Below are 72,089 nucleotides of genomic sequence, written 5' to 3' on the forward strand. Positions count from 1 at the left end.
TGTATTTCTGCATCTGTTTTTTCTTAAAGTTAAAATCCCTCCAAATTTATTGGAATGGATTTAATTCATTCAAATGACTACATGATACTTGAAGTTATGGGTTAATTATAGTTTATTCAACTGTTTTCTGTTAATGGATATTAGAAATGTATTTTATGTTGCTCCAAACCATTTTTCATGAGCCTTATTATGCAGTTCTCCATGTGTATTCATGTTAATATCTCTGTAAGATTGATTTCTAGATTACTGCTCTTTTTAAATGACTGAACATTTTTTAAAATTTCAATATATGGCATTTTCCCAAAAGACCTTATCAATTCATATTTTTACACTTAGAGGATAGTCTTTTTTTCCCCATAGTCACTAAAATTGACTGTTCTATACTTTTAATTTCTCATCAGTTTTGTTATTAAGAATTATACTTTATTGTGCTCAATTTATTTTATATTTTTCAATTAGTGAGAAAGAATGTCTTTCACATATCTATTAATCATTTTGTTTCATTTTTCATAAGGAGCTCATTCAAATAAACTTCATTCATTTTTCTGTTTGGTTGTTTATGTTTTAAATATAAATTTGCAGAAGGTAAGTTTTAAGCTTTTCCCATTCTAATATTTGTGCATGACCTTGTTTAACAACCAATTCTCAAGAAAAAAAAATAGTTCTTTGTATAATTCCATCCACCTTCATTTTCCTTTAAAAATTTTGGTTCATGTGTTACTTTAAAACAGATATCATTGATCCGGTAGTGTAACCCAGTGAGTGGTAAAGTACTTGCCTACCATTTTAAAGCCCTGGATTCTATCCTCAGCACTGAAACCAAAAGTATTTTGATTCCTAGGTTCTACATATGGTCTGTTATGCCTTTTTCTAAAATTGTCATAATAGTTTCATAATTTTTACTTTTAATGTTTTCAATATCAGAAGTCAAAATTATATTAACCAATTATACTAAGAAAGTTATATTAATCATGCATATGAACTTAGACTGCTAGGCCACACAACCTAGCTTAATCATGCATATGTACTAATGGTAGAATCATTTATTAAATCCATTCTTTTATTTTCACTGAAATAAAATATTATGTATATCAGTGTTTAATTTTATCCATCCATACATACATAAATGCACACACGTATCCTTGAGTGTATGTATAGACTTTGCTTTACGTATCTTTTAATGGATGATGACATATCACTGATTTATTTTAGTAGCTTCGTAATGTAATTTAGCTAAAAATATGGTATAAAACAATCTCATTCTAATAAAACTTCAGGATTCTTGGAGGAATTACTTATTTATAGAATAAATTTAAGGGAATAAACATTGATAGATTTTCATATCCAAGAATGTATGATAGATGTCTCAGAAACAGCTATTCTATATTATTCAATAAAATTTTTGGCTTAGGTTAAATGAATTTCTATGTATTTTATAAATGGTTTGTTGATATTCTAACAAAATATTTCTTTTCTTTCATTAATATGCTTAACTAATAATTACTACATGCATTATGGCCATTTTATTTAAAATTTGTACTTTATTTGCACATGGAATATATAAGTAAAAATAAATGATTGGTAGTTTTCCCAATATTCATATAAATCATGTAATTTTATTTTCTGTTTAATTCACTAACCTCCAAAACAATTGTGAAAGATAATTGTAAAAGTGAATGTTCAAATGTTGTTTCTGATTTTAATAGAAATTGCATTTGTGTTTATTAGAATCTAGTACAATGGTTTTATGCTATATCTTTGAGTAAATAGTTAATTTTATTTTCTTGTTTAATAATGTTTTCTTGCTGAATCCTAGCAAATTTTTTTATCATCCACTGTAAAATGTAAATATCTTTTTAGTGAATTGAAGAAAAATCATATTGAAAAATCTTGTTCTCTTGTGATTACAGAAGAATACACTTTAAATGAAAAGTAGCATAATGAATCCATTTAGTGCCAAAACAAGAAGATATCAAGACACAATATGATATAATCTGATATAATCATATTGTGATACCTTCCAGTAATATATAAATATAAAATGTAATTCATCTTTATGTTGAACTAAGCTTCCCTTCAAGTTATATATTCTCTTATTAAACTTATTAAATGAGTTAGTCACTCCATTTCACAAATGAGAATACCAAGGCTGAGGATCTAAGATGTTTGCCTTACTCTGAAGCCTCCCCGCTCCCCGCCCCCGCAGGGGAGCACTTGGGTCCAGAAACAGCAGTGATGAGGTCCCTGAGAAATGGGAAGAGGAGAGTGCTGAGTAGCACCCAGGTGATGACCACTCCAGCAAAACCTGAGGGACTGTGGGCCCTGGCCTTCATAATATATTGAACAACCTTTGATACTTTGACCCCAGGTTTTCCTTATCACAGAAACTTTGAAGTTATTTGTTTTATGATATTTATTCTACCCTTTTATGCCAATTATTTACCAAAAAATACTTCTTTTACTTGAAACTATTCTTTTAATACAAATGGATACACATCTACTAAGCACACACTATGGACAAAGTACTTTAATGAAATTCAAAGTGGAATGAGCTACAGTTCTTTCCCTGCAGGAATTCACAACACAGTTGTCACGGGAAACATAGGTACAGTGTTGGAGATGCCTCTGGGCTTCCAACCACTGAACCCTAGGCACTCAATCCATTATCTTTACCATTAATGCTACCAAATGTCAAGACCCTCCTATAATTTCCTGTCCCCAACCAAACTTCACTCAAAACTAACTTTAGCAAATTACATACTTTTTCTATATTTTCCTATCACGATGCCATAGGGAAGTATTCCTTAAACATTAACATGTATGCCAATCCCCTGACAGCTTGCTAAAATGCAAATTGACTCATGGACTCACAGCAGCACATGAGATTCTGCAATTTTAACAATATTCTAGGTAATAAAATTGCTGCTGATTAGTGGACACAGAATCACCCAGACATATTGTAAAGAATTTAATTGTAAACCACAATGAATATTCAAATAAGAAGGGGCAAATACAGAAATGCTAATACTTCCAGTATCTCTCGGGATTCTTCCAGTACAGACCAAGGCTACATTTCCTGGCTCCTCCTTAGAAAATTCCTAATATTCTTACTTTACATTCTCGTGCCCACAGATAGATATTATCAATCACCTAAATAACTCCAAAGGATTCATATAGTTGCTATGAAATATATTCTTATTTTTCCAAAGGAAGAAAAAACCTGTGGGTATATTAGATGCATAATGACTTGATTGTTTGGTTAGTTAATTTAAGCTAATTACTAAGAAGTAAATGGAACAATTTCCTTTTTGGATGGAACAATATCTTACTCCTAGAACAATTTATTGTACAGAAAATGGAACTTCCATCTTTATCCTATCACTTAGACTTCAGACCCAATTTTTCTAAGACTTTTACTCTAATCTGCCTAGTTTTTACACAATACACGATGGGATTCATCAAGGGTGGTACCAGCAAGAAAGCATCTGCTATCAAAATCATAGCTAAGGGAGACTTATGCTTAGCAAAGCGATGCATGGTAGCCAAGGTGATGATTGGCACATAAAAGATGAGCACAGCACAAATGTGAGACACACAGGTGTTAAGAGCTTTGAGCCGCTCCCCATGGGAAGCAATACCCAATACAGTCTTTAGGATGAACACATAGGAAACAGCAATGAATACACTGTCAGACATCATGCAGAGTGCAACAAACAACCCATAGTAAAAATTAACCTTATTGTCAGAGCAGGCCAGCTTCATGACATCCTGGTGGAGACAGTAGGAGTGGGATAACAGGCGTTTATTACAGTATCTGAGTCTCTTTAATGTAAAAGGAAGAGGAAGCACTAAGAGAATGCTTTTAACAGCAAATACTAGTCCAATTTGTACAACTCTCGAGCTGGTGAGGATAGAGCTATATCTCAGGGGGTGACGAATGGCTACAAAGCGATCAAAGGACATGATCAGGAGCACTGAAGACTCCATGTCTGTGAATCCATGGATGAAGAATTCCTGGGCAATGCATGCATCAACAGAAATCCCCATGGTATTAAACAAGAAGATACTCAGCATAGTGGGGATGGAGGAGCAAGACAGGCCCAGGTCAGATAGGGCCAGCATGGAGAGGAAATAGTACATAGGCTCATGCAGGGAAGGCTCTGTTCTGATGACACAGAGGATGGTGCAGTTGCCCACGATGGCCATTAGGTACATGAGGCAAATAGGGATGGAGATCCAACCATGCATGTGCTCAAGCCCTGGGATCCCAATCAGTAGGAATGTGGAGACTTCAACCTCTGAGGTATTCGGAAGAAACATCTCAAATATGTCTTGTTTTGCTGATCCTGGAACTAAAAATATAACAGACGAATATTTTCTCTTAGCTATATTCACTGAGCAAAACTAAATTTAATTGTGATTTAAATTAAATATAGATAAATCTATATTTATTCTTAGATATGTTTCTGAACAGTTCTACAGTTAGGAAGACCTCTGTTTTGAAACCACAAAGATTTATACATTAAGTAAACTAAATAGGATACTCTGTGATGTGAAAGGGCTTTGATATCATGACTGTGGTGTGGTCATGAACTCACACAAACCACAGATATAAAGGAGTAGTGGTTAAAGGAGGCCCAAATCCTAAATTATTGTTCATGGTATAGGTTTGTGTAAATATAAAATGAGCATTGCAGAGGTCTGCAGACAACAATGTGGACTCAAACTCAGCCCGTGGCCTGATGTGCAAACTATGAGCTCTGTAATGCTTTTAAAGAGTTGCATTTTTAAAAAATGACAAGGAAACACAAAAGCAAGTGAGATATGTGTCCTGATAATTATAAGATATTTACATTCTGACTATTTGCAGAAAGTGAAGGACACATGCACGCACACGTACACACACATACATACACGAACATCAAACCATGGTACTGTGAGTGAATATGATGGAAATGGAGAATGGGTCAAGAGGAACTTCAGATTTAAGGTCAATATTTTATTTCTTTCATTCAAAAGATAAAAAATAAGACACATGAAGTAAAAAGACAGATGCTTAAGATTTTCATCAAAATCTTGAAAATGTAGGTATTACTTCCTAAACAACTCTGTATTCTTGAAATCTGCACCCTTATCAATTTCTTAGTGAGCACTGCTCCCACAAATATAGACCCCCAAAGCTCAGAGAGATCTGAGTACCAAGCTGCCAGAACCCGACAGCTGCCTGCAGCAGGGCAGGATGAGTACAGCCTCTCGGAGGACAGAAGGACTCTGACAACAGCCACCATTAGGTAGGCAGCAAGCGGCTTTTGGTGGGGCACAGAAAATGGTGAAGAAGCAGCTGGCATGCATCAGTACTGACCTCTTCGTGGGTACTCTGAGCATTTTGCAGGACAGAGAAAGAGAATTTATCTGTATAGAAAAAATTAACTGGTGATGGTTGTAAATAGAAACCAGTGACGAAGAGAAAGAAAAGAGTAGGTAGCTTTTCTCTGCTGAGAACGTTTTGTAAGGACCTGTCTCAAGTTGACTTGAGAAGGAGGTTTTGTGGTATATGTGGGCACATCATATGGAGAAAAGAAGTGATAAGGCTGGATGAGGAGGACATATCTCCCATTCATAGGGCTGAGTGTCCATTTGTCTCAGCCTTTCATATGTGGTCAACACTTCCTTGGCACGTACCATAAACCACAGCTGCTTACAGCACTCACAGCCTTTCCATGCAACTGCTGCTGGCCCTGCTCAGAACAGTCACAGCTCTTGCCTGTCTCTCCCTAATCTTGGATTCCTTTCCCAGTTGTTGGCTTCTCTGTGTTTGCCCTTTGGATTGGTGACCAATTCAGGTTCTTGTCCCTGGCATATGGGCCTTATCCTCCTCATAATCCTGGTGTCATCATCACTGACTAAGTTTCTTGGGTAACTCTCCTTGTCAGAGCTCTGCACCAAGGAGTGGGATTCAGAGAGAGAAATGTACTAACACACCTTGCATTCTCTCCTCCAAGTCCCCTCAAAATAAACCACCACCCAGGTGCCATGTCTGAGGCCATTCTTGACAAGCTCCCATCCTAACTGAGGTAACTGAAGAAACGTTACTATTGATGATTTTAAGCTTTTAGACTACATTCATCATGGAAATGCAAATAAATAGCCTTACCCTACATATGGATGTCCTAATCTTTTCAACCATAAATTCTTCCATAAAATTAGCTTGATTACTTAGGAAGACTTTTTACCTCCAGCCTTCTGAAAGACATAGGGTTGATCTCTATGAATAGCAGTGTTTTCATTAGAAAATGTAATATTTCCCACTAGGCATGGTAGCTGTAATCCCAGAGACTACAAGTTTGAGGCCAGCCTCAGCAACTTAGTAAGACTCTTAGCAACTTAGATAGACTCTGTCTCAAAACATTAAAAAAAAAAAAAAAAGGACTGGGGATGTAGTTCAGTGGTAAAGTAGCCCTGGGTTCAATCCCTAGTACCAAAAAAAGAAAAAGAAAACGTGTTTTCCTGGGATGTTTAATGTGGGACTACAGGTCAGCTACCAGGCTCATGGCTGCTTTATTCCAAACCGAAGGTGGAAAGGCTCCAAATTCTGCAGCTTCTACTGGTAATCTTATCTAACATGCTGGTGGGAATCCACATCTTATTTATAATCTCATATTATTTTTAGCATAAGCACATAGTCTTGAGAATTTACAGACACCTAGTGTCCTGGAAATATGACACTACTTGCTTCATCACTGACTGTCAAATAAAGAGCTTGCCTATGAAAATGAAGACAGCAGGCTGTTAATACTCAACAGATATTATCCAGAGGAACTAGGCAGCAAGGCATTCATAAAAAGATATCATGCTGCCATGGACCCCATTGCTAGTCCAGTGGGCTCGTAAATGGGATCATAATGACAGAAATACAGATAAAATTAGTCAAAAACATAATTCTCTTTTATTAGGACTTGTCATGGTAAAGGATTTGAAAAACAGTGTTATCCTTATTCCTATAATATTAGCATTTTTGCCAATTTTGCCTCACTGTGACCAAAAGATCTAACAATTTAAGAAAAGGAAAGCTTTATTTTGGTTAATAATTTCAGAAGCTGAGACCATGGTTAGTCAACGCCGCCATTGCTCTAGGCACAAGATGAGGCAGCAAGCACATCAGGGTGGAAGGGCATGGTAGAGGAAAGCAGCTCAGAGCACAACACCCATGAAGCAAAGAGAGCTCCACTCACAAGGACAAAATATAAACCCCAGAGGCACACCAATGCAATGACCTACTTCCCCCAGCCACACCCTACCTTCCTATAGTTACCACCCAGCTAATCCATCAGTAGATTCATCCACAGGTTAGGTTACAGTTCTGATGATGTTTCATCTCAGCACAATCTTGAATTGTCTCACACATACAGTTTTAAGGGACACCTCATATCCAAACCATAAGGGTTAGCAGAAAAAAAATACATTTCCATCTTCTATAAAATTTTCTAGCACAGAAGGAATATTTTTGCAACCTCTCTCCAGCTGCCAGTAATCCTTTGGCAATATCTGGAGACATTTTTGGTTGTCATAATTGGAAGAAGGTGTTACCATCAACTAGAAAGCAGAGGTCAGGGATGGATGCTGCCAAAATCCTAAATTCACAACAAGGAATTATCTAGCCTCAAATTTCTAGAGCACCAAGGCTGAGAAACCCTATTCTAGAGCATAAAAGATGAAGAATTATTCATTTAATTACCAATGAAGACACATGCAAACATTATAAACAACATATTAGAAAGTCAGATGCAAACTTCCAAAGCCTATTGCGTTTCACATTGTAGACTTTGTTCTATGAATGAAAAATTATTCATATTAAGGAATCCATCAATGGTATGATTATACTAATTTTCTGTAGAGACAAGGAAAACCCATAAAATCAAATGGTGATTCAAGATAAAATTCTTAATATTTATGAAGAAAATAAAAGTTCTCTAATAAGGAGTACCTTTCAGAAATTCTGTGAAAATTTGTTTATTAGTGATCTATTGAATATATTTTCATCAAAATAGTTAACAAGATGCTACATCTACTATCACAACTACTATTAACAGTACTTCAAACAAAAAAAAACACAAGCAAATAAAAGAATCTATATGTTTGAAAAGAAACAAAAAAAATATTAAGGTTTAGTTGGTTAATTCCTTTCCTGAAGATAGGAATCTTTCATAGTAAGCAGATAGGAATTCTCCCATTGAGAAACACATAAATTCAAAGCATATCATTCAATGGCACCCAAGAAATTTAATAGATAATGATGGAGGTATCCTGAAATGTATTCTGCACACATTATAAGGATGCAAATGTATTCAGCATGATACAGCAAATAACAAAAAGGCAGAGCTTGCTGGGGCATGGTGGCACACTCCTATAATCCAGTGATGCAGGAGGCCCAGGAAGGAGAATGACAAGTTCAAAGCTATCCTGGGCAACTTATTGAGACCTTGTCTCAAAATACAAAATAAAAATGGCTCTCTCTCCCCACCCTACCCCCTCCTCCCCTGTTCTCCACTCTTTCTCCCTCCCTCCCTCCCTCCCTCTCCCTCTCTCTCTCTCTCTCTCTCTCTCTGTCTCCCCCCCCCCCTTTCTGATCATCATATGAGCTGCTTCCCTTTTCCACACTCTTCTGCCATGATGTCCTGCCTCACCTTGAGCCCCAAGGAATGGAGCCTGCTGTCAGTGGATGGAGACCTCTGAAACTGGCCTCACTGAGTGGTTGAGGCTGGCCTGGGAAATTGCAATCTTCTTGCCTCAACCTCCGGAGTCACTGGGATTACAGGGACTAGAAGGGAGTTCTCCTTCAAAGTTACAAGAAACAGCCCCCTGGGAGACATCCTTCCTGGGAGACACCCTGAAGCCATCTATCTCCCTGAGACATCCTGCTGCCATCTGTCTTCCTGAAACATCCTGCATTATCTCACCTTGTGAAGACATCCAGCAACTGTCCATAAGAGAGCTTCCCCATGCCCAGCACATAAATACCCCTGTGTGAACAATAAAAGTTTGCAGCTTGATCAGAAAAAAATAAATAAATAAATAAATAAATAAATAAAAATGGCTGGGGATGTAACTTAGCTGTAGAACCCCTGTATTCAATCCCCAGACCCATAAAAAAATTAAAATTAAATTAAAAAGTAAAAGAAAAAAATTGAAAAGTCAGACTTTTCATATCAAAATTTATCAAGCTATTATAATTAATAAAGTATAATGCTGACTAAGCTATAAATAAAAGTTTCAAGAAATGAATATTTCCAAAATACTGTAAATGAGAATAAAAAATATGATGCAATCATACCTCATATCACTGGAGAAAAGAACAGGATGTTATAAATGAGGTTGGAACAATTAACTGATACTTTTTTGAGTTGCTGGGGATTAAACCATGGCCTCCACACTCAACCACTGAAGTGCACCCCAGCCCCACTAACACTTCTTAAAAACAGTTAAAATTTCCTCTTTTACACATCCTTGCATTGGATTTAAAAGTTCAGGGCAAAGATAGCCTTATAATAATACTAGAATTTAAAAAAAGGAAATATATTTATGACTTTCTTAGGATTACATTTAAGCCATTATATAAAATATCTGCACTAAAAACAAATATTGATGCAAATATATATGTAAAGAAAATTAGAAGGAAGAAGGTAAGAAAATTACTCCAGGACCTCATCATCCTTGCCATTGTGGTGGTGAAGCAAGTATTGATCTTGGCAACTTGCTTCAAAACATATTTATGAATTCAATGAAGAGCACACACCTTGTTGACTTTTCTTAAAACTTAATATAATTGGTAGAGTGGATCAGTACTTGTGAATCACACATGCAAACTAAATCACTTGGGAAGCCTTTTAAAATATGAAGCCTAGGTCTGATCCCATGTCATATGAACCTAAACATTTGGTGATAGTGCCCATGCATCTGCATTAAACTAATTTGTGTATCTGTTGTTCTATGGTTTACTTTATGATAAGGGAGATAGGTACAGGAAGCAACAACACTAAATACAGAATTTCTGTGTCCAGGAGTTTTTGATTGTGGACACTGGCACTAAAATTATTCTGACAAAATAACAAACCTGAAGACAGAGGTCCTCGCTTCTTTTCTGGCTGGAAGTAGGAGCTTTGGCAACTCATTTCTATCTATAGGCTTGAACTTTAAAAACATCTCTGATTACCTGTTTCCACTTGTTTCCATGATGGTCAAAAAAGTCAAGATTTATTTGATGTATGTTTTTCTATACATGAATGGTCACAATGGAGGAAAGTAGAGGAGAGCTCTGAGTGTGAGGTTCCTGTGAAAAGGTAGCACTGATGCCAGATAAAAGGACTCAGAATTCCTACTTCCTGATAAACAGGGATACAGAAAGCACCCTAACTTAAAAGAGGAGTGAAGTCTATATAAAATGTGTGATAAATGTCACGTTAGCTCTGTGCAGTGGCGAATGCCTATCATCCTAGAGGCTCTGGAGGCTGAGACAGGAGGATAGCGAGTTCAAAGACAGCCTCAGCAAAAGTGAGACACTAAGCAACTCAGTGAGACCCTGTCTCTAAATAAAATACAAAATAGGGCTGGGGGTGTGGCTGAGTGGTCCAGTGTCCCTGAGTTCAAACCCCGGTATCATCTACCCCAAAACATCACATTTTAGGGCCATGAAGAGTCACAATAAGTCTACCCCATTCCCTTGGCATGGGCTTTGAGTTTTCTCCTGGAAAGAAATATGCATCTGTAAGGTTTTTGCTTGATCTTTCTTAATCCCACAACCTTCCTCTTGAGACTGTTACTCTGACCTCTTTTCCCCTGAGTATTGCTACCCTTCACTCTGATTCTCAGTCCTTTGCCTCTAAGCACCTGTCTACCCTCTGATCCCTGTTTCCCTGCTCTATCTCTTCCTGTAGCTTTGCATTCCACAGTCTCTGTCGGGCTTCCTCCTTCTGGTCCTAGTATCTTACCTGGCTCCCAACAGAGGGACAGGTACCTCTTCCACTTCCTGCCTAGGGTATACTTGTAGGTGACTCGTGGACCTGGCCCTCTTTAAAGGATCCCAGCATGTAACTCTCCTTTGCTGCCAAGATACCCTGGGGACTCCACACTAGATATGACAATTGTAATTTCCCAGGAAGCTCCTCACACTAGGCTGAAGCAAGTCAAGTACATATTTACATCTCTTTTTAAATTATTTTATTATCTTTATAATATTTTAAAATTTATTTTTATTACTCTATTTCAATTACACATATTAATGAGATTTAAGATATGTATATAATATGTACTGATCAAATCAGGGTAATAAGCATTACCCTCTCCTTATAAATTTTTAGGTTTGGGGACTTCATGCTCCTCTCTTGCAGACCTTCGTGTGTGTGTGTGTGTGTGTGTGTGTGTGTGTGTGTGTACAGATATTGTGAACTATAGTTATCGAATTGTGCTATAGAACATCAGAACTTAATCCTTATAATTGTGTTTTATTACTTGCTACCCAACACCTCCCCAATTCATCCATCCACACCTCCACAATTCCCAGCCTCTAGTAATTACATTCAATTGACATTTTTTGGCTTTCATGTATGAGACAGAATATGCAGTATTTTCCTTTCTGAGTCTGGCTGATTTCACTTAACATAATGACCTCCAGTTCCATTCATGTTTCTGCAAAATGACAGGATTTCATTTTTCTTAATGGTTGATATACATTCCATTTTGTATACAGACCACATTTCCTCTATCCATTCCTCTGTTGATGGGCACCTAGGTTGATTCCATATCAGCTGTTATGAATAGCACCCTGCTGATTTAATTTCTTTTGAACTCATTTCCAGGAGTGTGAGAGCAGGGTCCTACGATAAGTGTATCTTTAGTTTTTTTTTTAATATTTATTTTTTAGTTGTAGTTGGACACAACACATTTGTTTTATTTATTTATCTATCTATCTATCTATCTATCTATTTATTTATCTTTATGTGGTGCTGAGGATCGAACCCAGGGCCTCACACACACTAGGCAGTGCTTTACCACTGAGCCACAACCCCAGCCCTGTATCTTTAGTTTTATTGAGGAATCTCCGTTCTGTACTCCATAATGACTGTACAAATTTACATTCTCACCAACAGTGCATTAAATTCTTTTCCCCCACATCATTTGCAGCATTTTATTTTTTGGTTTTGATAACAGTGAGATCTCCTTGTATTTTTGATTGGAATTTCCCTGATGTCATGATATTAAGAGTTTTTAATTCTATTTTTTAAATTAAATTTAGTCTACTTCCTGATGTGTAGAATCCAGGGAACAAAGGCTCTTAAACTTCCCTTTTAATCTTCTCCCACTTTTCTCAGATTTGATTACATGCAACATAATTTTTCCCTGGACAAGACCTATAAATTGACATAAAGCCTTATAGCTGTTTACTCTTTTGTGTTTAGATTATTCAAATTTTGAAAGCAAATAAATTTTGACTGAAATTTAATTAAATAAAACTCATCCAACACAGAATACAGAATACTTCATGGGACTAGAAAGAAGAACTGGCATATCATTCTATATTACTAAACACATTTCACAATAAGATACATATTCATCAAAAAATTTATTGTTTTCCTTTTATACTGATTCAATTGCCCAAAGTTATGTCAAATTTCTGTTTATTTTAGACTATGATTTTCTGGAACAATTTTTACATTTTCTCTGGAATTCAAATTATCTTTCTTTTGTTTCTTAACAGGATAAAAGACAGCTTTCTTCATTATCTCACTAATGATTTGTTCACAAAGAGTATAAAAATATGGTGAGCATACAAATATTCTCAGGATCTTGTTAAAATGAAAATTCTGATCCATTAGGTCTGAAATGGGGCTTCTTCTGATTTCTGACATTAATGTTACTCTGAGGCCATATTTTGTCCAAGGTTATAAGATGCTCTGTGTTTTACTCAGCATGTCAGATTATGTTATTCCTGGGATCACTTCACATGATGTCACCTCTGAGTAAATGGAATTTATATTTATCAAAGATTGAATCCATTACATACTTACTTCATTCACTGAAGCACATACTCCAGGTTTTTTGTTGCAGAGAATAAGTGTACATAAATGATAAATTTTATGTAATATGATTGTCTATGTATAGAATTATTATGTTTTAAATGTTTTTATCTGGACAATTTCCAGGCTTAGTTTAATATAGTAGATATGGCCTTCATGCTGGTCACAGAAAATTCACTATACATATACTGTACATATATATACAATAAACAGTACAAGTATTCAGATAAAATTTTTAAATCCTAATGACCCTTAAAATATAAATTTTCATGTAGAAACTATTACAAAAATCTCACCAATTCACAGCGAGGCCCATATAGAATAAAACTAATCTCATTCGATTTTCTTTATAGGTCTTCTTTCACCCTCTATTTAGAGTGTCAGTCTCTACTTTTTATGGTTGACAATTTCAAATTCCACAGTACTAATTTACATACACCTTTCTTTCAGTTCTTTATTTGTTTTCCTTCTTGTCGAGGTGATAAGTGTAGCATTTTTTGTTTCACCTCCAATTGGCAGAAAATCAAGTTGTTTCCACATTTTAGCTCTAAGGAGTACAGTTGCTAAACATTCCTAGACATTCTTGGAGGATATATAAAGCATTTATTTGGAGTATAAAACTAGAAATAGAATTTCTTGTTCACATGGCAGTCTGATTTTATTAGAATTTGCCACAAAAATGGCAGTTATGACCATGCTCAAGGCCTGAATGCTCAGACTGCCCCACTTTCTTGCCAATACTTAAGTTGTCCATGTATTAATTTTAGCTATTTTGACAAGTTTCTCTTGGCATCTCCTCAAGGTTTACATTTTAATTTTCCTGACAAACAAGAATATTATGCAACTTTTTATTTGGGTATTCATGATTCATCTATTACCCTCTGTGAAGTGCCTGTATAGTTAATGAGTTGATTGTCTATTATTGATTGTGAGTCTTTCTTTATCAGCTATATGTGTTGTGAATATTTTCTCTGTTTCTGGCTTGTGTTTTTGAGTTTCATAAAAGTATTTTTGGAGCTAGACTTTTTTATGTTAATGAACTTCAATTGTTGAAGATTTCCCCTTTGTATAGTTAATGCCTTTATCTTGTGTAAGATGTCTTTGCTTTCCCCAATTTCATGAAAATGTTATCATATTATTTTCTTTTAGGTATTTTATAGTTTTGTAATTTTAGCTTTGAAATTCAGGTTTATGTTATATCTATAATAAAAAATTTTATAGTGAAATAGAGATTGAGGGCCATCTTGCTTTCTTCGCATAGATATACAGTTGTTTTAGCATTATAATAACATTTTTCTGTCACTGATCTGTATTGAATCTTTTATTCATACTTAATTATATGTTTGGAACTGTTTCTGGTTTCTTCATCATTTTGCCAATGATGAGTTGATTTATTTCTACATAAACATAAATCCACCTCTAAGGTATGTGGGACTCTTGACATTAATGTTTTTAGGGTCCCTGTCTAGATTAACAATTAGAGTTAAATTATGTAAAATTCCGATTGCACATAAGAGGTATAACTTTTTATAGATAAAGATTTATTATAATAGCTAAAAATATATTTGTTGTTTATCAGTTTTCTAGGTTTGCTACAATTAACTGCCACAAACCAAGCGACTTACACAAGATAAATTTGTTGTATGACAATTCTGGAGGCTGCAAGTCCAAGATCAAAGTGTTAGCAGGTTGGTTCCTTTTTTTGGCTTTTACGGGAATCTGTTCTGTAATTCTGTGATTCTCTTTTAGTTTCCTGTGATTTGATGGAAACCTACACTTATAAATATATCGCCTTGTTTTCTATATTCTTGTTCAATGGCATTCTCACTGTTTACCTCTGCATCCACATCTCCCCCTTTATTTACAGATTTCAGTCATGTTGAATTAGGAACTCACCATGCTCCAGAATGACATCAACGTAGCAATTAAATCTGCAATTACTATTTCTAAATAAAATCACGTTCTGAGGACTGGGGTTTAGAACTGTAGAATATGATTGTGGGAAGAATAAAATTCACCAAAAATAATTGTCCAGTCAAGACACAAACATTTTCAGACATTATCATGTTTTTCTAAGATATCTATGAACTTTATTTCACAGCTGATATCAGCAAGAATCTCCTTGAAATAATAAGAAGGCAGCACATGGACCCAGTCATTTCCCCTCTAGGCAGATTTGATTTCATTTGGAATGTGGTACTGATCCCTAAAGTGGAGGAGAAGATGTTGAGGTCACCATCTTTATTTAGGTGAGAAGGAAAAATTGAGGTAGGCAAAGTCTGATATGCTCCTGAAGGCCAAAAATGAGAAGGTTTACCTCTAACAGCATTCTTAGAAGCTCTGCTTACTAATGAGAAACATGAAATAATGAAAGAAATTTACCACGTATAAAAGGTAGAGTCTGGACAATGCACTTAGCAAGAAGGTCAGATGATGATGATGATTATAACATTTTAAACATTGTCTCACTGCAAAAGTTAAAGAGAATGTGAAAGGTACATTCATACATTGCTGATGGGACTGCAAGTTGGTGCAACCACCATAGAAGCAGTGTGGAGATTCTTCAGAAAATTTGATCCAGTTATCCCACTCTATGTTTATATCCAAAAGACTTAAAATCAGCATACTACAGTGACACAGTCACAGCAATGTTTATAGCAACTCAATTTCACAACAGTTAAACAATGGAACCAACCTAAGTGTGTTTCAATAGATGAATGGATAAAGAAATTGTGGTATATATACACAATGAATATTACTCAGCCTTAAACAAGAATGAAATAATGGCATTTGCCAGTAAATGGGTGGAACTGGACTAGCCTGCTAAGAGAAATAAGTCAATCTCAAAGAACCAAAGCCTAAATGTTTTATCTGATATGAGGACGCTAATTCACAACAAGAGGGTAGGGCTAGGGAAGAATAGAGGTACTTTGGATTAGAGGGAGAGGAGTGGGTATGGGGGTAGGAATGATAGTAGAATGAATCAGACATTGTTATCTTATGTGCATATATGATTACACAACCGTTGTAACACTGCATCATGTACAACCAGAAGAATGAGAAGCTATATTCCATCAATGTATGATGTGTCAAAATGCATTCTATTGTCATGTATAACTAATTAGAACAAATAAAAAATACATAGAAAAGAAAGAGAATGTGAAAATATGTTGGAAATTTGCAAAGTGCAGGTAAGGCTGGTTACCACAGACTTGCAATGGCAAGAATCTGATTGTTTCTGTTACTGTTTCCAGCAGCTTAGAGGTGGTTAAAAAAAGTAGCAGGAGACAGTGATATACTGAATGGTAGCTATGATGGGACAATAATTGTACAGGTAATTAGCATAAGTATAGTTGAAATGATGGACTATAAAAACTAGATTTTATACAAATGAATTTTTAAAAGGAAGTTAAAAGGATATGTGTGTATACATAAAATATCTATCACTCCATATTATATATGCATTATATATGTGTGTTAATAATAATTTTTAGACTTTATATCAAATACTATATGCACAAATACATACATATATATATATATATATATATATATATATATATATATACTCACACACACACACATACCCACATAATGAATGGATAACTTGAAAGAACATAGGACAAGTGAGAGAACTAGAAAGAATGCTGTAGTTAAAGTAAAATAAGCTTAAAAATTCAGAGATCTAGTATCTCTCAGGTGTGACTAGGTCCAAGCCATTTCCATATGTCACTGACTGAGGTGCTGTGGACATAAAGGTCATCATAAGTGAAAAGACAGGAACTATGTGGCCATAAATACAGTAAAATGACTCAGGATCCTCATGTCAATATCTGCAGTATCCTTTTCTTTCATGTTGGTGAGGATGTGGGGGAAAGGTTATACTCACACATTGTTAGTGGGACTGCAAATTAGAGCAACCACTATGGAAAGTTGTATGGAGATTCCTCAAAAAACTAGAAATGGAACCACCATTTGATGCAGATATCCCACTCCTCAGTATATATTCAAAGGATTTTAAATCAGCATACTACAGTGACACAGCCACATCAATGTTTATGGCAGCTGAATTCACAATAGCTAAGCTATGTAGCCAATATAGGTACCCTTCAACAGATGAATGGATAAAGAAAATGTGATATATATATATATATATATCGTGGAGTATTACTCAGCCATTAAGAAGGACAATTTTATGACATTTGCCAGAAAATGGATGGAACTGGAGACTTTCATGCTAAGTGACATAAGCCAATCCCCAAACACCAAAGGTTGAATGTTTTCACTGATATGTGGAAGCTAACACACAATGTTAAGGAGGGCATAGAAGTTCTAGACTAGACAATGGGGGATGGAGGAAAGGGAATAGGCATAGGAAAGGAAAATACAGTGGAATGAATCTGATATAATTTTCCTATGTAAATATGTAAAAACACCACAGTGAATTTCACCATCATGTACATCCAAAAGAATGTGGTCCTAATTAGAGTAAGATATATTCCATGCTTATATAATTATATCAAAACATATCCTACTGTTATGTATAATTAAAAAAGAAGCAATTTTAAAATCTTCCTTATTAAACACCCTTTTGTGCCCTACCCTTGTAACCTCACAATTACAGATTGGTGTGGCTATAAGTTTATTGTAACCAAGCTTAACTGAACTCTCAGAACTACCTAGAAATCTTTGTGTATTCTAATAGACAATAGACTTCAAAACAGGATTGGAAGCCTGGTTCCCAAGTTCTCAAAGAATTATGCAAGAGGTATCAACTTTTGAAAGGTACAAATTATAAGGTACCTGTTGAGGGCCAATCATGAAAAGGTTGCAATTTCTAATACCTACTCCTTACAGCAAGCCTTCCTCAAATACTGAAAATTAGTGTGGCTAACATGAGAATTGAATTTTCCAAGAGACATCATGCCATGTCTGCTTGGAGTCACTGTGCATCTGGGACTATTAAAGAGTCAAAAGATGGTCAAACACAGGCCCTACTTGTAAATATCACATTCTGTTTGAGGACAAATTTCCTTGGAGGAAAAAAAAAGGTAAGGAAAAAAACTGAATCAAAAAGACCCGAACTTTCTGCTTGCATTGTACTGAGCATTTGCATCCCCAAATTAAATTAAATTAAAACCCCCAAATAAATATAAATTTTAATCTGAGACAATAACAAAATTTCAATGTATAATGTCAGCCTTATCTGCAAAATTATAAAAACCCAGAACATTTCTTTAAAACCTGGACCCCCCAATAAAAACTGGTATCCCTATTATTTTATTATGTAGATATCCAAAAGCAAATCATGCCCTTTTTAAATATGATAATCATAATCTACCATAAGCACAATAATGTAAACTTGATAATTCTGTCAACTTTTCCTGAAAATATATGCTAGGTTTTTCATTCTGTGAAAGGCATCTTTTGAAGTCTGACTGCTTTGTACTGTGCGAATTACCCTTTATTGTTCTGTTTTTAAATGCTCTTTTCTCATCTTCCTTGAACATCTGATCAAAGATGAAATATTTTAAAAATCAGGGAATTCTGAAAAATAATAACACCAGCAAGGCTTGAAAGAGTGATGAAAGAGAGCTTGGTGAAGACTTTAATCTTCAGATTGAGTGAGGAGAAAATCACAGCCTTAGAAAGGTTCAGAAATGATTATTGCTAGATCTCCTGCAGAATTTCTTTTCCTTCTCTGGATAATCACCCACTCAGAAGTGAGGGGCTTGGAACTATAGCCATCTCAGTACATAGCAAAGCTGATTACCTGCCCTCATAAAGCCCCACACATATCATAATCATACAAACGCACCAATATGCCATCTCACACAATCAGGTATGTACCTAGGCATGTACCTTCACAAAGCAGCTGTATTTAGTGATAGCTCACTCAGAGAATAATGGTTTCACACTCATTATGCACACTTAAAGCAAATAATTATTCATGAAATCACATATAAACAACCTTATACACAATCACATGAAAACCCAGTCTCATACATATTTACATATACATACATATTTATAAGCAAACCTCAGATTCACACATCAATATACATGAAATATCAACACACTTTCAAATTTCAGAAAATATTCCTTTGATTGTAAATACGCATCACCAGATTAACAAAAAAAAAAATGCATGTATATATGGCTCACACCCAGGTAATCACTACAACACACCTTCTTGCACATGAATTGAAATTCCCTGCCTTTGCATTCATGTCTACAGTGAAGACAGGAAAGCTAGGGGTTAATGTTTCCAGCATTAGTCTCCAGTCTCAGAGGAAGCCAGTGTGAGTATGAGGCAGTGGGACTTAGGAAGGGGTGGGGGTGGGGGGCAGAGAACTAATGCTTGGGGAAGGGAAAGGCCAAGCATAGTCCTTTAAATAGGCTCTGCTCTGAGGTTTCTGTCAAAGGCTAAGTCCCAGGGGCTTTTTAGAAATGCTTATGTGCATATCTGTCTTGGGCAAAGACTGAGCATAGCTCAGTGTGAGTGATTCCTTGTATTTCAGGCACCTGTGCCCTTCTCAGAGAGCAGTAGGATGCACAGCCTCCCAGAAGCTAAAAGGCAAGGAGGTGCACTGTGCAGAGAGGCCTGAATGACTGGGAGCTCCAGGTCCAGAGGTCCATGGACCCTGAACTTCACTAGGAGATGAGAGAAAGAATCATGACTCCACAGTCCTCCAGGGAGACCTAGAAAGGTAAAAAGGCTGCCCCTTAGACAACCCCTCCTGAGGCGAGGTTGGATCTGAACCCAACCTGCTCCATTATCATGGCTCTACAACTTAGTCTTAGATATCCTTAAACAAGAAGAGAGTATCAAAATTTCCCCAAAGCTATTCTTTAGCAAGATCTCAGGCCATTTTATATTTTAATTTTTCTCTGGTTTCAAGCACATAGCTGACTGATAGAAACAACTATTCCCACATAATGGGCAGAGCAGCAGAGGTGCAACAGAGCCAGCAGTACCATTCCTGGATTCAAGAGCACAGGTGAAAGCTGAGCTCTACTCAGTGGGAGAACATTGTTCACATATCTAAATTTCCTCACCAAAATCTACAGAGTTTTTATGAGTTAGATTTTCTTTGGCAGAAGGGAAAAAAATGAATCAGAAGTTAAAGTGTGATTGTCCTTAATATAAGATTCATAAAGGAGATGACATGGTTTTAGTTTTCTTATTAGTGCAACATGGAGATACATAAAGTTCAGTTTGCAGTACACATTATGATCATAAGAACTCTGGCCTATGAAAAAGGAAAAAAAAAAGATAGAAGAGGAAGGAAAGTTGAATAAAAGGGTAATTAATAGCAATCTATTTCCTACTATTGAGGAATATCATGACAGGGCAGCCTTCCATGCCTCACCCAACCAGGGTGGAAACCCCAATCACTCACTAAGTAGCAATGGCTTCAGTATCACCAGAAGCCCCTGCTATAGAGTTGCACGCTCGGAGAAAAATTTAGAAAGTGATGCCAGGCAAATCATGTAAGGACGCTGAACTGTTTTACTCATGATAAAATGAGGGTGGGGATATTTTAGAAACAATTACTTAGAAACCATTAACTTTTGGAGTCTGTAGTGCTGGGCCTCAACAAATAGCAATCCCTTCCACAGTTAATGAGATTATTATACACATTGGGAAACCATAGCTTAAGCCGGCACCTCTTCCAGTGACTGGCACAGGAATGAAGGTGGTCTAGAATGTTTTTCCAAGAGACTATGACACCTGGTAACTGGATTCCCACAAGGAAAAAGTGACAAAGAGTAGAACAAAGCAAAGTTGGGGAAAAGACTGGCCTCAACAGAAAATGTAAGACTGTTTGGGAAGATCAGGCCTGGCAAGAAGAGACAAAGCAAGGACCCTGGGGACCAAACAATGTTTGCTTATGAATTTTCATAGTATTCTTGGCCACAGTATTTGTTTAGAGTAAACTAAAAGTTACTATCTAAGTAGAATGGTATTTACCCATTTCTAGGAACCAATCTGTCTAGTAAAATGAAACATTTGTTTGTTCCCAAAAGTGATTTGTTTAGAGGAATATAAATGGATACTCTCCTGGCCAGCATGTATCTGTTAGAAGGAGGTGAAAATATATGCAAGACACAGAATTGAGAGTAAGAAGTAAAAAATAAGAAAAAGTTACCAGTGTCCTAAGGATTTGAGGTAGCTGCATTCATCAAAGGGATCAACACAAAGTCGACTCACATAAGGCAAGAACAGACAGAGGATGGTGCCCCAGTGTGCTGAGCAGGGTCACTTCTAGTAAGAGAAACAGAACTATCTTGTGAGTAGGACTCAGAGTAGGGTTAAGTGGGCTCTGGTGGGACATCTTAGGATGTTGTTATACAGGTAAAAGGCTGTTACCACAAAATAATGACACTTATTTGTTATTTTCTTCAACAAATATTTATTAAACCTCTACCCTGTACAAAGCACAGAGGTGCTAGGAATAGTGTAGAGCTCCAGGCTGAACGCATGTGAATTCATCACCTGGGACTGGCCTTGTTAAACATAGCCTGAAAGCCAAATCCAGCTGTACCCTGCTTTTATAGATAAGCTTTTACTGGAATAAAGTCATACACATGCATTTATATATGGACTATGACTGTTGATTTTGCACTACAAAGTTAAACTGATTAGATGCACAAGAGACTGCATAGCCCACAAAGCTAAAATATTTGTGATCTGAACTTTGACAGGTCAGATTTTACTTCTAAAGAAACAGGAGCCATACATTAAAGATGTCTATTTATAGATGAACAATTGCTTCTTCAGCTATCTCCAAGCCCAAACCCTCAAGGTAACCATCCTAGAGTCAACCCAAACACAACATCACTCATACATCACTCTCCTCTCATCCCTTCTGTAAAACTGGTTCTTTTTAGTTATGCATGACAGTAGAATCCATTTTGAGACATTTATATAAGCATGGAATATATCTTAATCTAATTCAGCCCCCAAAACCTCTCTTCCTCTTCCATTTTCCCACCTACTACTCCCTTCCCTCTGTTTATCTTCCCTCCATTTACCCAAAGCTTTTCTTAATTAAGAATTAAGGAATGTGGATGTACACTATGCTGTGATTCACTGTGGTGTATTCATATACGTACATAAGAAAGGTGTGTCAGATGCATTTCACTGTCTTTCATTTTCCTATCCCCCCTCCCTTCCTTTTGTTCTCCTTTGTCTCATCCACTGAACTTCTATTCCTCCACTCCCAACTTATTTTGATCCTTTAATTCTTCCTTGCTGCCTTTCAACTTTGAAATGTTGCCCCAGAGACTTAACAGAGGCATAAAAAGAACACATGGGAAAAGTTAAACAATCAGACAATTGTTGTAAAGAATGAAAGCAAAAAACTTAATATGACCTTATTTAACAAGGTGTAATTTTTCAGGACATTAAAATTTTAAGACAAAAAGTAATTCTAAAACACTAATTATGTTTAGAGCTGGTAAGTTGTTACACCATTTAGAATGCCATAGTGTGAACACAAAATAATGAGTAGCAACATCTTATTGCAAGATTTCACATACTAAAATAATGGAATTTATTTTGATTTATCACTAAATTCAATTACCCCATTAAAAAGGCTTATTAATAATAATAATTGTTTTTATCATCTGCAGAGAATACGTAACTTTTGCAACAGAGAAAATAGTATCCTTCCCCTGATGTTGGCTTCAGGGAACGGCTCTTCTCATCCCATGTCCTTCATCCTGCTTGGAATCCCAGGACTGGAGAGTTCCCACTTTTGGATTGCCTTCCCATTCTGTATCATGTATGTCGTGGCTGTAGCTGGCAATATCACCATCCTGCATGTAATCAGAACTGACCACACCTTGCACCAGCCCATGTACCTCTTTCTGGCCATGCTGGCTCTCACTGACCTGGTCCTCTCCTCCTCCACACAGCCTAAAATGCTGGCCATACTTTGGTTCCATGCCCATGAGATTGAATACCATGCCTGCCTCATCCAGGTGTTCTTCATCCATGCCTTTTCTTCTGTGGAGTCTGGGGTGCTCATGGCTATGGCCTTGGACCGCTATGTGGCCATCTGCTTCCCACTGAGGCACTCTAGTATCCTCACCACATCTGTGGTGATCAAACTGGGGTCAGTTGTGATGGTGAGAGGGCTGCTGTGGGTGAGCCCCTTCTGCTTCATGATCTCCAGGATGCCCTTCTGCCCCAACAAGGTCATTCCGCAGTCCTACTGTGAGCACATGGCTTTGCTGAAGTTGGTGTGCGCTGATACCAGAGTCAATCGTGGATATGGGCTCTTTGTGGCCTTCTCTGTGGTTGGCTTTGATATCATTGTCATTGGCATATCCTATGTGAAGATTTTAAAAGCTGTTCTTCAATTGCCTTCAGACGAGGCCCGTCTCAAGGCTTTTGGCACCTGTGCCTCCCACGTGTGTGTAATCTTGGCTTTCTATATCCCAGCCCTCTTTACCTTCCTCACCCACCGCTTTGGCCATCAAGTGCCCCAAGTGGTGCACATCATGTTTGCTAATGTCTACGTACTGGTACCTCCCATGCTCAACCCCATCATCTATGGAGTTAGAACCAAAGAGATTAGGGACAGGGTCATCCGAGGTTGTTGTGGTAAAGAGCCCTGAGCCAAGGATCACAATGTTCCCAAATTCTCAATTGCTCCATTGATGTGGGGGCATAATGAAAAGTGTTTTCCAGGCCATTTTGCATCATCAGAAAGCCATGTATCACTATCCCAGAGTACAACTCTTCAGAAGAAAAAAGAACAATTTTCAGGATTCCCCAAACAAGAGAACTCTGAAAAATATGTTGCAAAATGCAAACCTAGTTGATCTATGTTCATCCTCACAAGAAAATTATAAATATTTCTAAACTAGTAAATCAGTGAATATTTTATAAGAATGTCATCTTTGTATTATATAGGTGAAAATATTATTGGTAGAAATGTAAGTTGATACATAGTTTAAAAGATATACAGAAATGGTCACCAACCACATAAAAATAAGTACATTTTCTCTATCTGGAAATTTTTTAAGAGTAAGAATTTGTGAAACAAAAACATGTCTAAAGAGATGCTCAGAATCATTATTTATCAAAGTAAAAAGGAACAATATCAAATACCACAAGAATCCAAGTGAAGTAATGTAAAATTAAATATTATGTGTCATATAGTTACTATATTTTAATTTAGTTGACAATAAAGTCAAGAAAAATGATCAAGATGTAATATAACATAAAAGAATAAAAGATAAAAACAATGGCCCACAAATCCAGAGGCACGTATACTAAAAATTATTTGGGAAATACATACAAATGCTAATAATAGATACTTGGATAAATTAGGCTTGTGGCACTTTCTTTTTTCTTTTACTCTTTAAAAACATTTTATTTTTGATTAATGTTTCAATTGTACATATTAAGAGGGTTCAGTGTGATATTGCAATACCTGTCCTCAAAACTTACACTGAAACCCGGGAGTGGTGGCACATGCTTATAACCCCAGTGACTCAGAAGCCTGAGGCAAGAGGATCATGAGTTCAAAGCCAGCTTCAGCAACTGTGAGGCGCTAAGTAACTCAGTGAGAACCCTGTTTCTAAATATAATTCAAAATAGGGCTGGGGATGTGGTTCAGTGGTAGAGTTCAATCCCCAGTACACTCTCCCCCCAGCAAAAGAAAAAAAAAAATTACACTGAACTGACAGACTTTGATGGTACTATGAAAAACAAAACTATATCAAAGAGGATAATTTATTCCAAAGTTTAAGCCAATAAAGCAGACAACTTGGATGACAAGGGACAATGGTAACATACACAAAAGCTTACAAATGTAGATGTAAAATTGCTACTAGTTCATAACTTCTTGAGACTGCTAATAATGAAGATTGGTCTCTACACAAATTTGCCAAGTCCCTAAGTACAAAAGATTTCAGAATGAAGGAGAAATTTTAAAAAGAAAATTAAGGAAAAAGACCCACTTCTAAAGGTAATATATTGCACAGTTCAAGGTTTTAGGAAATTCTTCAGAATTTTTATAGCATTTAAAATATTAACCCTTTAACTTTTTTTAAGAGAAAGAGAGAGAGAGAGAGAGAGAGAGAGAGAGAGAGAGAGAGAGAATTTTAGTATTTATTTTTTAGTTTTAGGCGGACACAACATCTTTGTTTGTATGTGGTGCTGAGGATCAAACCCGGGCCGCATGCATGCCAGGCGAGCGCGCTACCGCTTGAGCCACATCCCCAGCCCCAACCCTTTAACTTTTTAAAATACTTTTAGATGTAAATGGACCTTTATTTTATTCATTTGTTTATATGTGGTGCTGAGAATTGAACCCAGTTTCCTCACACATGCTACGCAAGTGCTCTACCACTGAGCCACAACACCAGCCTTTAATATTTTAAGTAGTTTTGAAAAGCTTGTTTCCTCTTGAGTCACTGCACTATAATTGATGACCTCTTCTCTGATCTTTCCTACCAAAACTAAGGGAAACAATATATCAGAACACCCACAGGAGCTGGTAGCATAAGTTTCCAGTAATGTTAAATTGGTTCCTAAAAAAGAAAATGGGGAGAAGGCAGATATAACCACAGGTGCAGTAGAGGCCAGGGTTACAAAGAAGCATGCAGCATTAGGAATTGGGTAAAAGTCTTAAACAGCTAGCTATTAAGGACCCTAAAATGAATACCACAGTTTCAAACCCACTTGGAGCTTACTTTGATGATCTAACTTATGGTTGCGGGATACTTCAAAATTGTATAGCATAGTTCTACCAAAAATTCTGGTACAGTTTGGGGAAGCTAAAATTTCTGTGTTGATATCTTCTTTCCCCACAAGTGGACTGGTTTTTTGCCTTCTTTCTGCTGGTGGTCTTCATCCCCAGGTTCCTCAGGCAAAGCTGAATCCCATGACATCCCAGCAAAGACACAGCTTGAGAAACAATCTGAACACAGGGATATGCATAACTGAATGTTACCTTACATTCCAACCTCCCACATAGTCTGGAGACCACAAATATTGGAGGCTATGTACCTCTGTAACACACCTAGGGAGTCAGTCAGCCTCCCTAGATTGCTTTATTTCTCAACCTCAAATGTTATGCTTGTTGTTGTTAAGTTCCCTATACACATAGGTACTTTTCTTTATCCATATTTCATAAAGTACCTTGTTTGATATCTTTATCTTTTAGGTATTTAATCCATTAATGGATAAATTTATCTATGGAACAGCACCAGTCTCCAACTGCTCAGCACTAAAGATGTCTCTTAGTATATCCAAGGTTATAGTGGAGACAAATGGGGGTCTCTCAGGATATGGAAGAGCACTCAATGCCTTGAAGATAAGTCCACTCTCATTGCCATTTCTTCTTATTCCACTTTATACCTACGGGCCAACTCCTGGGAGTTAATGCTATACATTATGTCACTGTTGCCTTCTTACAAGTCATTCTAACATTACAGTAATTATCAAAGACCCCTTCTGATTCACACTTTTCAATGCTTCTCTGAAAAACTCCAGGGACAGTTTTAATGATGACCATAAGAACCAGAACCAGGGCTGTAAATGAATTATAGTGAGCAGATTATTTGTAACATCTACCATCACCAGGTGGTAACTGAGATCTTTATATTGCACCAGCATCAAGTGTCCTTTATACGTAAGCATTCTATGTTCCACCCTAGAGCACTCTAAATGTTTGGTCTTTAAGAGAAAAGTATCTGGTAATGAATAATCTTCTTGTAAATGTCTTTTAGCAACACTGTCCCCACCTTCAATATTGAATCAAAAATTACATTTAATTCAAAAAATTATATTTAATTAAAAATTAAATATAAATTTAATAACATGAAATATAAATTTAATAAAATTGTAAATCTTCAGCAAGATTTTAGTTGGAGAAGGATTTGCCTGCTTTGTAGTAATTTACCATATATTATAAGAAAAACAATATTAAAGTTCACTTTTGATTTTTTTCCTCTCATGGTTAAATGGTTTTTGTAACCTGTTTAAGAAATATTTACTTTCTCTAAGCCTAACCCTAACCCTATCCATTACCCTAAACCTAACTGAACCCTAAATATAACCTGAACCCTAAACCTAACCCTATCTATTATCCTAACCCTAACTCTAACCCTAACACTAATTTGAGCCCTAACCCTAAACCTTAACCTAACCCAAACCCAAAACCTGACTCTGACCATTATAATACACCTAGCTCTAAACCTGAACCTTACCCTAAACCTAACTCTGACACTAGACCTAGCCATAAACCTTACCCTAAAACTATGGGTGTTTAGAAAGTGCAGATAAGGCTGGACACTATGAACCTACAACATCAACAGATCATTTGTGTTTTCATTTTTAGCAGTAGCTCAGTGGTACAGGAGTAGCAGTAGACGATGAAGTTTTGAATCAGAGCTGTGATGGAAAATAGTTCTTGAGTACGTTCATGAGTGGGGTTGAAATGACAGGCAATAAAAATTAGATTTTATACAAAGAAATTTAAGGAAAAACGTTATATATATATATATATATATATATATACATATACATACATACACACACATGCTACAGCTATCACTATATATTAAATGTGTATTAAATGTTTATAATGATCTTCATATTGTATGCCATATACTACATGTACAAATATTCACATAATGTGTGTGGAATGGATGATGAGTAAGAACAATGGATGAGCAAAAGCACTAGGAAAAAAAGGATATGGTAGTTAAATAGGAGGGTGCTCAAAAATACAGAGTGCTAGTATTTCTGAGCTGTGACTAGGTTCAGGTCAATTTTGTACATCATTGACTGAGTTACTATAGACACAAAGGTCAATGACAGTGAGAATATGAAAACTGTGAAGCTATAAAGGTGACCAAGTTTTCTCCATACATATAATGAAGAGTCCCGGGACCCTCATGTTAATATCCTCACCAACATTTTCTTCCATAAAATTTTCTTTCCAAAATCATTCTCTGAACCACTTCCATAAGCCCACAATCACAGTTTCACTGGGCTTGTAATACTGCCCAGAAATCTTTGTGTATCTACTGGAGACAAGTTCAGAACAGGGCTGAGAGCCAGGATCCTAAGTTCTCAATGCATCCTGTAGAGTCAATAGCTTCTGAAATAAATGATAAGGGCACCGTAAGACAGCCACCTGGGAAAATATTGAACTTTCTACTACACATTCCATCTTGAGGAAATTTACTCCTTGTAATAAGTTTGAAAAGTAGTGTTTTTGACCTACTAAATTAATTTCTTCAGGAGAATGGACATCATATCTTCTTGGGGTCACTGTCTTTTCAGGCTGGGAAAGAATCAGAAGATGTGAAAACACCAGTTCTACTCCCAGTAGGAACATGTGTTTGGGGACAAAAGTTCTTCTAAGATTTAAAAAGAAAAAAACGGAAGAAGTGTCTGCTGTCATGTTTAACTAAACAGAACAAATAAAAAACAAATAAAAGTATTAGCCAGAAAAAAGGAAGAAGAAAAGTGAAAGCAAACTCACCTGATTTCATTAAACTTAGACTTAATATATCAAAGCTAAACAAAAGACTAGACAAACAAAAATAATTTACGTTTGTAAACTGAGATAACCAAAATTCCAATGTACCATTTCAGCCTACTCCATAACATAATACAATTTTCAGTGTTTTCTGTAAACTCAGAGTCCCCTTTAAAATACAATTTTATCCCATGATTTTGCTATTCTGATATCTTGATATGTCCTGACCTTTGTGAAAGAGATCATCATAATCTACCATAAGCACCTTAATATAACCTTAATACCTTTGGCAATTTTCTTTCTAAAAATATATGTTGGCTTTTGTGTCTTCTGGAGTCTGACAGTTCTCCCCTCTGCAAATTAATCTGTTTTTAAGTGCTTTTGTTTTTCACGTTCCTTTGACAACTCATGTAAGATGAAATTTCAAAAAGTCAGTGGTGTGCAAAAACAATTAATATGAGAAACTCAGCAGGACCCTATATAGGAATTGGGAGAAAGAGCTCTGCAGGTTTTAACTCTTAAGTTTTAGGGAGGAGAGCATCACAGCCTCAGGAAGTTTCAAAAATGACCATAGCAGGATCTCCAGCAGAATTCCATTTCTTTTTGTATAATCAACCATTCAGAAATGAGGGCCTTGGAACCATGTCAACCTCAGTACACAGTGAAGCACCAGTAGGTAATCAACACCCTCAAGACCATACCCCTTATATGTAAACACTTATTATGGTGTGGTGTTCCTCAAAAAGCTCCTGCATTAATGAAGGAACAGTGTAAGTAAATGATTAGATTATGAGAGCTATGACTTACTGAGTTCATCTTGGTTTGAACTGACTGACTTGGTGGAAACTCTAGGCAGATGGAGCATGGCTAGAGGAGAGAGCTTCACTGGGAACAGGTCTTGAAAGAGTACATCTTTCCTGTGGCTCCTTCTCCCCACCCTTCTCTCTCTTCTTCCCAACACTTCCATGAATTGAGCAGTTTTCCTCAACTCTGCCATGTTGTCCTTCCTCAACTAGGGCCCACAGTAATAAATTGGCCCTCTATAAATTGAGACATCTGAAACCATGAGCTCCAAATAACTTTTGCTCCTCTGAATTGTTCTTGTTGGGTATTTTGTTCACAGTAATAAAAAATAACTAAAATAATACTCATATGCATGCATGCCAGTATGCCATTTTACACTATTAGGTATGTAGCTAGGCATGTGTCTTCATAAAGCATGTGCATTCAGTGACTACACACTAACAGAGTTACATTGTCAAAATAATACTGCAAGCTTAAAGCAAAGAAGTACTCATTCTTTCATAAAACACAAGCTTATGCATACACACACATACATGCAAATCCAGTCCCAGATACAAATATTTATAGATAAACCTCTCTAATGCATAATAAAACACATGAAATATCAATATATTTTTCAAATTACACAAAATATCCCTTCAATTATTTGTATATATGTGTATATACTCTGAATAACAAAAATATAGGTATACAGATAAGCTCACACATCTACTTTCACACATTGTTACACATGAATTAAAATCCCTTGTCTTTGCATTGTGTACACAGAGGAGAGAGGAAAGTTAGGGGTTAATCCTTCTAGCTTTGGTCTCCAGTCTCAGAGGAAGCCAGTATGAGTATGAGGCAGTGGAACTTGGGTTGGGGAGAGAAATAATGCTTGGAGGGAGGAAAAAAACAGGCATATCCTTTAAATAGACTCTACTCTGCAGTATCTGCCAAGGCTGAATCCCAGGGGCCTGTTAAAAACCTCTTATGGATATATGTGGCTTGGTCAGAGACAGAGCACAGCTCAGTGTGACTGATTTTCTGTCCCTCAGGCACCTGTGCTCTTCCAAGACTGCAGTGGGATTCAGAGCCTCCAGGAAGCTGGAAGGCAAGGAAGTGCACTGTGCAGAAGGGTCGGACTCTGGGAAAACCATGTCCAGAGATCCACGACCACTGAACTCTACTATGAGATGAAGAGAAAGAAGCAGGGCTCCATCTGTGTCCCCCATGGAGACCTAGAAAGGTATGCAGGCTGCCTCCCACACCCCCTCCCCATAAAGGAAGTTGTATCTGAACCCCACCTGCCTTCCACCTTGGTTTTTGGTACCCCAAACTGAAATAACAATATAAATTTCCCTGAAGCTACTCTTTAGCAAGATTTCAGCCCATTTTACCTTCTATTCCTTCATTGCCTTCAGCAACACAGGAAACAGAAGGACACAATTACTTAACATAATTAGTGGATGGAGTAATGCCCGTTCAACAGAGCCAGCCAGCCATCCCTGGATTCAAACCCATATTCCCAGAGGATAACTGACTTCTACTCAATTTGTGGACATGGTTCTTGTAACTATATTTCCCCAACTAAAAGTTACACAGTGTCTTTACAAGTTTTATTTGGGAGAAGAGAAAGAAATTGAATCATAAGTTCAAAGTGAAATCACCTTAGATCTAATCTTTGAAAGGAATCTGACTTAATTACAGCTTCCAGTGTGCACTGTGCTAAAAGAATTTATCTTGGGGGGAAAAAAGAGAAATGAACATATTTAATACCAGGGTAGAGAAGGAAGGAGTGTTGCAAAAGATAGGAAACTATGTCATTCTTCTATTTTTACCATTTAAGGAATGTGCATTCCCCTCCCTGAATCCAAAGCAAATCTGATAACCTATGTGTTCTGTACTGTTTCTGTCTCAAACAGAAAACATAAGACTGAGAAGATCAGGCCTTGCAAAACACAGAGGCCCCAGGCTGCAAATAATGTATTTCTGAAGTTTGGGAATATGCTTAGTAGTGATATTTGTTTTAAGCAAACCGATGCCTATTATATGGGCAGGTTGGGAAAATTTAGGCGTAGAAAAGACCTCAAAAGTCTGAATCTCATTTCCTTCATAGTTATAGGTCCAGGGCAAATAAGAAAAAGTCTCAGCCTATTTGGGGTCTCAAAAATATCATTTATAAGAATAGCCAATCTAGTAAAACGAAACATATACTCATATCCAGAGGTGACTTGCTAAGCGGGGGCTAGAAAATATATTTTTCTTGCCTAGATGTGTCTATTATGAAAGAGATAAAAGCTAAAGCTTTGAATTGAAGATAGGAAAACTGAGTTAAGTAGTGATAAGGTGCTAGGTGACAACAGTCACTTGTGTCCTATGGATTCTGAAGTAGGGAACATTCATCAGAGGAATCTAACATGGAGTCAAATCACATAAGGCAAGTTCAGACAGAGGATAGTGCAGCAGTGTGCTGACTCTCAGCAGGGCCACCTCTACTATGAGAAACAGAACTGTCTTGTGAGTAGAACTCAGAGTAGGGTTAAGTGGGTTCTTCTGGGCATCTTAGGATATTGTTATATAGATAAAAGGCTGTTACCACAAAATAATGACACTTATTTTTTATTTTATTCAGCAAATATTTATTAAGCCTCTACTTGGTACAAAGCACAGAAGTGTTAGGCATAGTGCAGAGTTTCAGACTGACTCCATGTGAATTCAGCAGCTAGGACTGCCCTTGCCACACCATAGCCTGAAAGCCAAATCCAGCTGCACCCTGATCTTTAAATAAGCTTTTACTGGAATAAAGTCACACACATGCATTTATGTATGGACCACAGCTGCTGATTTTGCACTACAAAGTTTTTTTTGTTGTTTTGTTTTGTTTTTTATTGATTAATTTTTAAAAAAATAAATGATAGCAGAATGCATTACAATTCATATTACACATATACAGCACAGTTTTTCATGTCTCTGGTTGCATATAAAGTATAAGTTTAAACTGATTAGATGGCACAGAAGCTAAAATATTTATAATCTGAAATTTGACAGGTCAGATGTTACCTCTAAAGAAACAAGAGGAGTCATTACAAAACAGATGTTTATTTATAGATGAGCAATTGGTCCCTCAGCCATCTCCAAACCCAAATCCTCAAGGTAACCATCCTAGAGTCAACCCAAACTCAACATCACTCATACATACCTCTGGTCCTTTAATCCTTGCTGCTTTTAAACCCTAAAATGTTGCCTCAGAAACTTAACAGAGGAATAAAAGGACATATGGGAAAGGTTAAACAATCAGATGCCTGTTGTGAAGAATTAAAGGGGTAAAACCACATTTGCCAAGATGTATTTTCCTTAGCATATTTTACTATCAAAACAAATATTGATTCTGGAAGTATAATTATACTCAAAGATGGTATGTTCTAAGTCCATTTTGAATGCCATTAATATGAATACAAAATACTGAGCAGCAGCAGCATTTTATGCTACAAAATTTTACATGTTAAAATAGTGAAATTGGTTTTGGTGTATCACTAAATCCAATTGCCCCATTCAAAAAGGCTTATAATTATTAACAATGATTGATTTCTTTGTTATCACTTGCACAGAGTAGATTATGTTTACACCTGAGAAAATATTATCCTTCCCCTGATGTTGGCTTCAGGGAACGGCTCTTCTCATCCCATGTCCTTCATCCTGCTTGGAATCCCAGGACTGGAGAGTTCCCACTTTTGGATTGCCTTCCCATTCTGTATCATGTATGTCGTGGCTGTAGCTGGCAATATCATCATCCTGCATGTAATCAGGACCGACCACACCCTGCACCAGCCCATGTACCTCTTCCTGGCCATGCTGGCTCTCACTGACCTGGTCCTCTCCTCCTCCACACAACCTAAAATGCTGGCCATACTCTGGTTCCATGCCCATGAGATTGAATACCATGCCTGCCTCATCCAGGTGTTCTTCATCCATGCCTTTTCTTCTGTGGAGTCTGGGGTGCTCATGGCTATGGCCTTGGACCGCTATGTGGCCATCTGCTTCCCACTGAGGCACTCTAGTATCCTCACCACATCTGTGGTGATCAAACTGGGGTCAGTTGTGATGGTGAGAGGGCTGCTGTGGGTGAGCCCCTTCTGCTTCATGATCTCCAGGATGCCCTTCTGCCCCAACAAGGTCATTCCGCAGTCCTACTGTGAGCACATGGCTTTGCTGAAGTTGGTGTGTGCTGATACCAGAGTCAATCGTGGATATGGGCTCTTTGTGGCCTTCTCTGTGGCTGCCTTTGATATCATTGTCATTGGCATATCCTATATGAAGATTTTGAGGGCTGTTCTTCAGTTGCCTTCAGGTGAAGCTCGTCTCAAGGCTTTTGGTACCTGTGGTTCTCATATCTGTGTTATCCTGACTTTATATGTTCCAGCCCTTTTTACCTTCCTCACCCACCGCTTTGGCCATCAAGTGCCCCATCTAGTACACATCATATTTGCTAATGTCTATCTTCTGGTACCTCCCATGCTCAACCCCATCATCTATGGAGTGAGAACCAAACAGATCAGGGACAGGGTTGTCAGAGGATGTTGTGGAAAAGAGCCTTGAACCAAGGATCACAGTGTCCCCACACTCTCAATTGCTCCATTGATCTGACATAATGATTAAAGTTTGATAAGCCACTACATATCATCAATGTTATAGTTCCCATTTGAAGTGTCCTCCAAAAACTCCCATATTAATGTAGGAATATCCTGAGGTGAAATGATTGTACATTGGGAACTCAAACATCATCAGCCCGTCCTAGTTTGAATGAACTGAATGGCTGGTACTATAGGCATTTGGAACATAGCTGGAGACGAGTCACTGAGGGCATGCCCTTGAAGGGTACATCTTCCTTGTTGCCTCTTTCCTCCATTTCTATGCTTCCTTGTTGCCTTGAATAAAGCAGTTTCTCTCTACTGCACCCTTTTCTCATGATGTTCTACCTCCCCTGGGCCCAGATCTGTGGCCAACCAAACATGGGCTGAACCTCTGAACCATGACCCAAAATAAACTTTTTCTCCTTTAAATTGTTCTTGTCAGGTCTTTTGATCACAGTGACACAAAGTAGACTAAAACAATCACAAATTTATCTCTGTGGACAACTAGCTCAGAAGCCATCAATTAATATTGTTTGGATACAAGGTGCTGCCCAATAAGCTCGTATGATAGATAATCTAGCAATGTTCAGAGGCGAGAAGATTAGGTTGTGAGAGCTGTAACATGTTACCTAATGAGTATATTAATCTATCTGATGGATTGATCATTTGAAAGGACTACTGTACTCCTGTGCTAGATGGTAACTGGTGAAAGTAGGTCCTGGGGTATATGCCTGAGCCAGCCAACCATGGACTAAACCTCTGAGGCCATGGGAAAAAAATAAACAAGAACAGCTAAGTTGTTTATTTTGGACTCAAAACTAAATTGTTCTTCTCAGGTACTTTTGTCACAGTGATGCAAAGCTTATTAATAAAGCAACTGTCCAGAAGAAAGAGGAACAGTTTTCATGATACTCCAGAATAAGAGATATCTGAGAAATATGATGAATAGTGCAAACTTAATTGACTTATGTTCATTATCACAAGAAAATTTTTTTTCATGTATTAAATCAGTAAATATTTTAAAAGAATGCCATCTTCTATATCCTAGTGAGGTAAAAACATCCTTATGCTATCAGTAGAAGTGTGAAACACTGTTTAAAAACAATACAGAAATTTGCATCAATTAAAAGAAAGACATTTTCTCCCAAGGAATCTCTTTGTAAAAACAGAATTTGTGAAACAAAACAAGTATAAAGACATGGATAAAGTCATTATTTGTAAAAATATGATGGAATTATTGAAATATTATACTATAATAAACCAAGAGACACAATGCGTAGCTAAATACCGTGTTCCACTTGTGTGTGCAACAAGTAAAGAGAACTGTGAAAAGTGATCAAGATATAACATTAAATTAAAATAAATGAAAAAAAAAACAACTGCCCATGAAGCCTGATGCCAATTCTAAGAAGAAGACACATACAAAAAAAATATTTAGAAAATACATCCAAATGCTAATTAGACATCCTTGGAGCAATGAAGCTTGTGTCATTAAAAAAAAGTTTTTAAATACACATGACAGCAGATGTATTTTGACATATTATACATACATGAAGTAAAAATTATTCTAATTAGGATCCTTTTCTTGTGGTTGTACATGATGTGGCATTACACTGTGTTTCATACACAATGATGGGAAAGATACGTTTGATTAATTCTACTGTCTTTTTTATTCCCTCCTTCCACCTTTCCCTCCCCACCCTCCCTTGTGGTGGATTTGCATCAACATATCAGGGAGATCATTTGGCCTTTGGTTTTGGGGGACTGCTCTATTTCATTTAGAAGGATATCTATCAGGTCCATCCATTTACCAGCAAATGCCATAATTTCATTCTTCTTTATGGCTGAGTAATATTGCTTTGTGTGTGTGTGTGTGTGTGTGTGTGTCCCACATTTTCTTTATTCATTCATCTATTGAAAGACACTTAAATTGGTTCCATAGCTTGGCTCTTGTGGATTGAGCTTCTATAAATGTTGATGTGGCTGCATCATAGTAGCATGCTGATTTTAAGTCCTTTGGGTATATACAAGGAAAGGGATAACTGGGTCAAATGGTGGTTCCATTCCAAGTGTTCCATAGTGGTTGCACCAGTTTGCAGTCCCGCCAGCAATGTGTAAGTGAACCTTTTCCCTCACATCTTTGCCAACATTTATTGTTACCTGTATTCTTTATAATTGCCATTCTGACTGGACTGAACTAGAATCTCAGTATAATACTCTATCTGAGGTACAGGCAGTAAAGATTTTCTCCCATTCTGTAGGTTCTCTCTTCATGCTATTAATTGTTTCCTTTGCTGTGAAGCAGCTTTTTAGTGTGATATTATGTCATTTATTAAGTCTGATTTTACTTCTTGTGCTTTAGGAGTTTTATTGAGGAAGTTGATTCCTAAGCCAACATAATGGAGAGTTGGGTCACTAGCAATTAGAGGAAATGCAAATAAAAATTACTCTAAGATTTCATCTCACTCCAGTCAGAATGGCAGCTATTTTGAATACAAAGAACAGTAAGTGTTGGTAAGGAAGTGGGAGGAAAGCTACATTCTTACACTGCTGGTAGGACTGCAAACTGGTGCAGCCAGTATGGAAAGCAGTATGAATATTTCTTGGAAAATTGGGAATGGAATCACCATTTGACCCAGGTATCCCTCTCTTCAGTCTATACCCAAAGAAATTTAAAACAGCATACTACAGTGACACAGCCACATTAATGTTTATAGCAGCAAAATTCACAATAGCTAAACTGTGGAGCCAACCTAGATGCCCTTCAGTAGATGAATGGATAAAAAGAATGTGGCATATATACACAATGGAATATTACTTAGCAATAAAAGGAATAAAATCATGGCTTTGCAGGTAAATGGGTAGAGTTAGAGAAGATAATGCTAAGTGAAGTTAGCCAATCCCAAAAACCCAAATACCAAATGTTTTCTCTAATATAAGAAGGCTGATTTATAGTGGGGTAGGGAGGGGGAGCATGGGAGGAATAGACAACTCTAGATAGAGCAGAAGAGTGGGAGGAAAAGGGAGGGGAAAGGGGTTAGAAATGATGGTGGAATGTCATGGACATTATTATTCAAAGTACATGTATAAAGACACAAATTTGTGTGAATATACTTTTTATACAACCAGAGATATGAAAAATTTGTGCTGTATATGTGTAATAAGAATTGTAATGCATTCCACTGTCATATATAAATTAAAAAATTTTAAAAAAATAATGGAGAGTTGGGGCTACTGTTTCTTCTAGTAGGTGCAAGGTCTCTGATCTAATGCCTAGGTCTTTTATCCACTTTAAGTTGAGTTTTGTGCAGGGTGAGACATAGGAGTTCAATTTCATTCCACTATGTATGGATTTCCAGTTTTCCCAACACCATTTGTTGAAGAGGCTATCTTTTCTTCAATGTAAGTTTATGGCACCTTTGTCTAGTATGAGATAACTGTATTTATGTGGTAGGTCTCTTTGTCTTCTATTCTTTTCCATTGATCTTCATGTCTGTTTTTATGCCAATATCATACCATTTTTGTTACTATAGCTCTGTAGTATAATTTAAGGTCTGGCATTGTGATGCCTCCTGCATCACTTTTCTCACTAAGGATTGCTTTGGCAAATCTGGGTCTCTTATTTTTCCAAATGAATTTCATGACTGCTTATTCTATTTCTATGAGGAACATCATTGGAATCTAAATAGAAATTACATTTAATTTGTATAGTGCTTTTGGTAGTATGGCCATTATGACAATATTATTCTGCCTATCCAAGAATATGAGAGATCTTTACATTTTCTGAGGTCTTATTCAATTACTTTCTTTAGTTTTCTGTAGTTTTCACTGTAGAGGTCTTTTACTCTTTTGTTTGATGGATTCCCAATTTTCTTTATTATTTTCCAAGAGGAAAATTCATTGCATTGAGCTCATTCATTAAAAGATTAGAGAGTTACCAAGTAAATAACCTAACTTTACATATCAAAGCCCTCAGGAAAAAAACAAATCAACACTAGAAGCAGAAGACAGAAATAATTAAAATCAGAGCCAAAATAAATGAACTTGAAAAATTAAAAAAAATCAATGAAACAGAAAGTTGGTTTTTGAAAAAAATAAGTTGATAAACCTTTAGCCAAGCTAATGAAGAGAAAGAGAGAAAAACTCAAATTGCATATACATATATTTGTATTTTATATATAAAATACACATACACATATATCAGGAAGACAGACATACTATAATGGATAGATAATTTATTATTTTTTTCTGAGAAGAAAAAACACTCCTGCACTGAAGCAATAAAAGATAGATTTCTGTAAAGGAATCTGAAATATTTTAAATTTCAGCAGCTGTTTTTTCTTTTTTTTTTCATAGTTAGACTTATCTATGAAGATTGCTTCAATGGAAATAGGATCTTCATGAACAGTGAAGATGAGGGGATTTTGAGACCACTTTGGCAGTACTTAACAATCAGCTATAATCAGCTATAATATAATAACTGCAGAGAGTAGCAACACTTGAAAGTCAATCAGGGTCATGAGACATGTAGTAATCTGTCGCAAAGATAATGGTGTTCCTGGAAACAAGCCAAGTAGATAGTCAACTATGATGTTATTCAGCAAACATTTAGTTAGAGAACTGCTGGGCTCTAGATTGATCTTGACCACCATAATCAGAAATCAGGAATCCTCAGATTGTGTAAATATTTAAGTCACTCCATGTATACAGAATCCATTAGTTGAAAATAAGGCTTTGTCTCCTCCGTAAAGTAGCCTGCAATGTCACTGCCAGAATAAAATTTAAAAATTATCCAAAGTTTTCCCAAAATGAATATATGACCATTTAAAAATATAATTGCTGCATTGTAGAAAGAATAATACCCAGACTCTTTGAGAACTGTTGGATATAGGCTATAATACTAAGCACCAAAAATGTCATCAAGCTCTTTTTTATTGTAATGTTATTGAGAAGGAATAGTTATTAGAGTTGTGGAAAATATTTATCTCAGAGTGAGTCCAGTTATTTTTCAGGTCTGCTGTGATTATTCTTCAAATGCTAAAGTGTTCACTTCTATGCTAAAGTGTATAATTGAAGATAGTATCCTTAGCTGCTGGAAAAATTCTCATGTTCTACCCAGATCTGTGGCATTTGAAAGATTATGACAGTAAGGTAAAGTACAAGGTCAAAAAGTATCTAAACAGTTAGTCCCAAATTTCATGGCACATATCAATCCCAAGTGATGGTGACTCCATGAAATCATATGCAGAGATTCATCAGGGGTTCCTGAAACAGTGCCAAAAAGAAGAAAATATAGGCTTGATTCACTGGTGAAAAAATTGGTGCTAACAAAAAATGAAATACTATGACACAATATGGGTGGCCATAAAGAACAGTGGTGAAGGAAAATCCTTTTAATGGGCAAAGTTGTGAATAGTTTCTTTGGCTATTAACCTGGGTATGCATTATGGGTTGGATATAAACCATCCCCCAAAACCTCATGATTAGAGTATGAAACCTATGACCTCACTAGTGGATTAATCCATTTGATGAGTTTGTAATTTGAAAGGGTTACTGAACTGGATGATATGTGTAGGCAGGTATTATGTAACTGGAAGAAGTAGGTCACTGCAGCATGCCTTTGGGGTTTATACTTTGTCCCTGGAGCTTCACTTTCTACTTTTGCCATCATATGAGCAGCTTTCCTTCACCATACCCTTCACTTCAGACCCAGAGAAACAGAAGTGGCTGACCAGGAACTGAAACCTCTGAAAATATAAGCCAACATAATCTTCCCTCCTCTCAGTTATTCTTGTCAGGTATTTTGGTCATGGTGATAAAATGTAGACTGACACAGTATGAAAGAGGAATTATTTAAGTAGAATCAAATAGATTTTGCTGATAGGCTTCAGTAGTTGCTTAGGGTATGAGACCAACAACTTTGGAAGAAGAGGAATAAGGAAGTCTGGAATTTATGCGATAGGCATATGGATATAGACACAAAGGGCAAAAATATTTGTATTTCACATTAATCACCAGACAGCACCCACGTTAGAGTAGAAATTCAACAACCAGGTTTTAAAAAATATATCTGTATATGGATATCAACCAGCCTTGCTTCCCCAATACTATCCCATTGAGCCCATAAATGACCTCATAATGGCAGAGTGAGTGATAAACATAAGCCAAAACTATGTGAGTTCCCTTTCACAAGCCTAAAATTAAAGATTTGGAAAATAGAGTTATTCTCGTTTCTGAAATGTTACCAATAATATTACTAAATTTGTGTGCAGGTATCTGTCTGTCTTTCTCACTGGGGATAAAAACCTGGGGTTTCTCTATCCCTCTTTTCTCTTTCTCTCTCTCTCTCTCCATTGAACCCAAGGAAACTTAACCACTGAGCCACATTCCCAGCCCTTTTTATTTTGAGACAGGTTCTTGTTATGTTGCTGAGGCTGGCTCTGAACTTGCAATTCTCCTGCATCAGTCTCCTGAGTTGCTGGAATTACAGGTGGGCACCAACGTGCCTGGCTGTTACCAAGTTTTAATGTTTGGCCAACAGTAGTGGTAACTGGGTGCTAAACACTTGATGTAATATTTTATATTCATGTTGGATATGTTCTAGCACATAATAAAGGCAAGATATCTATAACTAAACAAGACCCAAAGTCAAATTACCTTGATAGGTAATTTTAGGACTTTCTCATAAAATTAAAAGTCACAGAGGGAATCAATATCCTCAAGAAAAACAATTGCTTTTGCTTGCCATTATGAAAAGAACAACCCACTTACTTAAAAAGTTTCCCACATTGAGCTGGGCATGGTGGCACATTCCTGTAATCCCAGAAGCTTAAGAGGATGAAGCAGGAGGATCAGAATTCAAAACCAGCCTCAGTGACAGTGAGGCACTAAGCAAGTCGGTGAAACCCTGTTTCTAAATAAAATACAGGGGGGAAAAAGGGGTTGGGGATGTAGCTCAGTGGTTGAGTTCAATCCCTAGTATCCCCCCCTCAAAAAAAAAGGTTTCCCACATTGTTTCTGAACTTTTAAAATTGTATGCAGAGTCTGAATTAACAATTAATACAGGTCTAACATTGTTTTCAAATATGAATGGTCATCTACCTATAGTATCTCACTTTACATTGAAAAATACATATAATTTAGATGTATTGGTATATATTTACCATCAAAGAAACTGAATAAGCAATAACATAAAACCTGTATGTTTATAGTTTGGAGTCTTTGAGGCATGTTTGGTATTTCACCCCATTATTCCAGAGCATTTTTTCATAAATGGCTTTATCACTCTGAGATAATGCGATTAGATTTGGCGCTGCTTCTGAAATAAGATCCTGATAATGGCCTTTCGAATCTGCTTGGTCTTCACACTATAGATGATAGGGTTGAGTACAGGAGGGATGAGCAGGAAGACGTTGGCCATGATGGTGTGGACAAATGGAGGTGCTGAATGGCCGTAGCGGTGGATAAGAGACAAGCTGATGAGAGGGATGTAGAAGATGGCAACAGCGCTGATGTGGGATACACAGGTGTTGAAGGCTTTCCTCCGCTCCTCTGAGGAAGCGATGCTGAGAACAGATCGGATGATCAGAATATAAGAGAGCAAGATGCAAGGGCAGTCAAACCCTGTAGTGGAGAAGAGTGCAAACAGACCGAGGATGCTGTTGATTCTGTTATCTGTGCAAGAGAGCTGAATGAGGTCCACATGGTAGCAGTAAGAATGGGAAAGGACTAAAGAACTGCAGAAGGTCAGCCTCTTGACAAAGAGCACTACTGGCAACACGACAGCAACATTCCTTATCAACATGATTACCCCAATCTGGGCAATCCTGGCATTGGTGAGGATAGTATCGTATCTCAGTGGGTCACAGATGGCTACAAAGCGATCAAAGGCCATGGCCAGCAGAACCCCAGACTCCATAAAAGTAAACCCATGGAGAAAGAACATCTGGGCAATGCAAGCATTTAAGTTGATCTCTCGAGCTTCAAACCAGAGAACACCAAGGGTAGTGGAAAGTGTGCACAGGGATAAGCTGAGGTCGGTGGCTGAAAGCATGCAGAGGAAATAATACATGGGCTCGTGGAGGCTCTGCTCACGGAGGACCACCAACAGGATCATACTGTTTCCAGAGAGCGCGATGACATAGAGGAGACAAAAGGGAATGGAGATCCAGACCTGGCCTGCTCTCAGGCCTGGGATACCCGTCAGGAAGAAGATCAGAGGGGGAGCATTGGTACTATTGAAGACCAACATAGTGAAGGACTGTGAAGACAGGGATATTTGAATAGTGGAACACAACGCATAATAAATATATAACTTATCACTTAGCACATCTTGCTGGCACTCCAAGTTTCACTAAATTATTATTACTAATTCTCAAAGAACTTTACTATTTGCTGAGTTTCCTAGAGCTGCAACCTTTTCTCTCATTCTCTCAGTGTTTCACTTGAATAGGAAAGAGAATAATTTTATGCATTTTCTCAGCTTTATATTTCACCTATATTATGACGAATTTCTAATAAATATCTGAATGCCAGTTCTGGTTTCCAGTTTCCAGACCTGAATTTAGAACTTTCTTCTAGGCATTTCCCTATGGATTTTCCCAGATAAAACAAACAACATGTTCAAAAGCAAATTGATCACTTTCTTCTATAACTGCCCATTATTCTATTAGTATAAAACTTAAAATTTTCACAAAAATGATCCAATTATCACAATTCTTTATTTTTTAACCCCTTCCAATTAATTACCGTGTATTTTCTACTTTACCTCTAATATTTCTCTCTTGGTCTACCTCAGCTTTAGCTGAGTACAAAACTGTATCTTATAAATCTTGACATAGTCTAACTGGACTACTAAATTAGCTGGAAAATAATAATAATTTGTTATTTTATTTGTATAATAATAATTACATAATAATATAAATGGCAAGGACTTCAAAGCAATAACAACTTCCATTTATTAGCATTTTCTCTCTGCCAGAAAAATTATATAATTGAGAAAAAGAACCTTTAAAGAAGAATAGCAATAAGATAACCACTTGTGATCATTGAAGTACCTGAAGATTATCCATTAGAAAACCAGAATGGAAATATTAATTATCTACATTTGCAATATGAGAAGCTAGGAAAATATTTTTTAAAACATCAAAAGAAGAAATTCATGGAAATAAAGATAAAAACGAATTAGTTAACAACAAAACCAGAGCCGATTAATTTTTTAAAATAACTTATTTCAAGACTCATCCAGGAAATTTTTTAAAAGCACAAAAAATTAAAAAGATAACAAAACTAGAGAGAAATATTCCATTAAGCATACTTAAATAGTATGCATAATTATAGCAATATATTTGACATCATGTATATGGTAGATAATTTTATAGGAAAATATCAATCACCAAACTAGTTTAGAAAATAAAATCCCAATAAAGACTCAAGTCATGTACTGTGATTTGGGACAAAGACCATGTATTTTGATTTAAATAAACAAAATGAGTGTTTTATCTATTACAATTCATAAAGCAGGGAAGAGAGGACACATGGTGCCCCAGGGGTTATTTGGTTATGCCTAGGAACACTTTTGATTATCACAACTAGGAAGGGAGTGTTACTGGCAGTTAGTGTGTAGAGGCCAGGAGTGCTCCTAAAATTCACAAGACAGCACCTTACAACAGAGAAATGTCCACCAAAAATATATCTATAGTACCAAGATTGAAAAATTCTAGAGAATATGAAAAGATAGAAAGTTACTCATCTTGTCACTTATGAAGGGAGATACAAACACTATTAATATGATATTTGCAACTCAGTACAACTCTTTTAAAAATAATAGTTCATATTTATACTACAGACCTTGTCTTATGAATAAAAAAATTACTCAAATTAAGAAATCTATCAATGGTGTGATTATATGAGTAAATATAAGAAGAAACTTGATTTTCTTAAGAGATGAGAGAAATCCAGGAAAAAATTGTGAATAGAAAGTAAGTTTTCCAGTGAGGAGTATCTTCCAGAAATTCAGAGCAAACATGTATATTAGTGAAATATCTACTAAAAGCATTTTCATTCAAAGTTTGGAAACTATTACAACTATTATTCAACATTTTTAGATAGTAACAGCAAAGAAGAAAGGTAAGCTAATAGGAAGAAAATATATTATCTTGAAAAGAAATTTTAAAAGTCTTTATTAAGGTTTTTATTAATTTTTTTCTGAAAACCCTAAAAAATACTATAAACTCAAACTAGAATTGATAAGAGTAACTAGATAAAAATCAAAATTACAAATTAATAGATTTTTATAAAATTCATCACTTTGAGAAAATTTTATAGAAATAGGCTTTATTCACATGAGCTGTAAACCTAAAAGTTATTGCTATTAAGTTCATGTTATGCAGCAGAGGGAGGTCTGTAATAATATACTAAGGAACTTTAAGAATTATCCTTATTTCTTAATTCCCCTCTTGAACCCAGGATTCTGCCATAGTAAATGTATAGGAATTTTTCCCTTAACACATAAATTCAAAGCATTATTTATCAATAACATTTAAGAATTTTAACTGAAAATAATAGATCCTACAGTATAGTAAGCACTATGAATATGCAAACCTGTTTATTAAAATGCTGAGACAACAAAGAGAGTGGGCTGGCCCTTTAACATATCAGAATATAATATAAAGCTAATGGAACTAATGAGGTATATTACTGACAGAGGTATAAGAATATGTATTCCAAGAAAAGAGTATTCCTTCCCTAAAAATGCAAATGTGGATGACAATGTTATCTTCTAGCATTAGAAAAACAGAACAGAGTATGTGATTAAAGGATTTGTCCAATCAGCTACCACCTTTTTTAGAGTATGAACTCTATTTTACAGTTATTTCCTGTGTTTGCATTAACATTTATGAGATGTGCACCCACACAAAACCATACAAAACTACTAAAATGCTTTTATTAAAGTCATTAAGTAAAATACTAATATCAAACACTGCATCAAACTCAAATACCACTGATTAGGAAAGATATGCATAAACAAAAAGAAGCAGAGCATGTTCTTGTATTGGAGCACCAAGACCAGAGAATGCAGATGCTTCTAGTCAAAAGTAATAGTCTAAATTAAAGTACAGAAAGTGATATAGAAACAGAAGATTTGAACATATTTTTTAAGACAAAATAAACAAGATTTGGCAAAGCTGTGCAAAGCTAGATGTGGGGTCAAAAACAAAATAAAAACCACAACATGATATACAATATGGAATGGGACAGCCAAGGACAGAAAAGTCAGTAAACACATGGTTAAACCTCCTCTACTGGGCTGGGGGTTTGGCTCAGCGGTAGAGTGCTCGCCTAATGCCTACAGGCCCTGGGTTCAATCCATAACACCACATAAAAATAAATAAATAAAATAAAATAAAGGTATTGTGTCCAACTACAACTGAAAAATAAATATTTTTTTTAAAAAACTCCCTCTACTAAGAAGATAAAAAATGTCCCCCACAAACTCATCATTCACCAGCTTGGTGATAAAATAAACATAAAAATGCCCGAATTTTGATCTTAGCTGTTGGAGCCAACATAAATTTGCAAACAACTCAATACACAGCTTCTACCTTATGGACTTTTCTTTTAAAATTATTAATAAAAAGTAGACAAAATTAGTGTTTGTGAACCATTCCCATACAGTTAGAATCATCATCATTCATTTTTAAAAAATATGAAGACAAGCAGGGCTGGGTGATGCACACCTGTAATCCCAGCAAATAGGGAGGCTTGAGACAGAAGAATCGCAAGTTCAAGGCCAGCCTCAGCAACTTAGCAAGGCCTTAAGCAATGTTATTGAGATCTTGTCATAAAATTTTTAAAAAATAAATTAATTAAAAGGTTGGGATGTAGCTAAGTGGCAAAGTACCCCTGAGTTTAATCCCTATACAAAAATAAAATAAAGCCAAAATCCCAGCAAACAAAAAATAAACCCAATACCTGGGGATAGTATCCCACATATTTCTATTAAGCTGGATATGTCTATTATTGCTGTTGTTATTGTTGTTGTTGTTTTTAGGTTTTTGTTGGGGGGTAGTAATGTTCTGTGGTTTGATTGATGGTAGGGCAGACTCAGAGGGCCACAATACTAAATATAGATGTCAGTATCCAGAAGTTTTGTTCATGGAAGAAATTGGAATACATGATTATTCTGGCCAAGGAAAATAATAAACATAAAGATAGAACTCTGTACCCTTGTTGAATACAAGTAGGAACTTGGTAACTCATTACCATCTATGGTCTTTTACCTATAAACCCTGGACTTTAAAAATATCCCTGGTCTGCCTATTTCCAGTTAATTCCATGCTGGTTAAAAATGTGAAGATTTATTTGAGGGACATCCTTCTAAATATGAATAGGTACTATTAAGAGAGTCAGAGAGAGCTTGGAATACTAGGATCCTATAGAAATACAGAGCTGATGCCAAGTAATATGCTTACAAAAACTTATTTTATAACAAATAGGGACAAATAATAAATAAGCTAATTTAAAAGCTGAGTAAAGCAGAAATAAAATATACAATAAATATCATATTTAAGACCACCACAAATCCCAATAAGACTACCCAATTCCCTTGACATACTGGGCTTTGAGTTTTCTGGAAAAAAAAAAAATGTGGTTGCAAGTATCTCGCTTGATCTCACTTAATCCCACAACCTTCCGCTTGAGCCTGTTACTCTGAACTCCTCTCCCCAGTATTTCTACCCTTCACTCTGATTCACAGTCCTTTGCCTCTAAGCACCTACATCACCCCTCTGCATCCCTATTTCTCTACTCTACCCCTCCCCTCCTCTCTATCTAGCATTCCACAGTCTCTTTCTTATGGGCTTCCTCTTTAGGTCCTAGTATCTTACCTCGCTCCAACAGAGGAGAGAAGACCTCTCCACTATCCAGACAGTCAGCTATATGTATGTCTGGCTCATCGACCTGGTCCTCTTAAAAGGATCACATAATGTAGTACAACCCTGCTGCTAAGAGACGCTGAGGACTTCACGCTAATTGTGACAGCTAAAATTTCCCAGGAGGCTCCTCACATGAGACTGAAACAGGTCAAAATAATGTTTGCATCTCTTTTTAACTATTTTATTATCTTTCTAATGTTTTCAAATATAATGTTCTTTATTACTTAATTATATTTAGATTTTAATTCCTAAAATTGAAAGTCTGGAGAATGAATGTCCCCGTATTTCTTTCCTTTCTTCCCCATTTTCCAAATTCAGTCACCTATAGCATAATATTTTCCTAAACAAGATACATAATTTACTGTCTTACAGTCATAAGTCTATCTTTGTCTTAAGTTGTTAAATTTCAGTACTACATAAGCTTTGATTGAAATACAATTAAATAAATTTATTTGACAAAGAATACAGAATATGTATGGTGTGGTTAAAAAAAAAAGAATAGCACATTATTCTCTATAATTAAATATCTACCACTATAAAAGAAGGAGCCCCTTAAAAGAAAATTGATTCTTGCCTGGTATACTGGTTCAACTGCCCATCACTATGTCAAATTTCTTTTTAATTAATTTTGGACCATGGCTTTCTAGAAGAACTTTTATGATTTCTCAGAAATTCAGATTTTTATATTTTGCTAAATAGCAGAATAAGAAAAAGATTTCTTCATTTTTCTCCCAAATAACTTATTGTCATTTTTTCTTAAGAATATCAGAATTGTTCTCTTCTGAGATTACTTTACATAGTGGTTGAAAGTAAATTTAACTTGTAAATTGAACTTTATCAAAAGCTGAATTTATTGTATACCTTATTTCATTCACTGAAGTACATATTCTAGGTTTCTTTTTAAATTTATTTTGGAGAAAAAATGATGAATTATCTGTATTTCTGTTTGTCTAGAACCTCTCTCCTTTCTTCTTGTTATACTTAACAATCACATTGACTGTATGAGGAGGAGGAAATTGCTGACATGGTAGTATTCAATAGATGAATGTTCCAACTGGCCCACATTCTTTTGAATACCTAGTGTTGTAGGTATATTTAATTTGACCTATTCTAATAAACTTGTAATGGGATCCCCTCATGGCATAAATTTCCATTTTCCTAATGAATAATGATGCTGAGCACATTGTCACAGGCATATGTTAATCATTTGTATACCTTCCTTTCTGAAATGTCTATTTAAAACAGTTGCAAATTAGTGCAAACACTCTGGAAAGCAGCATGAAGATATCTCAAAAAATGTAAGAATGAAACTACCATATGACCCAACAATCCCACTCCTCAATATATATTTAAATGATCTAAAATTAGCATACTAAAAAAATTGAAATAAAAAATAAAATCAGCATACTGTAATGACACAGTCACATCAATATTTATAGGAGTATAATTCACAGTAGCCAAGCTATCAAACCAACCATGTTATCCTTCAACAGATGAATAAAGAAAATGTGGTATATATACACAATGGAGTATTATTCAGCCACAAAGAAGTATGAAATTATGGCATTTGTTAGCAAATGGATGGAAATATAACCTATCAACCTAAGTGAAATAAACCAGACTCAGAAAGCCACAGACCAAATGTTTTCTCTGATATTCCAAAGTTAGTCCAAAATAAAGAGGAAAACTAAAAAGAGAGAAAAGGAGAGAGAAAGAGAAAGGGAAATTCAAGGTGGGGTCCATAAAAATAGTAAAAAGACTGGTGGACAAGATGAAGGGGAATGAGGAGGAGGGGAAAGAAAAAGGATAAAAGTAAGTAAAGAACAGAGGAATAAATAGAATCTAACTTTCTTATGTAAATATATAATAAATGCACCACAGTGAATCTCATAATTATGTATATATACAGACAGCAACCCCCCAAAATAAAAAATTTTTAAAAAACTAAAAGTTAATAGCAGAAAGATCCATAGAATAGAGTGAAGGGAACAAGGAGAGTGAGGAGGGGTGAGAAAAGATAAATACTGGGTACTGAATTTGAGCAAATTATATTCCATTCTATCTTAATTATTTCAAAATGAATCCTAATGCTGCGTACAACTAAAAAGAAAAAAATTAAAAACCAGTTGCCTGTATTTTTAATAAGCTCTTTTTTATTAACTGATTTGGAACTTTCTCTATCAGATATATGCTCTTTTTGGTTTCCATTTTCGCTTTCATAATTGTATTTTTTGAAGATCAGCCTTTTTCTTTTGATGAAATTCAATGTTGAAGTTTTTTCCTCTTTAGATTAATACGTTTTATTTCTTATATAAGACATCTTTGCATTCTCCAAGTTTATTTCATTTTCTTTTGAACTTTATAGCTTTATCTTTATACTTTTTGGTTCTATGTTACATCTCATATTAAGATTTTTAACCTTTAGATAGAAATCAGAGTATGTTTGTTTTTCATACATACATACAGTTGTTTTAGCTCTACCAAGACATTTTTTCTGCACTGAATTGCATTGATTTATCTGTGGATAACCAATTAATTACATGTTTAAAGAAGTTATTTTTGGTTTCGTCATCATTTCTCAACAATGGGCAGCTCTATTTATAAATACAAGCCCACCCCTAGAGAATGTGGGACACTTGACAAATGTTTAGAAGGGTCTCTGTCATTATAAATAACTTCATTAAAACTGAATTTAAAAGTCTATACTATCCAATATGAGGTATAGTATTTATAGATGATGACAGTTTAGAACAATAAGTAGATATACATTTGTTGTATTATTTTACTAGGACTGCTACAACAAACTACCATAAACCAAGGGGCTTAAACTGGAAACTCATTTTTTCACAGTTTTGGAGGCCTCAAGTTCAAGCTCAGGTATCAACTGGGTTGGGTCCTATTCTTGAAACTGAGGGTGAATTTGTTCCATGCCCCTCTCCTGGCTTCTGATGGTTTAATGGAAATCATGGCTTATAGATGCATTACCTGGATCTCTCCATTCTTGTTCAATTGCCAGCTCACTATGTGTGTATCTCTGTATCCAGATTCACCATACTCCAGTTTGACCTTGTCCTAACTAATTTCACCTAGAGTTGCACCATTTCAAAATAAGGCCACATTCTGAGGTACTGGGCATCAGGGCTTTAACATATGAAATTTGGGACAATACCATAAATTCTACTTTCTGTTAGGCCACGATGGCCTCATTTTTCCCTATAAAGCCAATGCATTTTATTTCTGAAGCTACGTTAGTGAAAATAAATATTTGTTACATTAAAAGAAATATATGTGCCATCACATTTTTGCAAAAATAAATTAATTAAAACTAAATTAATTATGGGAGGTCACAATTTACCAATAATAATTGTTCAGTCAGGGCACATAGAGTGTCTTGGTTTGCTTTGGCAGTTTCTACAACCTTCCCAACAATGTTGCCATCAGCCTGATGACCTCAGAAATTAGAAGAAGACACACAGCCTCTGGACCCAGACATTTCTCCCAGCCAGATTTCTTTTAACCAGAAAGTGGTACTGAGCCCTAGGTTGTAGAAACAGTTGTGGTGAAAGCACCATGCTTAGATGAGTAGGAAGAATTGAAATGAACAAAGCCTGGAACATTTCTCTAGGCAGAGAGAGAGAGAGAGAGAGAGAGAGAGAGAGAGAGAGAAGGAATTATCTTCAACATCATGCCTGGAAATTCTGCTTCCTTAGGAGATGCAGAGAATAATGAAAGAAACTTACCATAGATTAGGAAACAGATTCTTTACAATAATCTTCAACATATTGTTATCATTATCATTTTCTTCTTTAAAATTTTTTTTTAGTTGTTGACAGGACTTTATTTTATTTATTTTTATGTGGTACTGAGAATCGAACCCCATTCCTCAAACATGCCCAGCAAGTGTGCTTCTGCAGAGCCACAGCCCTAGCCCCTCATTATCATTTTCTAATATCATGTCCTTGCACAGTTAAAGAGAGAGGATGCAAAAATAAGTTTGGGTATTTGGAAAGTGTGGATAAAGCTGGTCTTCATGAACTTGCAACAGAACAAACTAATCATGTATGATTGTTTCTAGCAATTGCCATTGGTACAGAAGTGGCAGGAGACAGCAATGTGTTGAATGGCAACTATGATGAAAAATGATAATAGAGGTTATTCTCATGAATAAAGTTGAAATAAAGTTACATTATATGTCCATATAATACTCTATTCTCTCTATATGTGTGTGTGTTTATGTATGTGTGTATATATATAGATGAATGGATGATATGGAAAACCATTCATGCATGAAAACAGGATGCTATATTTAAACAGAAGAATGCTTAAAAATTCAGATCCCCAGTATCTTTGAGCTATAACTAGGTCCAGGCCATCTTGATACATCTTTGACTGTGATACTATGGCATAAAGTTCAATAGAAGGGCGGGGGGGGTATAAGAACTGTAAGGCAATGGAGGTGACCAAGATTTCTACATGAATATAGAACATAGTGAAGAGTCCAAGTACTTTTATGACATCACCCCCAACAACATTTTCATCACAAAAATTTCTCCTAAACATCCTTCTCTGCCCCACTTCCACAAGTCCACAAGTTCACTGTTAGCACTTTAACTTGGCTCATAACGTAAATCATTGTGCATCTACTGGCGACTGAACTTCAGGACAGGACTGGAGGCCAGGGCCCTAAGTTCTCAGTGCATCATGTAGAATTACCAGTTTTTGAAAGACATAAATGATATAGACCCTGTAAGATGGTCAATGTGGAAAGATTGAGCTTTCTACTCCACACTCCTCACAGCAAGCTATTCCCACCTCAAATTGAAAAATAAGTGGTTGATTTAAGAAGTACCTTTCTTAGTTATGTGTCTTTTTTTCTAAGAGTCATTGTGTCAATCAGGATTATGGAAAAACCAGAAGATGAGAAAAACGCTGTACCTAACCCCATAAGTCCCATTATATTGGGAGGCAAAAGACCTTTGAAGGAGGAAAACAAAGGAGGAATGAGACATGAACTTTGTTTTGTCTTTAATATACTGAGAGTTTATATACTAAAGTTAAATGAAACAGCAATGAAAAATAATATGCAATCACAGATAAAAATGAAAATTCCAATTGTAATGGCATCTTTATTCTTGATACAGAAAAACTTAAATATCTTCTGTAAGCATGAACTCCTTAAAAACATTAATAATACTAATGATTTTATTTTGTTGGATATTTAATATCTAAATATGATAATCTCAATCTACTATATGACTATTAATGTTAACTTGATAACCTTGGCAGCTTTTGTGTTATTTTTCCTAAAAAAGTGTATGTTGGGATTTGTGTTTTGTGAGGTGTATTCCCTGAAGTCTGATGGATCTTCACTCTGAGAATTAATCTATTCTTTCTGTTTGTAAAGACTTCTTTCTCAAATATCCCTTTGACATTCATCAAAGATGAAATAAAAGAAATCAGGGAATGTTTAAGAAATAAACTAGAAAACACCAACAGTCCTACGTAGGGATTGACAAAGACAGGGAGCTCTGTCACTAAGCTCCATGCTTAGTGGAGGGCCTTCAAGACTCAGACATTTTCGAATATAAATATGGAAGTATCTTTATGCTTTAGTTGGCTTTTTCATTGTTGTGACCAAAAGACTTGACAAGAACACTGTAGAGAAAGAAAAGTTTATTTCGACTCAGTTTCAGAGGTCTCAGTCCATGGTCAGCTGACTTCATATCTCTGGGTCTAAGGTGAGGCAGAAGAACATGGCAAAGGAAAGTTGTCAGGACATGACAACAGGAAGCTGAGAGCTCTGCTAGTGAAGGTCAAAATATAACTCCCAGTGGCATGACCTCAGTGGCCTGCCTCCAGCTGTACTCAACCTGCCTACAGTTACTGCCTAGCTCATCCATCAATGGATTCAACCACTGATTATGTTATAACTCTCCTAACCCAATCATCACCTCTAAAATTTCTTGCATTGTCTTACACATGAGTTTTGGGGAACCCAACACATCCAAACCACAACACTTCATCAGAATTCCCTCCCTGGATAATCACCCATTCAGAAGTGAGGGAACTTACATTCTTGTTATAGTGAAGCACGAATGGATTATCAACATCCTCATCAAGCCCATACCTCTTACATATACATACCCATATATATGTATGCTCATGAGCCATCTCACACTTTCAGGTATGTAGCAGGGCAAGTGCTTTCACAAAGCATGTGCTTTTAGTGACTGCTCATTCCTAGAATGATGATATTGCTAATTATACATACTTAAAACAAATAATTTGCCATTTTTTCACATATATGCAACCTTAGACACATATACATTTACATGTAAATTCAGTTCCTTACATATCTATTGATTGTCACACCTCTCAAATACATGCATTAATATACATGAAATATCAACACATATTCAAATTGCATGAAATATTATTTTATTTATAAATACATAGAAACTCACTAATAAAAAATACAATTGTACAGATAATTTCACACATATATAATCCCAACAATGCACCTTTTTGCACGTGCACTCAAATCTCCTCTTTGTGTTCCTGTAAACAGAGAAGAGAGGAAAGTTAGGGGTTAATGTTTCCAGCTTTATCTTCTACTCTCAGAGGGAGCCAGTAGGAATACAAAGCAGTGGGAATTAGAGGGAGGGAGGAAACCAATGCTTGGGGAAGGGACAGATTAGTCATAGTCCTTTAAATAGACAATGATCTAAGGTTTTTGCCAAAGACTATGTCCTAGGACCTCTTTAGATATGCTTGTGGCTATGCTCAGCTTTGCCAAAGAGCAGAGCTCAGAGTGAGTGATTACCTGTGCCATAGGCACCTCCTCCCTTCCCAGACAACAGTGGAATTCACTATCTCCAAGAATATGGAAGGCAAAGAGATGTACTATGCAGAAAGGCCTGACTCACTGAGAACCCCAGATCCTGATAGCCACGACCGTTGGACTTCATTCTGAGATGGGGAGATGAATCAGGGTTCCCATTCTGTCCTCCAAGGAGACCTAGAAAGGTAGGAAGGCTGCTGCTACACTCAAACTCTCTGTGAAGGAGGTGCCATCTGAACCCCACCTGCTCCACACCTCAGTTTCAAATGCCCTACAGTGAGAAAACCCTGTCTAGGTCCCCAAAGTTATTCTCCAGCAAGATCTCAGCCCATTTACCTCTGACACTTCACTATCTTCAGAAACACAGCTGACTGATGGGTACAACTACTTCCATACAAGGGAGAAGTAATTAAGCCAAGGGTACCAGAGCTGGAGTCAAGCCATATGCATAGATGAAAGCTATTCAGTGTGAGAAGAATGCTGTATAACCAAATTTCCTCAAATGACAGCTTACATAAAGGTTTTGCAAGTTATATTTTGAGGAACAGAAAAACATGGAATCAGAAGTTAAATCATTCTATCTCTAATGTTTGAAAAGCATATAACGTTGGGGCTGGAGTTGTGGCTCAGTGGTAGAGCACTCGCCTAGCACGTGCAAAGCGCTGGGTTCGATCCTCAGCACCACATAAAAATAAATAAGTAAATAAATATTTTTTAAAAAAAGCATGTAACATAATTTAATCTTTCAAAATGTATTGTGCTAATAAGAGTTCTTGCTGGGGTGAGGGAGAAAAAACTTAATAGCAGGATAGAGTAGATCAAACAGGGGTTATGTTGGGGTTTGTATTGGATAAGCCATGTCTTCTGAAGGCTGACTTATCTGCATTGTGAGAATTAATTTTTTCCTTCTGTTTTGAAACAGAAGTTTTAGGCAAAAAGGGAAATTACATTGTTCTTTTCTTATAGTTTAGGAAATTCATAGTTCCCTCTCTAAACCCAACAGCAAACTAATAAAGCTGTGATTTTCTTATTTGGAAACCTCACATGCTAGACAAAAATGAATAATAATTGGGCAACATGGTATCTGCTAAACATGACTTGTAGCCTTAAATCTGTCTGTGTTCAGCTCTTAAGTCTGAAATGAAAAGGCACAGGAATTTCTGAGAGTGAAGACTCTAGATTCTAGGGAACAATAGGGAAAAACATTCAGAGAGAAAATAAAGCCAATTGTCAAGGGCCCTATCTCCCATTTCAGATGCAGTTCTAAGATCCTCCCTGTTCCTACATCACCAGCCCAAGCAAGAAAGTCAGAAGGAAGATAGAGCCCACAAAATCAATGAGGAAAACTAACATACACCTCTTAACAGGGGAGTTCTGGCCTCTAAAATAATAATTTGGAAAAGCATGGGTATGAATGGAGGGGAAGACAGAAAGTGGATTTGGAAAGGGGCTTACCATGTAAGCAGTTGAAATGTGGTGGTGAAGGAGTCACTGCTCACAAGGAGGGTAGGGAAATTTAAGGCTCATGGGCAAAAACCAATGAAGATGTCATCTGAGACACAGATGCCAGCAGGCATTGCTACAGCCTGGTCCAGAGTCAGCAGTTCAGTGAAGGAGTGGTGATCCAGGATCCAAATGCAGATCTTTCTCCAATTCAGTAGACAATTGTACAACCCCCTTCATGTCTGCCTCTGTCATGATAAGTCAGCCATCTCTGCCACACCAAGCCAGGATGGGAGTCCCAACCACTCACTATGTAGCAATGGCAGCAGTGTCCACCATTAGGAGCCCTGACAATAGAACCATAGCCCTGACATTAATTTGATATTTCATGGGAAAATGATCTAACGACTCTCAACTCTCTTTTATCATTGTAAAATGAGGACGCAGAGGTTTTATTTCAATTAGAAATAATAAATATGTAAGAACCTGCAGGGCTGTGTCTCAAAAAATAACAACTCATTCCACAGCTGATCAAAGACTATTATACACAGTGAGAAAGTGGACTTTTAGGTGATACCTTTTCCAGGATCTGGTGAAGGAATGAGGATGGCATAAGCATGATTTTCCAATTTGCACTTAGCCTCGGTGACTATGTCCCCACAATGTGAGAGTGAAATACAGGTGGCAAAAGGTGGAGAAAAAAGAAAAATAAAAATAAAATCTCTGACTCCAACAGAAAATCTAATGCTGGGAAGATAGGCCAGGCAAAAGCAAATAAAAGTGAGGTTCTAGACTCTAGACAAGGTGTATACATGAATTGTCACCATGCTCTAAAGAACATCTGTCTTGAGCTAACCTACAGCCTTTTTCAAGACAGGATAGTATAGTTTCTGGTATAGAGCAAAACTTATAAAGCCTGATCCCCTTTTCTCTCATACTATTATAATCTAGGAAATATTTAAAAGAGGCTTGGCCTAACTATGATATTAAAGAAACAGTTGTGGGAAACAATTCAGTTTAGGAAAATGAAGTTTTGTTAGTTCCCACAGATGATGTATTAAAGGGGTTTGGAAATGTTATTCTTCTTTCATCAGTATTTCTATTTTGAATAGAGTAACAACTAAGGCTTTCAAATCAAGGCATAAAACAGCTAAGATTAAGTAGTGAAAAGGTATTGGGAATGAAAAAAGTCACCTCTGTCCTTATGGATTCATGATAATTGCATCCAACATAGGGATCAAACGGTAGAGACAACCCACATAAGGCAAGAGCAGACAGAGTATGGTGCAAATAGTGTGCTCACTGGCAACAGGCCGCCTCCATTTGATGAAAGGACATAACTGTCTTATACTCAAAGTAGAGGCAAGATGGCTCTATCTTGATATTGCTATGATATTGTTAATCAGGTAATAATTTTTTTCAACTGAATAACGGCATTTGTTATTTCCTTCAGCAAGAGTTTATGAAACTCCTAATCTGTTCTGAGCACAGAGTTCCTAGCTACAACAGAATCCAAGGTTGACCTCATGGAAAATGTATGATCTAGGATAGCCCTTAGAAAATAACAGCCTGCACAAGTCTGGGTTCCAGCCTGTTTCCATACATAGAGTTTTATTTGAATACAGCCACACATATGAATATGTAATGATTATGGCGGCTTTTGCACTACAACAACTAAATGACAACAGCTAAATTAACTGGTTTCAATAGACACTATATGGACTAGAATCCCTAAAAAATTTATATTCTGTTACAGAAAGTTTTCCAACTTTAAATCTAGAAAGTGACATAGACTAAAGACACTACATATAATTGCATGTGTACAATTTGTCCATCATTTATCTTCAATCTCAAATCCTTATGAATTGTCTTTGAGTCCAAGTTCAATTAACATCATTATATAAATCCCTATGGTCCTTTAAGCCAGGCTAACTTCTGACCCTGAAATGTAACTTAAGAGATTCAACAGAGGGATAAAAAAGGACATATGGGAAAGGCTGAGTGATCAGTTAGTTGTAAAGAATACAAGGGCAAAAATTATCATGACATTATCTATCATTATAATTTTCATTTAGCAGATTCTACATTTAAGAAAGTATTGATTATGCAAGAAATAATTATACTTTCAGCTACTATGTCCTAAACTCACTTTAAATAATGAATAATATCATTTTACATTGCAAAATTTTATTTCTTTTAAGAGTTGAAATTATTCCAGATATTAGGGAGCCTACCTGCCCTATCAACCAATTGTGGAATCAAAAGACCAATAAATAACAATAATTGCTTTGATTGTTATCATCTGCAGAGAATAAATTACTTTTGCACCAGAGAAAATATTATCCATCCCCTGATGTTGGCCTCAGGGAACGGCTCTTCTCATCCCATGTCCTTCATCCTGCTTGGAATCCCAGGACTGGAGAGTTCCCACTTTTGGATTGCCTTCCCATTCTGTATCATGTATGTCGTGGCTGTAGCTGGCAATATCACCATCCTGCATGTAATCAGAACTGACCACACCCTGCACCAGCCCATGTACCTCTTCCTGGCCATGCTGGCTCTCACTGACCTGGTCCTCTCCTCCTCCACACAGCCTAAAATGCTGGCCATACTCTGGTTCCATGCTCATGAGATTGAATACCATGCCTGCCTCATCCAGGTGTTCTTCATCCATGCCTTTTCTTCTGTGGAGTCTGGGGTGCTCATGGCTATGGCCTTGGACCGCTATGTAGCCATCTGCTTCCCCCTGAGGCACTCTAGTATCCTCACCACATCTGTGGTGATCAAACTGGGGTCAGTTGTGATGGTGAGAGGGCTGCTGTGGGTGAGCCCCTTCTGCTTCATGATCTCCAGGATGCCCTTCTGCCCCAACAAGGTCATTCCACAGTCCTACTGTGAGCACATGGCTGTGCTGAAGTTGGTGTGTGCTGATACCAGAGTCAATCGTGGATATGGGCTCTTTGTGGCCTTCTCTGTGGTTGGCTTTGATATCATTGTCATTGGCATATCCTATGTGATGATTTTGAGGGCTGTTCTTCAGCTGCCTTCAGGTGAAGCCCGTCTCAAGGCTTTTGGTACCTGTGCTTCTCACATCTGTGTTATTCTTGCCTTATATGTTCCAGCCCTTTTTACCTTCCTCACCCACCGGTTTGGCCATCAAGTGCCCCATTTAGTACACATCATATTTGCTAATGTCTATCTTTTGGTACCTCCCATGCTCAACCCCATCATCTATGGAGTAAGAACCAAACAAATTAGGGACAGTGTTGTCAGAGGATGTTGTGGAAAAGAGCCCTGAGCCAAGGATCACAATGTCCTCATACTCTCAGTTGCCCCATTGATCTGGGGACATAATGATTAAAGTTTGACAGGCCATTATGCATCATCACAAAGTCATCTCCTGGACAGCCAACTCAGAAGTTAGCAACCCTCCTGAAGAAACAGGCAGAAGTCTCAGGATATCGAGAACTCGAGATCTGAGTGATTTGATGGGTAATGAAAATTTAGTTGACCTAAGTTTACCATTGCAAGAAAACTGTTTCATGTATTAAATCAGTGGATACTTCAAAGAATGTTATCTACATATTATTAAGGCAAAAACATTATTTTGTATGATTGATAGAAGGATAAGTGCTGATGTTGAAGACCCTGGCTACTCCTATGGTATATTCCGAGTCCAGAAATTCTGAGATCAGAGGGGGAATGAAAGAAACACAGGTCAATGCCTGATTTTTCAGAGGATGACACTTTCCTGAAACCTACCCCAAACCAGATAAAGCTAGAGTCTCAGTCTTCAGTTTCCAGTTCTCAATGTATCTATCTTAAGTGCCCACCATCATAGAATTCCCCAGAGTTGGATTTCTCTAGTTTCTGGAAATCTAAATGACAGCCCTATTATTTCCTACAGGTTTTCATCACTGAAGGTTGGCACAGGCAAGCAAATGTGATAATCTAATTATATTTTTTAGATAAGGATACAGAAACCAAGGAATTTAAGCAATGTCCTTGTCCTTACTTCTGAGATAGAAAATAGAGGAGAGCCAGAAATGGAAAAAATAAACAAACAAATAAAAAAAAAAAAACCAAGCTCCAAGGCAGAAATTGGCTCTTCCTGAGAAATCAGCTAGAAGTCTTAGTGAGATATAAGTAAAAGGCTATGGATTGCTTATTTCTGAGAAGAAATCCAAAATTGTAATTCATACTAGTGATGCTCCTAGAGGTGTGCAAAATGGTGCCTTAGGAAGAAATTTAAAATTACACTTTATTTATACCAATGTTTGTGTTCTGAGTGTGCTAGTACTATTTGAAACTTAATGCTTTGATAAGAAGATCAAGGGCACAGGGACAGGATACCTCCTCAACATATATTTTCATTTTAATTGTCTTTTGACTAAAGTAGAAAGGGGTCAGTGGATATTATAAACTAGACTTTCAGCAACAGTTTTCTTACTACCAAAAACATAGTACCTGCAACAGGCTGCTCTGGGACAGATGGTATAAAGGGAAGTTCTATCAAGGGAAGAATAATTTTTCTCTGGAAACAAAATATAGATGTCTAAAATGCAGTGATATAGACTCCAGATGAAATGGAATGATGACTTGAATTACCAACAGAACTTTTTTTAGACCTTTTTTGGTGCGTTATAATTATACATAATAGTGGGATTTATTGTGCCATATTTATAGATGCACATAACATAATTTGATCAATCTTATCTCCAGTACCTTCCCTTTTCCTCTATCTACTTGTTCTTCCTATTGATCTTCATTCTGTTGTTGTTGTTGTTATACCACATTATATGCATACATATGATACACATGTACATGTGTATATGATCATGGTCATACATGGAGATACCATAATTCAGTAGATTTAATTTCCCATTACTTCCCCATGTCCTCCACTCCTTCCTCTCTCTCAATCCTCTTCCTTTACTCTATTGTTTTCTGCTAGGAGCCACAGCAAAAGTATTATGATACATGGTACCTTTGGTTTAGGTGACTGCCAGCTAGCCATTGAGATGATATGATTATGTTAAGCTTTACATTCATATGAAAATTGGACTCCTGCTGTTCACCTCGGCCTGTTAAGGGATTCAGGTTACTCATGTCACTCATGTAATGGGAGAGTTCCCATTGGTTGGGGAAGGATAGTAGGAGGGAACTTCAGGGGGGGTGGAGGTCCAGGCTCCCGGTTCCGGTGACACACGTGGGTCAACCGGCTTGCTAGCAGGACACACGGGACGCTGGCGGCTTTTTTAAATAAAGCTTTATTTCCCGCTTGAACGGTTCGTGTTTCTGTGCCCAGCCAGGTTGCGGCGGCTCGTGCTTCTGTGCCCAACTGGGTTGCGGCAGTTTTCCCTTATATTTTTGTGAAATCCAGTTTTATTTCTCTCTCTCTCTTGCTCATTCTCTCTCTCTCTCTCTCTCTCTCTCTCTCTCTCTCTCTCTCTCTCCCCCTCTCTATCCTTCCCTCTCTCTCTCTAACTTCCTCATGTGAAGGAAAATATTTGACCTTTGACTTTCTAAGTTTGTTCTAAGTTTGGCTTATTTTACTTAGCATAATGCTCTCTAGTTCATCAGTTTGCCAGCAAATGGCAATTTCATTCTTTTTTATGATAGAGTAAAACTCCATTGTATATATAAACCACATATTTTAATCTATTCATCTGTGGATGGGCCCCTAGGCTTGTTCCATAACTTGGTTATCAACATAACAAAGATTTGGTTCTTTGAAAAAATAAACAAGATTGATTTTGTTAGCCAAACTGACCAAAAAATACCCCAATCAACAAAATTAGAGATGAAAAAGAAGATATTACCATAGCATTTCTAAAACCCACAGGATCACTAGGAGCTGTTTTGTAAACTTATATTCCAATACATTTGAAAATCTAGAAGATATGACATATTTCTAGACCATATTACCCTCCCAATTGAACCAAGAGCACATAGAAAATCTAAACAGATCAGTAACAGACTGAAACAGTAATAAAACAACTTCCAAAAATAGAAAACAGTAATAAAACAACTTCCAAAAATAAAAAACCAAGGACCAGATGGATTCTTAGCTGAGTTATACCAAACATTTAAAGAAGAAATAATGCCAATCTTTCTCAAACTATTACATAAAATGTAAATGGAAGGAACACTCCCACATTCATTTTATAAAGCTAGAATCACCCTGATACTAAAGCCACATAAAGAAACACATTAAAGAAAGAAAACTACAAAACAATATCCTGATGAACCTAGATATAAAAATCTCAAATACAGTATTAACAATCTGCACTCAATCTTCACATTAAGATGACTGAATACCATAATCAAGTTGAATTCATCTCAGGAATGCAAGGTTGGCTCAACATAAAAGTCAATAAATGAAATTCAACATATAAAATGAAATTAAAGACAAAAATCATATAATCATCTTGATAGATGCAGAAAAATCCCTTAACAAAATCCAACATTTATTCTCTTTATAAACACTAAAGAAGCTAGAAAGAAAAGGAACTTACCTCAATATTATGAAGTCTATATATGGCAATTCTAAAGCCAACATCATTGAATAGAGAAAATCTGAAAAAAACAGAAATGAATCCAGGATGTTCACTCTCAACATTCCTATTCAATATAGTTCTTAAAACTCTAGCCATAGTGATCATGCAAGAAAAGAAAATTAAAGGGATATAAATAGGAAACAAGTCAAATCTTTTTTTTTTTTTTTTTTTTGTGGTGATAGGGAGGGATTGATCCCAGGGCCTTATGTATGTGAGGCAAGCACTCTACCAAAAATATAAAAATATTTTAAAAATAAGTACATGTATAAAGGCATAAATTGGCATGAACATACTTTATATACAGAGATACGAAAAATTGTGCTCTATATATGTAATAAGAATTATAATGCATTCCACTGTTGTCATGTATTTTTAAAAAAAGGAAATCCAATCATGTCTGTTTACAGATGGCATGATCCTATACATAGAAGACCCAACAGAATTTATTAATGAAACTAATTTTATTAAATACACGTGGAGGATTATTAATTCTGTCACATATTCCATAACTTCAATGAACATTTCTATGTATTGTTTTGTGTAACTATCAACAGTAATATTTTCCTTCTTTTTTTGTTTTTTTCTCAACTCACTGAGGCTTTTTGAGGGAAACAACCAAATCATTCTTTTTGGTGTAGGTTTAACAGTTCAATGGTAGCCTGGAATATGGTAAATGTGTAAGTAGGAAAAGTTTATTTGTTAAGTGACAAATTTTACTTGAATGATAAATAGTGTGTTCTAAAGAGGTCTTGTGTAGGATTTTAAAATATAACTATCAATTTTATAGATTCTCTATGGACATTCACTTTCACCAGCCTATACAGAAGTGCATAAATCTAAACAGCATTGCTGGTTTATTTACATACTAGTCCTGGCATGCTTCAAGTAGCAGCTACTGAGGAAAATGGCCCTGAAACATCATCCTTTTCCCCAAAGTTCCCAGAACTTAGGCCTAGGATTGCCTGTGGTGTAGCCAAGGAGTGAGCAGAGAGCTATAGAGTTAGGTCACCTGGGGTCTAGTCCTAGTTCAGGTCTTTTGTTCAGTACCAATACCTTTTAGCATTTCCTCACCTCTCAGAGTGAAACCATAATCGTTGCTTTCTTCCCCTCAAACAGAAAGTATGCTACAGTTTGGATCTTGAATATCCTCCAAAGACCCATGTGTTGAAGCTTGGGTCCCCAACCTGTGACACTTTTAGGAGGTAGTAGAACTTTTAGGAGGTAGACCTAGTGGAAAGTCACTGGGAGCTTACCCTTGAAGAAAATAATGGAACCACCCCATTCCTCCCTCTCTGCTTTCTCACAGCCTTGAAGTGAATAGGCCTCCACCACGCACTCCTGCCATGATGCAGGGTGCTGCCACAGACCAAAAGCAACAGAATCAAGCAACCATGAACTGAAACCTCTGAATCTGCTGGCCAAAATAAACCTTTCCCCTTTTATACTGATTATCTCAAATATTTCATCAAAGAAATGGAAAGCTGACTAGAACAAAGCATTTATGTATACATAAGGAGTCTATCTACTTATGAATTCCCCCATTTGAGGAATTCAAGAATGACAAGTATTCAGAAATACCTATAATGCTTTACTCAAAAGCTAGAATATTGTACTGATTAGGAAGAAAGTATCAAGTCTCCATGCTGAGCATGGGAAAGACAGAGCCTAGTATTGAAATCAGTGCTTACAATTCAGTCATGAGAGAGAGACCTTAAAAACAATAAATAGGGGCTGGGGTTGTAGCTCAGTGGTAGAGTGCTTGCCTCACGTGTGTGAGACACTGGGTTCGATTCTCAGCACCACATTAGAAAAAATAAAGATATTTTTTAGAAAACTAAATAGAGTTTTAAAAAATAAATGAATGAATTAAATAGGAAGTATGTGTTCCAAGTAATACAATGACTCTGAAATTAGGGTGAAATGAGTTTAAGGTAGAAATGTGTTAAAATGATTCTGAGAACCAGAAGACATCACTAGAAAGGTGATAAGTAGTCTGTGTTCCAAATGAGTAGTTTTAATTCATCAGATGAATGAAAATGGAAAGGAAATTTGAGGCAGAGGAATTAACATCTGTAGACATGAACCAAGAGAGATCAAGACACAGGAAGTGGATACAGAGACAAATCAGGCTGTGGAGCAAAACACAGGCTCTGTCTTTCTGAAGAGCTTAGGTTTCAGCTTACAGGACAGAGATTACTCATTACATGTTTTGACCAAAGAATCCTGAGCAAATTCTGAGTGGGGATTTGTCCTTTAGGAATGCTTAGGGGAAAAGTTGAGTTCCAAGAGGAAAAACAAAAACAACAACAACAACAATAACAACAAAACCCTGAACTTGCCCCAGATCAAGAAGGCAAATCACAGCATCAGTTTTTAGGATGCTATAAGGAATCAAATGAGCATCAGGAGAACAGGAAAGATTCTAATAGCACCTGTTTCTCCCTCCCTCTCATCTTGTTTTGTTTTTTTGTTTGTTTGTTTGTTTGTTTGTTTGGTGGATAGAGGGGTATCAGGGACTAAACTCAAGAACACTTGACAACTGAGCCACTTTCTCAGCCCTATTTTGTATTTTATTTAAGGACAGGGTCCCATTGAGTTGCTCAGCACCTCACTTTTTCTGAGGCTGGCTTTGAACTCATGATCCTCCTGCCTCAGCCTCCCGAGCCACTGGAATTACAGGTGTACATGACTGCACCTAACCCTCCTCTTTTTAATTTTTCTAATTTCATTAAATTTCATGTTTACAAAAGGTAAGAGTGTTCATAACTGCACACAGGCCTAATGTAAAATTAATTTATTTCTTTATATATAATTTAATTTTTAAAAATTCTTATTAGTAATGATACAACACCAGGATTACACCCTGACATTATCACATTTGACTCATTTCTGTTGAAGATTTATTGATTGAAATTTTTATTCTTCATTTATAAATCTGAGCCTGTGGTTTATAAGTACTATCATTAGGTGAAATTAGATACAACCCAACATTTTTAGGTTTAATTTATAAAAAAATATTTGTTTTTATTGGCATATGATAAGTGGCTTTTTGTTTAGATCATTTTCTAATGACTTTACATTTATAGTTTCCAGTCCTTCTAAAAATGTGCTTATTGCTTGGTTAGTCTTTGTAAAGTGTATGTATCTCCCTGAAATACTAGTGCAACCATCATCTTCTGATTAAGCACCCTCTCCCTGCCTCCCTGCCCACACACACACTTGCCTCTCTGTCTTTCCAGTGTGGGAGGATTCCCAAGTATGGATCTGTTTCCCAATCTTTATACTTATGCCATGATTGTTGAGAGAAATATTGCTGTTTTCTATGTGACCTGCACAAATTAATTCTGTGAACCTATGCAATTCTTCCTGAGCCTTCTAGTTTTCATGGGGGAGGTGTTCTCATGTCCATTTCACCTAAGACATTATCCATTTGATTGGTTCTAAGCCTATAAAATCAAACACTATACCTGCCTCAATCCTTCCAGGTTTGCTTCATCCATGGTTTGTCTTCTGCTAGTCACAGGTGGTCAATAGATGCAGCCATCTGCCTTCTACCCCACCATGTCATTTAGCTTCAATATTGGCACCAAGCAAAGAACAGTGATAGTAACACAGTGTTCTGTGAATGAACCCCTTTTTAATGTTCTGGATCCCCATCTGCTTCAACCAGGGCATCCCCTCGACTTCTGCTGGTGTATGCACACATCAAATCATATCTATGGACTCCTGTAGTCTTCCCATGGTTGGATTACAATAGTTATCATGACAGGCAGTGCTGTAGCTATCTTCTGGAAAACCTCTGCCCATGGTATTTAGCACATATGTCTGTACATTTGTGTCATCCTGTCCCAGTGTATCTTCAAGCTCTGTTTTTAATTCTCTCATTGCTTTAGTTGCCCTAAGCTCAAAGTGATTTCTGTCACTCTGCTCAATGTCTGCCTACTGGTGCCTTCCATGTCCAAAACCATGTCTTAATCTTTATCTTTGGAGTGAAGTTTAAGCATACCCAGGAAACCATGGTAGAGAAATGTTGTGAGAAATTTTTCCTAAAATAGAAGCATCTACTTGGTTTTCCTCATTCTTGTCAGATAAGGGCCAAAAAAAGTGTAAATAACCATATTTCTCAAATTAATCAAAATCATTATCTATCATTAAATTTCATCTAAGAAAAATTCTTATAAGCATATCTAAGTGAGGAAATACTCAATATGCTCTTGAAGAGCGAGGATTCAGGAATCTTTGTCATGAAAAATATAATGGTTCTCCATTAGATTTAAAATATTTAATCTATCATGATTTTACCTAGACATAGAACTATTCTTAGATCAACTGAGAGAATAATTCCATGCTAGATTTTCCCTGGACTGTTTGTACTCTTCCTTATATTAATTGAAGAAAAACAAAACTTAAAAATACACAACCAAACATATAAATTTTGAATCAAGTTGTAAAAGCCATAAATTTGTTTTATATGATAAAGAAGGAAATATTGAAGGATTTGGTCACTTTTACATTCCTGAAGACATTTTTATCTGAAAGTCAGTTCTCACAGTAAGGGCCCTAGAGGCAATCTCCACTGACATTTCAGGATAGATGGGATCTTTCCGATACCCGGAAAGAATAATACCTGTATTTATACCCAAGAGTAATTGGAAAAATTAAATATAATAACTTGTGTAAAAATAGAAATGCAAATAGTCATGACATTTATACTATTTTCACACACTGGCCTATGGAAATTGATTACTGGAAAACCCATGGACTTAGCTATCAGGAAGATAGGAAACTCAAACCAGCTCAGCAATTCATGAACTGTTTTATTTGAGATAATCACTCTACTTCTTTTATTTTATCCTTTTGTTGTTACTGTTACTAATGTAAGACAGCATGCTCATTTAATAGGGTTATAATGAAATGAAACATATAAATGAACTATCAAGCACCTGACTTTTAATGAGTATCCAGTACATTCTCATACAACACATAAACAGCAATATATGTAATCCCCATTCCTTTTTTTCTGTGTGTGGCCACCTAAAATCTGTAGCCCCGTCTCAGGCAGTTAAAAAATCATCTCTTCTCCAAGAATACATCATGTATGTGATAACAGAAATTTATGTTCATCCAAGACACCAAAATTGCTTTTGGTTTACTTGTTTTTAAACCTCCATCTGATTTTCTTGTATTTCCTAATGATGCAAGTATTAATGACAACAAGCCTACTGTCCTGAAGAGTAAGCACCTTCTTATTCTGATCAGACAGAGTGAGAGTGATCATTGCTTCTTTCATTCATCCCTTAGGGCAATAGAAAATTCATAACACACAGCCAGGGCCTTCCTCCTAAATGTTGCAAGAGATGAGCACACCAGTCTTTGTAGCAACCTATCTGCCTACTGAGAGAGCATTTATCAAAAATAACCTTCCCTGATCAAAATATATTATATTCATATACAAATATGCCACAGTGAAACCCATTAGTCTGTATAACTAAAATGCACTGATGAAAAAAAAGCTTCACTAAAGTATACTACTGAAGGTTGGTGAGGGGCCGGAGGAAGGCCATAAGGTGATATTATATTGGAGCCATTTAAAATCTCTTCTTCTTTAAGAGAAAAATCATCTGAATAAAATAATTCCTTAGTTTTCATTATTTATTATTTGTGCTTTCCCTAAGTCTGTATCTGTGCACTGAGCTGTCTGGGTGTGTGCACACAAATTTTAAAAACATAGCTATGCGAGTGAATGTGAGTGGATACTCCTTTCTCAGGGTCAAGTGATTCTTCTATTTCTTTTGCTCTTTATTCAAAAACACTGAACTTCAAAATAGCTGGTAGACTTTTTAATGTCTCTAAAATAAAGAAATGATAAATTTTGGGGGTTATATGATTAATACATTGTGTGAACATATTAAAATATCACACTATACCCCCCATAAATATGTACTATTATTACATGTCAAAATAAAATTTAAAATCTATAAAATTAAATTTTAAGAAACACTAAACTATACATGCACAAGTGGGCAAAGCTACAAAATACTATCAATTACAAGCAAAGAACACTCTCATGACCTCACATTAATAACCAAAAAGTAGGTGCCAAAAAAACAATGTTCTTAGTATAATATCTGACTTTTGTCTCTGCGTGTGGCTTTTAAGTCCTTATCTGGGTATAAAAGTCTCACTACTTTCCAAGTGTAAGCCATGCTCTGACAACTGCAATTTTTGCCATCCCCTTATCTCACACTCTTCCCAAATGTCCAGTTCCTGTGCTCTTGGGGAGAATAAACTACTCAGTTTTCAGAGTCCATTTCAAAATAGGAGAAAAGCAATTTAGTAATGATGCAATGAAAAGTAACTTGAGAGAAAGATGGTGGGGCTAATGAAGAATGAAGCAAATTATAGCCCAAGGTCTGTGTGTTAATTTACCTTCCCTATCTGTGATCAAGAATTATTTAGATGTATAAAATATCTAAGAATAAATCCCAAGTGTGTAGGGGGCCATTTTCATCCAGTATGAATAGATTAGATTTGGGCTAATTTTCCCAGGGATGCTGCAAAGACACAAAGATTTAGGAAGATAGGTTGCTTTGAGTAATGATTTAATTAAAATGAAAATATAACATATATTGCAATAAATGTCACTCTATATATTAATGTTTCTATGCTCATTAGCAACCACACATTGTAGGGTATCAAAGAACAATCAAATTGCATTTCTTTAAGCCATTAAGTAGTGCCTCAAAACAACAGGAACATTTTATCTCTCAGTTTCTTTAAGTCAGGAGACTAGTACAGCACAGCTTAATCCTCAAAATAAGGCTGGTATCTCACTTCAGCCTTAGCTGAAGAAGGATTTGAAAATAAGAACAAAGGTCAGTTTTAGTCAGAAAGTCAGGTCAGGAAGATGGACGCAGATTCAAAGGAATTGGAATGTTGATACCTTTAAGACACTTCCCGAGCTCTTCCTCACTTATGGTCAAGGTCATCTGCTTCCAGGGAATTGCTCCTCCCAGCTAGGAGTTGTTAATGAGTATCCCCTGGGTAGCTACATCCCCACCCTTGACTCCACCTTTTGGGCAAGGTGAGAGGAGGTGGCATGAAAACAAAGGAAACCTAAGATCTATAAAAGGGGCAAGCCACCCCCACTCCCTGGGGCACCAGCTCTGGACCCCCTCCTCTCTGGAGGAGTTTCTCTCCCTCTCTTCCTCTCTGCCTCTTTCCCTCTCTCCCTCCCTCTCTCCCTCCCTCCCTCCCTCCTTCTCCTTTAAATAAAACTTTTTGCTCTTGCCTTGGTATTTTCTGGGTGTTCAATCTTCAACACCAAGGAATAGGACCTGACCCTGATCTTCAAGACCAGTTTCAATATGCTTCAAAGTTTTCATGGTCCTGAGAAGAATCTCATGGGTTCTTGTGGCCTGTTGAACTGAAGGACTCAATTTCTCACTATGTATGTCTGGAGAAGGCCACATTTACCTCCTGGTTGATTGATGGCTAGAGCCTGCCCTCAGGCTTTGCTGTATGAACATACCCAACTTGCAGCTTGTTTCACCCCAGTCAGGATGTGAAGCATGCACGTGAGAACCCTCACCATATCCTATTGGTTACAAGAGAGTCACAGTTCCCATCTCATGAGAAGATTACACAGGGGCTTGAGTACAAGAAGCAGAGATAATCAGAAACCATTTCATTATTTCCTGATCAAACCAGTATAGAAAGAATTGGGTATAAACTTTATTGAGGTTATTAGATCCTTGAAAGCATGGGTTGTGACCCTTCTGATTCTTTAACAATCACTCAAAATCCTTACAATGATTTGATCACAGCCCATTTTTGTTATTGATATTTAAAAGTGAAAATGCTCAATAGGAGGCCTATGTAGTTACAGTGCTTGAATTGAACCCCTCAGGCTTTCTGTCATTAAAATTTCTAAAATAAGAAAACATGTGTCTATTAATCACACAAAAATAGCTAAATGAGGATCAAATTGATATTGATACCTAAGAAACCCAATAATCTTTCCCCATGTGTGTCTTCTCTATAAAGGAGAAGCACAATGTTCAGGTGTGGATCTTCTCCTTTCCTGTGGACCCAGAATAGCTGGGATGTCAAGAAGTCTACCTCCATTACTCAACAGCCTACATTGACAAGGGAGGTCAAACTCCTCCTGAGAAACTGATGTAACTCTATTTTTGAAAATAAATAAATAACAGCTGCTTCTATCTGAAGGCCTGTCCTAAGAAAGGGGGCATGACCCTTGTCCTTGGAAAAACCCTCAGAGCACTCCTAGGCACATACCCACCCTGCTGAGTTGTTTGTCTGCAAATAACAGGAGAAATCTGTAGCGCCAGATGTCCCTGACTCAGTTAGGCTAGGTGGGGACCCATAGCAACCCCCCTAGCAACCTCCAATCAGCTTGAGACAGGGAAAATACCTGGGATGCCAGATGACCCCCAGTAATTTATGGTAGTTGATAATATGTTGGGAAACCATGTAGTTTAGCGCATACTCCCCTCGTGGCTTAAATCAATCAGTTCAAATGAATCCCCTCTTGTACTAACCAATCACCCCTACCCAACTTGATCCCGCCAGTGAATGTGCTAATCAATGTTAAGAGTTGTTGTTTGATTTTCCCTCAGTATGAAATGATTTGCTGTGTGATGTTGTGATGCATAGAGTATCTCCCCAAAACCTATAAAATCTCACTTAACAAAGGACTAAGACTCACTCCCTGGGACTGCAGCATGGGAATGGTTGTGGGTCCAGGCTCAAGCTTGCAATAAAGACTCTTGTGTGATTGCATCAGATTCTGCTCCTGGAGGTCTATTGGGGTCCCACGAATCTGGCATTACACTCCAAGTCCAGAAACTTGAACTTACTACTTCACTAAAATATTAAGTAACAGAACAAGTACACATGTACATGAGTATTGTCCATACACCTCAGTGTCTCCAGACAGGAGTACAATGGGGCTGAAATATTATATCAGACTGTAAGGTAATAGCTAGCAATGAGCAATGAAATGCAGGCAAGGTCACAAATATTCTTTAAATTACTTTAGGATCCTTCTTTAAATGACTTCCAAAGTAAATGAGAAGCAAAGGAGATAATGGGAAGACATATCAAGATAAAAGTATTGATGGGACTAAATCTTGACAATGTCCACTGAGGTCGGTGTGAAGCTAGGGATTATGGCTAAAGGTATCTCCATTTGACTGGTAAGGAAGATTCCTTTAATAGCGCAGGCACACTAAGGTAACTTCTGACCAGCTATTGACCCAGTGCCCACATTAACATGGCATTGACTTGTAGATGAAACCCCCTAAATAGGATGGCCACCATGACACTTCCCCATAGGACAAACTAAGGTCAAAAACTCCACAGCTCAAGGTGAAGGAGGAGTTGAACATCTGATTGGCAAAGAGTACAGAAGGTGATCCCCAGTTACCCTGGTAAACGTCAAACAGTAATAAAATTGGGGACAGTATTGTCTCCTCTGTCATTCTCTGCTTGGAGACGGCCCACTCTCTCCCTTGAGAGTGCTTTTTGCTTAAGCCTCACTTTTCTTTTACTTTATTTTCACCTTACTTCTAATAAAGTTCTCCTGCATGACTCTTGGTGTCTGATTAAATCTTCTTTCCTAGGAACACAAGGGCCTAGGTTTGGAGTTTCAGTTGCCTGCTTTCCTGTGATAAGATCAGGAACTGACTCATTCTGGGGGGAAAAGCTTGTAGGTTGCTGAAGAGAGATGGCTTTGAGAATGAACATATTATCCTCTTTAGGGGTCAATATGATTCTGTAGGCCTAGGACTCCTGGGGACTGGGATACAACTTTTCCTCTCTCTTCTTTATCACTGTGAGTATCCCAATCAACAGTAGTTTGTTTTCCTATCTTCCTGGCATACTTAAAATCCAAAGACAATAGCAAGCATACTCCTATTTCCCAGTGGTGAGAACAAATCTAAATTTTCCAAAATGGATCAAAATCTAGTAATTAAACCAACAATTTTGTGACTCCTAAAAGAAAACAGGGTCAGCACTCCAACCTACAGGTTTAGGCAACAACTTCCTCAATAGGACTCCAAAAGGCTCAGGAAATAGCACCAAGAATTAATAAATGGAGCCGGGCATGGTGGCACATGCCTGTAATCCCAGCAGCTGGGGAGGCTGAGACAGGAGGATCATGAGTTTGAAGCCAGCCCCAGCAAAAATGAGGCACTCACTTAGCAACTCAGTGAGACCCTATCTCTAAATAAAATACAAAATAGCATTGGGGATGTGGCTCAGTGTTTGAGTGGCTCTGAGTTCAAT

General features: G+C 36.7%; 5 protein-coding genes across 5 annotated transcripts; 3 read left to right on the forward strand and 2 right to left on the reverse strand.

Moving 5' to 3' along the window:
• Positions 1-3,378: 3,378 nt before the first annotated feature.
• LOC113191380 (olfactory receptor 51A7-like) lies at positions 3,379-4,320 on the reverse strand. Its single transcript, XM_026401101.2, has one exon. The coding sequence runs from the start codon at positions 4,318-4,320 to the stop codon at positions 3,379-3,381; it is 942 nt and encodes a 313-aa protein (XP_026256886.2).
• Positions 4,321-22,754: 18,434 nt separating this feature from the next.
• LOC113191345 (olfactory receptor 52R1-like) lies at positions 22,755-23,699 on the forward strand. Its single transcript, XM_026401056.2, has one exon. The coding sequence runs from the start codon at positions 22,755-22,757 to the stop codon at positions 23,697-23,699; it is 945 nt and encodes a 314-aa protein (XP_026256841.2).
• Positions 23,700-33,019: 9,320 nt separating this feature from the next.
• Positions 33,020-33,964, forward strand: LOC113191344 (olfactory receptor 52R1-like). The gene has a single exon (XM_026401054.2). The coding sequence runs from the start codon at positions 33,020-33,022 to the stop codon at positions 33,962-33,964; it is 945 nt and encodes a 314-aa protein (XP_026256839.2).
• A 7,335-nt stretch (positions 33,965-41,299) lies between these two features.
• On the reverse strand, positions 41,300-42,250 carry LOC113191347 (olfactory receptor 51F2). Its single transcript, XM_026401058.2, has one exon. The coding sequence runs from the start codon at positions 42,248-42,250 to the stop codon at positions 41,300-41,302; it is 951 nt and encodes a 316-aa protein (XP_026256843.2).
• A 15,321-nt stretch (positions 42,251-57,571) lies between these two features.
• Positions 57,572-58,516, forward strand: LOC113191342 (olfactory receptor 52R1). Its single transcript, XM_026401052.2, has one exon. It carries the CDS (start codon positions 57,572-57,574, stop codon positions 58,514-58,516), a length of 945 nt encoding a protein of 314 aa, XP_026256837.2.
• Positions 58,517-72,089: the final 13,573 nt, after the last annotated feature.

This window comes from Urocitellus parryii, chromosome 4 (genome assembly GCF_045843805.1).
Source record: "Urocitellus parryii isolate mUroPar1 chromosome 4, mUroPar1.hap1, whole genome shotgun sequence".
In the NCBI taxonomy this organism is placed as follows: domain Eukaryota; kingdom Metazoa; phylum Chordata; class Mammalia; order Rodentia; family Sciuridae; genus Urocitellus; species Urocitellus parryii.

What these genes read in the sequence shown, in the direction of transcription:
- LOC113191345 (XM_026401056.2), top strand. Translation starts at nt 22,755, where the DNA reads ATGTTGGCTTCAGGGAACGGCTCTTCTCATCCCATGTCCTTCATCCTG.
- LOC113191344 (XM_026401054.2), top strand. Translation starts at nt 33,020, where the DNA reads ATGTTGGCTTCAGGGAACGGCTCTTCTCATCCCATGTCCTTCATCCTG.
- LOC113191342 (XM_026401052.2), top strand. Translation starts at nt 57,572, where the DNA reads ATGTTGGCCTCAGGGAACGGCTCTTCTCATCCCATGTCCTTCATCCTG.
- LOC113191380 (XM_026401101.2), bottom strand. Translation starts at nt 4,320, where the DNA reads ATGTTTCTTCCGAATACCTCAGAGGTTGAAGTCTCCACATTCCTACTG.
- LOC113191347 (XM_026401058.2), bottom strand. Translation starts at nt 42,250, where the DNA reads ATGTTGGTCTTCAATAGTACCAATGCTCCCCCTCTGATCTTCTTCCTG.